Source organism: Anguilla anguilla, chromosome 4 (assembly GCF_013347855.1).
Source record: "Anguilla anguilla isolate fAngAng1 chromosome 4, fAngAng1.pri, whole genome shotgun sequence".
NCBI classification, from domain to species: domain Eukaryota; kingdom Metazoa; phylum Chordata; class Actinopteri; order Anguilliformes; family Anguillidae; genus Anguilla; species Anguilla anguilla.
Genome location: NC_049204.1, coordinates 41,707,382 through 41,779,470, shown reverse-complemented (window position 1 = coordinate 41,779,470; position 72,089 = coordinate 41,707,382). Strand labels below are relative to the sequence as shown.

Below are 72,089 nucleotides of genomic sequence, written 5' to 3'. Positions count from 1 at the left end.
CAGCAATAAAATAACCACTTAGCTAAACAGACCTAGCCTACTTCAGATTGAGGCATTGTTATTGATGAGTTGCATGTAGTTTAGTTGGAATATCAGTGTTTATTTAGTTTAGCTAATGTTGTTTCGTTGATAGCTTGCATTATTTGTAAATGTGTGCTGTATTACATTCTCTGTGTGTTTGTAGAAATATTCACTAATATGCACGCTTGTAAATTCCCACACTACGAACGATTCTAACCATTGCTTTTCAAAATTATAGGCTACCTCTCTGCGTCTGGTTGTGTTTGTTTGGTTCTTTGTTTGTATATGATGACACATTTCATAAATTTTGTTTTCATTAGTTAGTGGTTTGTCCCTTTTTTGTAAAGCACATTTAATTTTCACCTGTTGAAGGAAATGTGCTATATAAATAAAGTTTGATTTGATTTCACATTTCCTAACAATTTTGTTTTTATTATATTTGCAGAGATGTTGATCAGGAAACGCGGCCTAGTTAACCACTAGCTAAGAGGCCAGGCAGGCGTTGCAAGAGTACACCAGTCTCATCTCATCTTCCATGCAGTTTACTTCAGTAAATGTTCTAAAATCAAAAGATGTCTTTGTTTCTGTCTTCTAAATGGCTCACTGAGTCTTTGTCTTAGTGGTGGGGAGGCTTGTGGCCAGGTGTGAACAGCCTACTTAGCTGGCAGGTATTCCTACCCAATGCATATTCATTACGGAAAGGCCATTTGCCCTCCCATTCTCACCTGGTGTTGAAAAATAGTATTCACAACACTAACCTTTAGCAATTTATTTTATATTTCTCATTGGATTTGCTAAAATATTTTGTCATCTTTTGATACCCAAGACCTTGAAGAACACATTTCAGTGACCAAAAGTCTTAGTCACAATTGTTTAGTGTGTTTTATTACAACATTCCTGTGCATGTTCAAAACTACTGTTTACAGTTTGTGTGTTTTTAGAGCAGTTTACAATCCACACATGATTATGACCTACTTACTGCTGCCATATTATTGTAGCTGAGTTTGTGCTGAAAACAAAGATATGAAACACTTTGGAATCACTGTATATAAAGTTGATGAAATTTACACAAATGTCAGAGCATCGCACAATCACCAGTGTGCCTCATTTTACCCTTAGACCCCAGAGGGTTAAAGATCACCATAGGCTCCATTCTCCTTGGGTGAGTCAAGTCTTCCATTCCAACTTTAACTCTAAAGCAAGAGGGGTTGCCATTTTAATAAATAAGAAAATTAAGCAACCTTCCCTTTTTAAATACTCACCTGTTAATTTTTGGAGGGGATTTGTGTTTTTGACCCAGTGTTGGATCGGTCTAATCCCCGTAACTTGTCTCAATCGGCTATGTCTAAGACATTCTCTGACTTTATGTAGAGAATGGTCTCGTTGACCCTTGGAGATTTCGTAATCCTTTATCTAAAAAATGTTTTTTTTCTCAGGTACATAATTCTTATTCAAGAATTGATTTTTTTTTTTTTTATAGACGGTACTCTTAACTCCTGGAAGTACTGTGTAGTTTCCTCTGATTATTTAAGCATTGTAATATCTGATCATGCACCTTTATCATTAGATATTCAATTACCTACTTACAGACGTAGTCCTCCGCTTTGGAGATTCAACTCCCTCCTCTTGGCAAACAAAGAATTTTGTGAGTTCATTTCGACCTCTATTGATAATTTCCTTGCCTTTAACCAGAATGACTCCACTTCGTGTTCATTACTTTGGGAGGCACTTAAATCTTATCATAGAGGGCAAATAATTCTAATAAACTAAATACTAGGCTTAAAGAACTTACATCTGCGATAAGTAACCTCAATCACAGATATGCACGGAATCCTTCTCCAGAGTTAGTTAAGCAGCTGTTACTACGTACCCGTGGCTCATATTACGAACATGGCGACAAAGCAAGTTGTTTATTGGCGCATCAGCTAAGATGACAAGCTGCGTCATGCCTGATACCTCAAATCAAAAACACTTCTAACGTCATTACTACAGATCCCATGGAAATTAACACTACTTTTAGTTAATTTTACTCTTCACTATATAAGACTGAATACCCAACAGATGATACAAAAATGAGAGAATTTCTTGAAAATCTTTCAAATCCTGTCATTGATCCTGATTCCGCAAAAGAATTGGACTCCCACCCCACTCTCTCTTAAAGAAGTAACACATTCGATTAAAGCAATGCAATCTAATAAAGCTCCAGGCCGGATGGGTTTCCGATTGAGTTTTTCAAAACATTTATTGGAATACTGGCCCCATTGCTTTTATCTATGTTCAACAAATCATTGGAACATGGTTCATTACCACCACCTCTGACTCAAGCATCAATAGCTCTCCTTCTTAAGAAGGATAAAGATCCGGCTTCCTGTGGTTCTTACAGACCATTATCTCTACTTAATGCTGATGCACAGGTGTTGGCTAAAGCAATTGCATCTCGTTTAGAGACTGTGTTCCCTTATATTATGTCTGAAGAGCAAAATGGTTTTATAAAGAGACATCAGTTGTATTTTAATACTTGTACATACGTAATATAATTTACTCTAAACATTCAGCTGAACTCCCTGAGATTGTAATTTCCCTAGATGCTGAAAAAGCATTTGACAGTGTAGAGTGGGAGTACCTGTTTGCAGTATTAAAGAAATTTGGATTCGGTGAAAAATTAATCTCTTGGATTTGTCTCCTTTATATGTCTCCTCAAGCTAGTGTACATACAAATGATGTTCGTTCTGATTATTTTGTTCTCGAACACGGAACTCGTCAGGTTGTCCTTTATCGCCTTCGCATTTCGCCGTCGCCATCGAGCCACTGTCTATTATATTAAGGTCCTCCCCCTATTTAAAGGTATCATTTGAAATGAGGCGGAATATAATTTATCGTTATATGCTGATGACTTGTTATTGTATGTAACTGACCCTGCAGCCTATGTTCCTGTTATTCTATCTATTCTGGAGAACTTCAGTTCCTTTTCAGGTTATAATTTGGGAAAAAGTGAATGTTTTCCTGTCAACGTTGCAGCATTGCAACTTCAGCAATCAGACCTATCTTTTCAATTTAGTCGTTCAGGTTTTAAATATCTGGGTATTAATGTGACAAATTCATTATCTAACCTTTCATTGGCGAATTTAACTCCCCTCATCTCAAAAATAAAATCTGATATTCAGAGGTGGAGTAACCTCCCCCTTTCATTAATTGGCAAGATCAATGTTGTTAAAATGAATATATTACCTAAACTTCTTTTCTTATTCCAATCAATTCCTTTATTTTTGCCAAAACATTTTTTCGATTCATTGGACAAGATAATTTGTTCTTTTATTTGGTTTGGGAAGTCTCCAAGGGTTCGCAAAACTTTATTACAGAGATGCAGATTTAGCGGTGGAATTGCCCTACCTAATTTTCAAGTTTATTATTGGGCGGCATAAATCCACAAACTCTGTTACTGGGTAGGATCTCCTGGATTTTCTTGGTGTAAATTCGAATTATCGTCTTGTAGGGCATCCTCTACATCTGCTTTACTTTATTCTTAGTACACTGTGGTACTCAACACACTTAAGATCTGGTATCAATTTAGACGTCATTTTAAATTTGTAGCTGCATCCTCTCTGGGTCTCTTAAACAACAATCATTTATTTCCCCCATCACTTTTGGATTCCACCTTTTCTTTATGGTATGATAAGGGCATTAAACATTTTCAGAATTTGTATGTAGATGGTGTCTTCGACAGTTTTGCCAACTTGTCGTCTGCTTATGGCCTACCTGCAACTCATTTGTTTCATTATCTTCAAATTCGTAATTCGTGTTTTCCTAATTTCCCCTCTGTTCCTCCCAAGCAGCCTTGGGAAAGCTTGCTTTCACTTAATCCACAACAGAGGGGAATGATTTCGAAGACATATGATTTTATTCTGTCATTAGGCAGTCAGTCAATCATCAAAATTAAGAAGGTATGGGAAAAGGAATTGGGAACACAATTAAGTGAAGAGTGTTGGGAGGAAGCTATAGATAGGATACGGTCTACCACTTCGTGTGCTCGTCTTGGACTTATCCAATTCAAAGTTCTACATAGTGTTCATTTTTCTGAAATACAGTCCCCTCCAAAAGTATTGGAACAGCAAGGTCAATTCCTTTGTTTTTGCTATACACTGAAGACAATTGAGTTTGAGGTAAAAAGATGTACATGAGATGACAGATCCGAATTTCAGCTTTTATTTCCTGATATTTTTATCTAGATTTGTTAAACAACATATCACCTTTTGTATCAGACAACCCAATTTTTAGGTGAGCAAAAGTATTGGAACATGTGACTGACAGGTGTTTCTTGTTGCCCAGATGTGTCCTGTTAGATTGATTGGTTAAACAATAAATAGTTCTGAATGTCTACTCTTGGTGTTAGCCTTGGGTTTTGCCTGTGAAAACTGCATTTGTGTTATAAAATATAAACTAATATGAGGACCAGAGAGCTGTCTTTGGGAGAAAAGCAAGCTTTGAAAAGAGGGGAAATCGATCAGAGCCATTGCACAAGCATTGGGGATAGCTTGTACGACAACCTGGAATGTCCTGAAAAAGAAAGAAACCGCTGGCGTACTGAGCAACAGATATCGAACAGGTCGACCAAGGAAAACAACAGCAGTTGATGACAGAAACATTGTGAAAGCTGTGAAGAAAAACCTCAAAACATCAGTCAGTGACATCACAAACAATCTCCACAGGACAGAGGTGAAGGTATCTCAGTCAACTGTTTGAAGAAGACTTAGAGAGCAGCAATATAGAGGCTATACCACAAGATGCAAACCACTCATCAGTAGTAAGAATCGGAAGACGAGATTACAATTTGCAAAGAAGTACAGAGATGAGCCACAAAAGTTCTGGAACAAAGTTTTATGGACTGATGAGACCAAGATTAACCTCTACCAAAGTGATGGAAAGGTCAAAGTGTGTAGAAAGAAGGGATCTGCTCATGATCCAAAACATATAAGCTCATCTGTGAAGCACGGTGGAGGAAGTGTCATGGCTTGGGCTTGCATGGCTGCTTCTGGAGTGGGCTCACTAATCTTTATTGATGATGTAATTTATGATGGTAGCAGCAGGATGAATTCAGAAGTCTACAAAAACATTCTGTCTGCCAACTTACGGAGAAATGCGTCCAAACTAATTGGGAGGAACTTCATCCTGCAGCAAGACAATGACCCAAAACACACTGCCAACACAACAAAGGATTTCATTGGGGAGAAAAAGTGGAAGGTTTTAGACTGGCCAAGTCAATCACCAGACCTTAACCCAATTGAGCATGCATTTCACCTCCTGAAGAGGAGATTGAAGGGAAAAACCCCCCGAAACAAACAACAACTGAAAGAGGCTGCAGTAAAAAGCCTGGAAAAGCATCACAAAAGAAGAATGCAACAGTTTGGTGATGTCAATGGGTCGCAGGCTTGATGCAGTTATTGCAAGCAAGAGATATGCTACCAAATATTAAGTGTTATTTGCTTTCATTTACTTAAATACTCTCTGTTCCAATACTTTTGCTCACCTACAAATTGGGTGGTCTGATACCAAAGGTGCTATGTTCTAAGCAGTTTAGGTGTAAATACCAGGAAATGAAAGCTGAAATTCTGAACTCTTGTCTCATGTTCATCTTTTTATCTCAACCCCAAATGTATTCAGTGTATTGCAAAAACAAAGGAATTGGCCTTGCTGTTCCAATACTTTTGGAGGGGACTGTATATCCTGACATAGTAGACAAATGTGATAGATGTCATGGCTCTCCTTGCTATCTAAGCCATATGTTCCCCCCCCCCCCCAAATCTACATGTTTCTGGACTGGTTTCTTCAGTATTAAGTCCAACATACTTGGAGTAAATTTGCAACCATGCCCATTGATTGCTATATTTGGGACTCCTGTCAGTATAGTAGCATATCCTGTGCAAAAAGATATTATAGCTTTCACATCCTAACTAGCCAGACGTTCCTTACTATTGCATTGGAAGTCTGCTAGGTGCCCCTCCATTTCTCAGTGGCTTAAAGACACCATATTTTTTTTATAAAACTCGAGAAAATTAAATATACAATGAGAGAATCTACTGAAAAGTTATTTCACAAATGGCAACCTTTTATATCTTATTTCACAGATTTCGGTGTAACACCGGAACCGGTCAGTTCGGGCTAAACATCATCGACAGCGAAGTAAAGTGAGGTTAGGATGGCTAATGTCATGGGGCTATCCCATGCCCTGTAAGTAAGATGCACACTGGCCTTTACACACGGTAACACTCAATATTATTTATAATACCATCTTGCTGGCATATAGAATTGTTGATACTTGTGTAGTGGCTAAGCTAACATCATTATTGCACTTATCCCTAACAGGGTTTGCCTAATACAGCCCTGGTCACCACATGTGTTGAGGCTTAAGCTAGCCAAACATTAGCTTAAGCCAGTTCATTGTTTATCATTCATAGTATGCATACTAACACCATTTACAGATACATAATTAACAGAAACGCACATTAGGAATTAAAAAAGGTTTATTGAAATGTATTGGGTCACAAATTACCATGTGTTGGTCTCTGTGCTCTCCCACACTGGTGATTACCCCACGTAGGAGCACCGACTGCCAAACAGGAACTGGAAGATTCCAAAATATTTTCTAGAGGGGAGACCCAGACTGCACCAAGTGTGGTAGAGTACAGAGGGGGGTTTAAGAAGTTAGGAGGGAATAGGCATTTAAAGTACCCTAATCAATGTTTATTGTGAGTATTTATATGTCAGTATGGATATAAAAATCTCTCCTTATCTGCAGTATTATTTATCCATGGGAATAATGTCTGCCTGTATTGATTGATTGTATGTTAACTATGGTTTGTCTCTGTAGGAGGAGCTTCCAGTTCAAAGCCTGGGATAGAAGTTCCTCTTGGTCAGTGCTGCCTGGAACTTACTTGAAGCAGCAAGTGCTAGGGCCCAATAGTCAAGGACCTAGCTTTTGGTTAGTGTTTTCTTTGTTTTGAAAAGTTAAGTTTCCTTAAGTTGATTTGAGGAGCCTTGTATTTCTTTTTCTTAAAATGTAATGTTTTTTTGATATTTTCCATTTTCTTCTTCTTTTTTATTTTTGTCCGCATATGCTGCAACCTTTTGACGGGTGGAAAAAAAATAATAAATCAAAATACCAGCTGATAACTGCCTTTGTGACTCTTCTTTCACCATTGGCCTATTCCTTACAGCTAACATTATGATTTATAATATAATCTATATCAACATTACGTAACTTTAATGTGAACTGATCGTATTAAGCGAAGGCTTAATTCGATTATCGATAGCATCAAATCTATCTAGGATTCCCTGGTTGGGTTACTTAGCTATGTTGCGTTTCATGCACATTGAGCTAGACAGTATGCGTAAAACACCTAAAGTAAAAAGACAAACAGACCTTATGTTGATCTTGATTGATAGTTGGAACAGCATCTGGCTTTAGAAACGTTGTTTTGGCAAAACCCATCCTCTTCTGTTCATAATTGTAGAATGAATCTGGGGTAAAATGTGTAGGGTACTGCGCAATTTTGTCGCCTTTGATATTTCTAACTTTGCACTGTTTTGTTTTTCTATATAATCGATCCAGACCTTTCGGAGACTTGGATCTTTTGACAAGGCGTGAAAAGATGCATTCCTATCTCTGCAATCTTTAATAAATCAATAAGGCATTGTTGAACTGGATAGTTAGCTAATGTTAGCAGCAGACCCGCACAATATGTATTTGAGAATTTGGTCATGGCTCTGAACTTGGGAGCGCACACTACATAAATATTCATACTGGGTGAGTGTTTTGGCCACCGCACATTGGTCAATGCAAATTAGAAATATTCGTGACATCACAAATTTGGTCTCAAAATCACCAATACCAAATACTCCACCAGGCGGAGGAAAAAAAAAAATCTAATTCATTACATACATGTATGAAATACTTTTAAAATCAATGTGTAAGTAACCTTATAGTCTTTGGTCATAATATAAGCATTTTAAAATCATGATTTTGACTGCACAGGGTCTTTAAATGGCCATGAACAACTTTGCAGTTAAATGTTCTTTAATACTGTAATTTGCTCATGCTTTTAAAGAAGGTAGCCGAGTAAGCACAATTCAGCCCTGGTTTTACTTCCACATGGCCTGGCTATATTCTAGCTGGCTAGAAAACATTCACATTGCAACCAAATCTAGCCGGTTTACCGAACGTCTAGATGGTATGTCATAATTGTGAGAGCCTGCTTTTGCCGCCGGTCTGATCGTGTCACTCCCTGCATATGTGCCGGGCTCCTTGGAGTCTGCGTGGAAGGAACTGTGAGCGAAAACCAAGGGCTCTTTTTCCACCGTTGTTTTTGTTTATAATGTCTATGCGTAAATGAGTACAATGTAAGTATTTCTACTATTTTGCTGTGCTTGTTAGCCTTGCTGGTTTGCTGTGTTTATTATTTGGCCAAAATCGCCAATTATTCTAGAACATATTGTTTAATTGCTGTATTATTTCTGTGTTGCTAGTTTGTCATACAGCGGCTAGTTCGGCTAGGTTGCTACACCCATTAATAATCGCGTATGTAACGTAGCAGTGGAAAACGTCAGCATTGTTAAGTTAATTATGATGTAAAGCACCTTGTCCATGCATAGTACTGCGAGTTATTCTGTTGATGCCACTGTATTTATGTTAATGCTAATTTAGCAAGAGCAAATATGCTACCGATGTTAATTGGCATACTAATGCTTGTAGCCTTTGATTATTGTGAAACTGTATTCTTCAGTTAAACCCGGATAGCAGCTACTAACACTATAAGGGTGGTAAGTCTGCCCCAGGGTGATAAATCATGTTATTATTCTCATTGTAACTGGATATATTGTTATTATTATGCCTTTAAGGTAATGTAATGTTTTCTCCTTTGTATTTTCTTTAGACCACACACACACACACCAATGACAATGCATCTTAAATAAAGCTGCTTAAATGAAGAATCCTCCTCGCTGATTCTCTAACTGGAGTCAGGTCCATATCGCCCCAACTCTAAACACCAGTCTGCAAATTCCAGAGGTCCCTACACCTCTAGTATATGGTCCTTCGAGCCGGATGAGTTATCACATTACCAGGCGATATGGATGAAGCAGCTTCGGATGCACAAGAGCCAACCGGGCGCCCCCACAGAGAACGGCATCTCCCTGCACACTTGACCGATTATGAGGTTGGATATCCAGCTCACCCGGATCATCCTCCAACCCCACCACCCCGCTCCTATAGCAGGCGGAGTGGCAAGATGAGGACTCCATCCCAGAGAAGTGAAGCCAACTCCAGCTCCAGCTCAAGTGTGCTCTCCATTCCAAGATCTGTGGGCAAGTTCCCCAGCCAATACTAGAAGAGAAGGTAAAGCGCATGGAGCTAGAGGAGCTGTGTCGCCAGCTAGATGAGGACCACAGCGCTGACTTTGAGTGCCAGCGTCTAGATGCAAGAGCCAAAGAGGCACAGCGCCTTCAAGAGGAAGCTCACGAGGCTAGAGAAGCCTTAACTAAACAGCTGATCAGGCGGCGACGCCTGAAGAAAGCCGAAAACGAGTTAGAGGTAGCCAAGATCATCAGCTCCTTTCTCCAGGAGGGAGATGGGGCCCCAACACCGGACCAAGTCTCATCGGCACCTAGGTTTCTATCCTTACCCAGGATGCCACATGCTGACCAGGCAAATATGCCTCCTCCTCCTAACCTCAGGCATTCCACTCCGCAGCACCACAACCTGAATCCTCCCCCAGCTCCAGCGCCTTCACCTAGGCAGCTATCCCCACTTCCAACCATGAGCGCAGCAGCAACCTTTCCTGCAGTGCCTCCTGTGATGCCTTCTGTAGCTCCTGTGGCGCCACCAACTATAGTAGTTGAGGTCAGTGCACACTCCAATCTACTGGTTCCTCCAGCAAACCCAGTGCAGGCTGCTTCCTTCTACCCTCCAGTAGACCACTACCCCCCCAGGACGTGTTGGACCAAGCCCTGCTTCTGCTCACACCATGCCATACCTCAGTCTAGGTCCAACAGTACCAGATCCAACACTCCTGGGCCCTTATGCTGCTCCAGGCCTGACAGCAGTGCCACATCCTGGCCACACACCGGCACCAGGGATAGAACTGCTGATGGCCCACCACCCACCCTGCCAATTTTCAAGAATTGACGCAAGAGCGATTTTGCCCTGCTCAAGACGGCGCTGGATAACCTGCTGAGCAGCCACAGCCACTTGAGTGAGCAATACAAATATCAAGTGCTACTGGGCCACCTCAAGCTACCCAGCGCACTACAGCTCGCCAAGGCTTATATGCATGAACCAAGGCCATACAGCACGGTACTGCAGGCACTCCTGGAGAAGTATGGTCAGCCAAGGCAGCTCGTTCAGTGTGAGCTAGGCGCCATTTTCAACGCCCCTGCTATCAAGTTCGGAGATACAGATGCCTTCGATGCCTTCGCTGTCAGTCCAGTCGCTCGTGGGCATGCTGAAAACCCTTGATGGACAGAACGGTTATGAGCTCAGGTGTGGATCACATGTCGACCGTCTCTTGAGCAAGAGGCCCCCACCTACCGAGACAGATTTGTGGAACATTGCCTCAGCCGCAGCATCCTACAGACAGGTACAGACCGAACCTATACCTTGCCTGACTTAGCCTCCTGGTTTCAGACCAAGTCTCAGGCTAAGAGACTCCATAGCTCCAAGTCAGTGAAGAAAGAGCAACGATCAACTTGACCGAAGGAGAAAACAGCAGCAGCTCTCCTCAGTGAAAAAGAAGAAGTAAGCCCTCAAGAGCCTGCCCGTGCCAAATTCACCTCCAAACCCAAGCCATATTGTCCACATTGCAATAGCAAGGAGCACTTCCTCAACTCCTGTTCTGAATTCAAGCTCACCACAAGTCAGATCGTGAAATGGATCAAAGAGGGGAAACAATGCTGGAAGTGTGGACGAAGCCATGCAGCAGACACTTAAAGCACCATGCAAAACCTGCAAGGAGGTACACCTCACCGTCCTGCATGATGTGGTTCAAGAAATCCAGACCTCCGTCCTAATGGTCAACTTACCTCTGACTAACATCTGCCTTGATCATCCCAACCGTTCACAGAACGTAATGTTGAAGGTGGTGAAAGTCTTCCTTCGCAATGGAGACAAAGCTATGGAGACTTATGCTGTCCTTGATGATGGTTCGGAGCTGAGCGTCGTCCTTCCTCAGGTCGTGCAGCAGCTCAATATTCCCCAACAACCAGAGGCTCTTTCCTTGCGGACAGTCCACCAAAATGTTGAACATCTTAAGGGGGCTTCAGTCACCCTGGAGGTATCCCCACTGCACAAACCCACTGAGAGGTACTAGATATCACAGGCCTTCACTGCCGACGGCTTACATTACATTTACTTGGCAGACGCTTTTATCCAAAGCAACGTACAAAAAGTGCATTTCATGGTCATAGACAACTGCTGAACACAGGTTCAGTTAAGGTACAATACTTATTTTGTGCAGCTATTTCTAGCCAAGAACACAGTTCACATAGTGAACACTATTCTGACCTAACCTCTGCAAAGCCAACTAGGCAGAAGAATAAGCTACAGTATTAAGACAAATACAAATTACCAAAAGTTCTGGGATGGGGCAACATGTAAGAAGTGTCATGAAAAGGGTTTTTTATTTTTTTTATTTTATTTTTTATATAAAAGAGTGAAATATACAGTGTGGTGGTGGTTAGTCTAGGTATAGTCTGAAGAGATGAGTCTTCAGGCCACGGCGGAAGATGGGTAGTGAGGGGGAGGTTCGGAGAGAGACGGGGAGTTCGTTCCACCACTGGGGAGCTAGGGTGGAGAAGCTCTGTGATCCCTTTGGGCGGGTGGGAGGGGTTACAAGCCGCCCTGCTGCCGCAGAGCGGAGTGGTCGAGCAGGCACATAGAATCGAGTCATGTCCTGCAAGTAGATGGGGTGTGCCTGACTGAACATTCTTACCCCGTCGCTGCACTATAGAAGTGATACAAACATCTGAGAGGTTTGCCACTACCTCGCCCAGCCGCTAGTGCTGATAGGTTCAGATATACCACATCTGCTGATGCCCATACAGCCAGTATGTACTGGACCGCCTGGTGGGCCCATTGCTGTTTGTACGTGATTGGGTTAGTCACTCCAAGGTCCTACCAGCATGATCGAGCCCCAGTGTGTGGAACAACAGTGCCTGCGAATCTCCACTGTCTCCCTGTCCAGCGAGCTCCTCAGGCATGTGGAGCGCCTTTGGCAAGTGGACATGTCCCCCTATGTGAGCGAGAAGATAGCCACCTGTTCCAAGCAGGACTAACAGGCCCTCACTCTGCTCCAGACCTCCACCACTCGAGTGGAAGTGGATGGCATCCAACGTTATGCTACCCCCCTGCTCCGAAGGTCACCGGCTACCGCTCTCCAAGCTACCAATGAAGAGTCGTGCTTCCCAGCTTACGCAGCACAGAACGCCGACTTGCCAAAGACCCCAGACGCGCAGAGACCTATTGCAGGGAGATCCACAAGCTTGAGCAAGCTGGATACGTGGTGAAAATATCCCAAGAGGAAGCCAGCCAGACTGCTGAGTCCTGGTTTATTCCACACCATATGGTGCACCATAATGGCAAGGACCGGATTGTGTTCAATTGCTCCTTCCAACATCAAGGGCAGTCATTGAACGACATACTCCTCTCTGGACCTATCTTGGGCCCCTCCTTGCTTGGTGTCCTCCTTAGATTTCGGCAACATGCGGTGGTGGTGAGTGGTGACATCAAAGGGATGTTTCACCAGATCCGCTTGCTGCTAACTGACAAGCCCGTATTGCGCTTTATCTGGAGAGCCATGCGGAGGACAGAAGAGCTGAACATCTATGAGTGGCAGGTTCTGCCTTTCGGAACCACCTGCAGCCCCTGCTGTGCCATTTATGCTCTGCAGCGCCATGCTCGGGACAAAGGGAGCGACAACCCTGTCCTTGTGGAGACAGTTGAACACTCTTTCTAAGTCGACAACTGCCTTCACAGCACCCGCAACACAGGAGAAGCCAGAGACCTGGTTAATAGCCTACGCCAGCTACTCCACACGGGAGGTTTTGAAATCCGCCAGTGGGCAAGTAACACGCCATCAGTCATCGAGCACCTTCCATCTGAGGCTAGATCAGAGAGTAGTGAGCTGTGGCTATCCAAGAACAGCACCGACCTCCAGGAGCCTACTCTGGGCCTGCGGTGCAACTGTCTCAGTGACAATGGACTGGGGTACAAGCATCGCCCTGTTGAGACATTACCACCAACGATGCGGAACCTATATAAAGTGCTGGCAGGTCAGTATGACCCCCTCGGGTTCATCATACCCTTCACCACGAGAGCCAAGGTTCTCATTCAAGACCTGTGGAAGGAAGGTCTAGGCTGAGATGACCCGGTCCAATCTCAGAGCCTGCTTGACCGGTGGCTCACCTGGGAACAGGAGATTCCAAACCTACAGCACCTACAGTTTCCCCGCACCTATGCGCCACCATGTGCAGATACTGTTACAGCTACCCAAGAACTGTATATCTGTGATGCCTCTGAGCGAGCTTATGGCTCAGTTGCCTACATTCGCACTGTGGATGACAAGAACCATATTCATGTTTCCTTTGTGCTTGCCAGGTCATGGGTAGCCCCAAAGAAACAACTCTTGAGTGCTGCACTCACTGGTGCCCAGCTGGCCAGCACCCTCCATGCTGAACTCACGGTGCTATCCACCAAATAATCCTTTAGTCAGACTCCACCACTGTACTGTATTAGCTCAGGTCACAATCTTGCCGATACAAGGTCTTTGTTGGAACTCGTGTCACTGAGATTCAGAACCTGACGGAGGTGGAGAGCTGGAGATATGTGGTTTTGGCAAACAACCCAGCGGATGACATCACCCAGGGTTTAACCCTGGTAGAACTAGCACAACCCCATCGGTGGCATCGTGGTTCACCCTTCCTCCATCAGCCTACCGATCAGTGGCCAGCAACACCTTCCACTGGTTCTGAGCCTGATGACAACAAGAAATACGCTCTCATTGGTACTGTCTCATCTTCCCCCGGTCTGCAGCTTCCTGATGCTAGTAAGTTTTCCTCATGGAAGGAACTTTTGCAAGCCACAGCCTAGTCCCTTCAAGGGGCGGCTGATTCGGACTCTAACTCACCTGGTAATGCAGCAGACTACATTGCCGTGGAGAGGCTCCTCCTGGCACAAGCCCAGATGGACTAATTTCCTGAGGAGGTCAAAGCCCTTAAATTTAACCGGCCTTTCCCATCTGTCGACAGGCAACTCTATCTCCTGAGTATGACGATGCCACTGGTCTGCTCCGAGTTGGTGGCAGACTACGCCACGCAGAGAATTTAGAGATGGATGCAATCCACCCCATCGTCTTGGACCCACAGCATCAACTTACGAAGCTGCTCATCCAAGACATTGACCAAAACCTCCATTATCCCGGGTCTCAGAGAGTCCTGGCTGAACTCCACCACAGATACTGGGTTTTGCGGGGAAGAGAAGCCATTCGGAAACATCAGCACTCTTGCCGAAGCTGCCAACTTTGGTGTGCTAAGCCTGATATCCCCAAAATGGTGGAAGCCTCTCGTCTGTGCCTTTACAGGCTACCATTCTATTCGACCGGAATGGATTGTTTCAGTCCCTTCACTATCAAGATTGGACGTTGCCAGGAGAAGAGATGAGGAATCATCTATAAGTGTATGACCACACGTTTTGTGCACCGAGACCTTCTCGAAAGCTTGGATAGTGACGCAGTGTCGCTAAGACAATTTATAGCAAGACGCGGAAAGCCGTACGAGCTACTTTCTGACAATGGCACCAACTTTGTCGGTGGAGAGCGGGAACTGCATGAGGCTTTCACTTCCATGGCCCCTCACTTGCATGAACAGTTGGCTGAACAGAAGATATTGTTTCGGTTCAACCTGCCAAGTGCTCCTCACTTCGGTGGGACCTGGGAGAGAGAGGTGAAATCTGTGAAGACCGCTCTCAAAGTCATTCTCAAAGAACAAACCGTGCCTAAAACTGTGCTACAGACAGTTCTCATAGAAGTAGAAGCCCTGTATGACTCTAGCAATCTCCTAGGAAAGCGCCGTTGGAGACATAGCCAAGTGTTGGCGAATCACTTTTGGTCCACCTTCATTCACCATTACTTGACCAGTCTACAGGAGAGAAGGAAGTGGAGGACAGATGGCAAGGAACTGACTGTGGATCAAGTGGTGCTTATTGTAGCCCTTCGCCTTGTGGGTAAGGTGACTTATACGTACCCTGGAGCAGATGGACGCATTCAGACTGCGGCTGTTCAGGTGGGACACAAGACATACATTTGTCCAGTAGCCCGATTAGTCCAACTCCCAAGACTCAGTGATGAGGACGATGACGGTCACTAGCTTTCTCCCTGTATACAAATGTCCTGGCAGACATTTGGGGGCAGCTGTCTGAGAAAGCCTGCTTGTGCCACCAGTCTGATCGTGCAATGACGTCACTCCCTGCATGCGTACGTGCCGGGCTCCTCGGGGTCTGCGTGGATTCCCGAGGTCCCTACACGTCTAGTATAGTAATAGTCCATACATTTGGTGAAAGACCGGCTAGATTTGGTCCACAAGAATTATATAGTTGCAAAAGCAATAGTTTAAAAGTAATAGGCAGTTATTAGTTAGCGAATAAGCATGCGTAACGAATTAGAGATTTGCCAGAGCCTTAGCCGCCACAGACCCTTTGGAGTCACCAACGAAATAGTCGCAGCAGTTGCAAAATTAAAAAAAAAAAATATATATGTCCATTTCGCATGTGTAAGTGATGTATTGATTGGTTGGTGTAGCTATTTTCTATTACATTACATTTATTTGGCAGTTCTATCCAAAGCAACGTACAACATGTTACAAGCAACTGTCTCCTGTTTTCCATTGCCTTTTTAACTGGTCTTTGCAATGTTGTATAGTACCAAATTCCTGGAAAAAGTCTGTTATCACTCCCCCTCCAAAAGTGCCTAGAGCAATTTAAACAATTATCGCCCTGTAGCACTTACCTGTATTGTTATGAAATGTTCTGAACACATTATGAAGGACATTTTAATCTATCAAACCAAATCTTTTTGTGATCATCTTCAGCTTGCCTATTGTGCCAATAGAAGTGTGGATGATGCGCTTGTCTCCATGTTGCATACTATATATGAACATCTGGATAGAACTGGCTCTTATGTACGCACACTGTTTTTGGATTTCTCGTCTGCATTTAATACTATTCAGCCACATGTTCTCATGCAGAAATTGAATAATATGGACGTAAACCCTTTTTATCACTGTGGATTCAGAACGTTCTCTCAGACAGATCTCAAATAGTGAGGATTGGACAACATCTCTCAGGAGATATTCGCTGCAACACAGGTGTCCCACAGGACTGCGTCCTGTCGCCCCTACATTTTACATTATACACTAATGATATGAGAGGCTCTACTAATATGTGCCACATTGTAAAATATGCAGATGACACCAGTGTGACAGGGCTTATCTCCCAAGGTGATGAAGGTCCATACAGAAAACAGATTGACACACTGATCACATGGTGTGAGGAACACTACCTGGTTTTAAATGTTAAAAAAACCAAGGAAATGGTCTTTGATTTTCACAAAAAGAGGACAGAAATAGCACCCCTGAAAATAGCTGATGAGGACATAGAGATAGTGACTGAATACAAGTACTTGGGAATGTACATTGACAGTAATTTAAACTGGAACACCAACACAAGCAAAATGTACTCAAAAGGAAACCAGCGTCTCTACTTTCTACGGAAATTAAGATCTTTTCAAGTAAATCAAGACATCATGCTGTATTTTTATTGCAGTGTGTTACAGTCCATTATTTCTTTCTGCTGTACAGCGTGGTTAAATGGGCTCTCTAGAGCAAACCTAAAGAAGCTACAGCGCATTACTGGGCTAGCCGACAAAATTATTGGAACCGAGGTCGAAGACATTCAGATGTTATGTCAAAGGTTCATATTGGACAAAATAAATCTGATAATCATAGACGAGACACATCCGTTACACTCAGTATTGGTACTTAGTAAGTCAGGACGGATTATCCCACCCAAGACACGCACAAACCGCTCCAGATTTTCTTTTCTCCCCAGTGCAGCACACCTTTTTAATCAAAAATTTAAAAGATGAGATCCCAGTGTTTCTGGGCAGCTGCAGTATTTTTAAATTTAATTTAATTTAATTGTATTTAATCTTATTTTATATTCTACATGTTGGTGATGACTATGACTATGTTATGTTATATATGATGTTGTTGCTGTTGTATGACGTTGTATGATGTTGTTTCTGTCTTAATAATAATAATAATAATAATACATTTAATTTGTGATGCACTTTTCATTAGTAATAAATCCCAAAGTGCTACAGAGTAAAAAAAACAGAAGCATAAAAAATGAACCAACAGCAGAGAACAATAAAAGCCACACAAAGAAAGGCGGCCTGAATTGAAAAGAAAAAAAAATGGGTTGATTAAAAAGCAAGAGTTTAAAGACAATGCATAAAAACAAAGATAAAAAACCAGCACAAAGCTAAGGAAAGGCTCTGTTAAAAAGGATGGTTTTTAGGCCCCTTTTAAAAGCATCGATAGTCTGTGGTGCCCTCAGGTGGTCGGGGGGAGTATTTCACAGACGAGGTGCAGCCGAGCAGAAGGCCCGATCCCCCATGGTGCGGAGCTTAGTCCTGGGGGGATGGAGAAGGTTGTTATTTCTGGTTCGCAGGTTACGGGTGGAGCTTTGTGGCGTAAGAAGTTCCTTGAGATAAGGAGGGGCATTTCTGTGGATGCACTGATGTGTTAGCAGAGATATTTTGTATTCGATCCTGAAGGAGACAGGGAGCCAGTGTAGTGAGTGTAGGACAGGTGTGATATGTTCATATTTTCGCACTCTCATCAGGATCCTAGCCGCACTGTTCTGGATGTATTGGAGCTTCTGGAAGCTCTTGCTAGAATTCCCGATGAGAAGTGCGTTGCAATAGTCCAGCCTTGAGGAGACAAAGGCGTGGATGAGTTTCTCCGCGTCTGACAGGTTGAGTGTGGGACGGAGTTTGGAGATGTTCCTGAGGTGGTAGAAGGAGGTTTTGCACAGTTGTTTGATGTGGGCGTCAAAGGTCAAGTGAGGGTTGAACCTAACGCCCAGGTTGGAGACTGATGAGGAGAGGGGAATGTCTTGGCCAGAAAAGGTGATGCGAGTTATGGGAGATGACTGGACTTGGTGTGGGGTGCCAACTAAAATAGCCTCAGTTTTGAAGCTATTTAGCTGCAGGAAGTTGTATTTCATCCAGGCCCTTACCTCCTCAAGGCAGGTGGTTAGTGATGATGATGATGATGATGATGATGATGGCGATGACGACGACAAGGCTACAGAGGGGGTTGGGACAGTTTTTAGGTATAATTGCATGTCATCAGCGTAGCAGTGGAATGATATTCCATGCCGGCTAATGACACGGCCGAGGGGGAGTATGTACAGGGAGAACAGGGTGGGACCGAGAACCTACTCTTGAAGGACACCACAGATGACAGGGTGTGTCCGGGACTTTGCACCTCCCACGGAGACATACTCAGTTCTTCCAGACAGGTAGGAATGAAACCAGTTCAGGACAGAGTCAGAGAGTCCGATGTTGCAATGGAGGCGCTTAAGGAGGATGTCATGATCGACAGTGTCGAACACTGCCGTCAGATCAAGGAGGATCAGGAGAGATGGGGTGCCAGCATCAGCCGCCATCAGCAGGTCATTAGTAACCCTGACCAGAGCTGTTTCAGTGCTGTGTGCGGAACGGACGCCAGACTGGAACTTCTCAAAGAGGTTGTTGAATTTTAGATGGTCCTGAAGCTGAGCAGAAACTACATTTTCCAGCACCTTGAACAGGAATGGGAGATTGGAAATGGGCCTGTAATTGGCAAGGACATCTGGGTCTAGCGTGGGTTTCTTGAGAAGAGGTCTGATGACAGCAGTTTTTAGAGCTGATGGGAGATGACCAGCTTGGAGGGAGTGGTTTATGACTTGGGTGATCAGGGGGCATAGAGCACAGATGTTTGATTTAACCAGGGCCGTGGGAAAAGGGTCCAGGGCACAGGTGGAAGGTTTCATCTTGCGGATGATGTCCTCAACCTCTTGCTGTGTGACTTCAGAGAAGCAACTGAGATGCTGTTGGTCAACAGTTGGGACAGGCAGAGAGGAGGCGCTGGGGAAAAGAGAGCGGATGGTATTGACTTTTGTCCTGAAAAAGTCAATAAAACTTGCACTGTTCCTCTGTGGTTTCGGTGTGTGAAAGAGCTTGCGGCTTAAGAAGATGATTTAAGGTAGAGAAAAGCTGCTTGGAGTTGCCAGGACTTTTGTTGATAATGCTGGAGTACAACTGTGACCGTGCTTCTCTGAGGGACTTTGGGTAGGCCTTTTGGTGTTCTTAATAGGCTAATCTGTGAACAGTGAGCCCAGAAATTTTGAGATGCCACTCAAGTACACGCCCAGTTGCCTTCATTTTCAGTAGTTTGCAGGTGAACCAGGGGGCTGAGCGTGAGAAGGTAACTGCTCGAGTTTTCACAGGGGCATGGAGATCCAGGACACTGCTCAGGGTTTTATTATAAAAATCCACGATTCACTAGCTGATGAAAAGTTTGCAGAGGAGATTTGCTGGAGGTCCCGGGTCATGATGTCTGGGTTGATGTTTTTCAGGTTTCTGAAACTCATTTGGCACTTGAGCTTACATTACATTACATTTGGCAGGCATTTGGCAGACGCTCTTATCCAGAGCGACGTACAACAAAGTGTATAAACCATAACCAGGAACAAGTGTGTCGAAAACCCTAGAGAGAAGTACCGTTCCAAGTGCAGGGAACAACCGCATAGTTCAACTTGGACCCTGTAGGTTAAACTGATTAACACTAACACAAACAAGAACAGCAACAACGCAGTCTATGCAAAAATACAAGCAGTAGTTAAGACGAGTGGATTAACTAAGTCATCTACGAAACAGCTATCTAGTTACAACCCTAAGCTTACAGTCAATTTAGAGATTACAGGGAGGTAGGGAGGGATGGGGAGAGGTGCAGACTGAAGAGGTGAGTCTTCAGTTGTCGCTTGAAGTGGGTCAGGGTCTCAGCTGTTCTGACCTCCACAGGGAGGTCATTCCACCATGGTGGGGCCAGAACAGACAGGAGATGTGATCGGGAAGCCCAGGTGCGAAGAGGGGGAGGTGCCAGGCGTCCTGAGGTAGCGGAACGGAGGGGTCTTGCTGGCATGTAGGGTTTGAAGATCTTGTGGAGGTATGCTGGGGCTGATCCCTTGACTGCCTGGTATGTTAGGACCAATGTTTTAAATTTAATGGGAGCCATAACAGGCAACCAGTGTAGGGTAGTGAGCAGGGGAGTGATGTGGGAGTGTCTGGGGAGGTTGAAGACCAGACGAGCTGCACCATTCTGAACGAGTTGCAGGGGTCTGATGGCAGATGCTGGTAGTCCAGCCAGACGAGAGTTGCAGTAGTCCATGCGGGATAGTACCATTGCTTGGACCAGGAGCTGGGTTGAGTAGGTGGTGAGAAAGGGGCGGATTCTCTGGATGTTATTCAAAAAAAATCTGCATGCCTGGCTTACCGCTGCGATTCTCTTGGAGAGGGACAACCGGTTGTCCATCACCACTCCGAGATTCTTGGCACAGGGTGATGATGTCACTATGGTGTCCCCTAAGGAAATGGAAATATCAAGGAGGGGAGAGGTTAGAGCAGGAATAAAGATTAGCTCCGTCTTTTCCGGCTTGGTATGGTGAGAGAAAGATTGCAGCTCCATTGAAATGACCTTGTGAAAGGACACACCCAGATCATACACCAGAAGATTGCTAATGGGGGCAGAGTGATGACCAGGTCGAGCGCGTGCCCCCTGGTGTGTGTAGGGACATCAGCTTGCTGTTTTAGGTTGAGATATTCCAATACTTGTAGAAACTCAGCTGTAGAGTGGCAAGAGGTGGTGTCGATGTGAATATTGAAATCTCCAAGTATGATAATATTGGCAGATGTGGTACAGAGTGAAGTGAAAAGTCTGTGCATCTCTGAGATGAAGGCTGAGTTTGGTTTAGGTGGCCGGTAGATAAGAAGTATTGTCATGGGGTAGGGGGGTTTGCATCTGAGGGCAAGGCATTCAAAGGAGGACAGCTCAGGTAGAGGTAGGGGGGACAATTTCAAGTCATTTTGGTGTATAACAGCTAAGCCACCACCACGACCAGTGCTGCGGGCTTTCTCCAAGTAACTGTAGCCAGGGGGACAGACCCCATTTAACACAGAGTAAACCTCTAGCTGATGCCAGGTTTCAGTAAGGCACATGAAGTCAATCCCCTTGTCCAAGATGTGGTTATGTATAAGACATGATTTAATTGTGAGGGATTGTGTGTTAAAAAGTTCTATTTTGAAGTTTGATGGAACAGGTAGGAGTCTCTGTAGAGGCCGCAGTAGACTGAAATCCACTCCACGTTTTCTGTCTCTCTTAGTGTGTAGAGGTCTTGCGGTGTTTCCAATAATGACGTGCAGATTTGTTTTGCTTCCACCATTGAGCCTGAAACCACGGCACCGTCCTCTGTGACTGTAACGGAATCTGTTCCTTATAGCGTTAATCCCAAGTAGATGACAGCAGGTCAGAGCTTCTTTACTAATGGAAACGGCAGAGTTCCGAAGTCTCTATAGTTGAAAAGCTGTGTATGAGATCATGGCTCAGGCAGCAAAACCAAAAACTCTGCAGTGTGTGTATGCTAAGCGATAGTGTCTGCCACAGGCTGGCTAGCGTTGACTAATGTCACTTCACAAGATCGAAAGAAGCTCCAAGGCGCACAGAGAGTCACAGCAACGAAAAATTAATCTATTAACAAACCCCAAGTCAACGGGCGAACAACCACAGACGATGGGGGGAGACCATTGAATCCAGGGCGTGGAGATGGGACCGGAGAACCTCCGTATTGAGAAGCATGGGGGTCCCCTCAGTCAGCTTGAGTCTCAGAGGGACGGTGCAGTTTCCTGGGCTGTAAGGCTGTGCACCAAGAAAACAAATTTCATGTTTTTTAAACATGACTAACAAAGTTAACATTAACTCTAACTCTAACTCAATAAGTGCATACGGAAGGTCATTAGAACAACTACAAAACACAGGTCCGGTAAGGTACAATACTCATTTTGTTAGTTATTCATAATCATGAACACATGAAGTCCAGTACGCACAGTAAACATTGCTTTCTGACCTAACCTATACTAAGTCAAACTAGGAGGCATGACAAGCTACAACATCAAGATAATGATACAAAGTACCATATAAGTGCTGGATGGAGGTACATGTAACATGAGTGGCACAGAAGGTACATGTGTAACATGAAAGTCCTATAGGAATAGGAACAGTAGAGGGATTTAAGTGATAAAAAATTATCATAGATTAGGAGTGCCCCGCAGAGTGGTTTCTATAAATGCTCTGTCCCTGCCCCCCGAGACTAGTTAGTTTTCTTTTTCATCTCCTGCCCATGATCTGCAGTGTTCTTGTACACTCGGGTATGATCTCGTTTAAATATATAAACATATATATCCATATTTGGCTGCTGATGTCATTTTCCCATATAAACTTCTATCCTCCAAATTAAATCATTGAGTCGCCTATAATTGAACCTGTGTTTCTTGGTGCTGTTCTGGTAATTTATCAGGATCTTGCAAGTTAACATGTTCAGATATTCAAACTCTCGGTTAGTGCAACACAAGGAGTTTTCGAGTTTTAACAGCAGGTAATCAGTATGAAGCAGCACATTGTTATATAACAGAAAAAAACAATGAAAACAATATTACCCGGGGCTAGAAATAATATCATCAAAACCAATCACATACACCACTCTGCCTCCAGAACATATCCAGGGTGCCACAAATTATCCTATTACATTTAATTTTATTGAATTATCATACTTTGTGTGAACTTTTAAAGCTTGTTAGGTTTACCCCCTAACATGTCAGTTTTTTCCCCACCCATGAGGTTAAATGTAATATTTCACTCCTGGTTCTTTCAGTCAAATTGCTAGTGAATGGTACGCCCCAGAAATTTACTTAATGTTATATAATCACAGTGAAGGCCTGGTGAAGACCTTAATCTTTCATCCAAATAGTTCATGGTTGATTTTGTGAGGTATGTTTTGGATCATTGGCTTGGTGAAACATCCAACCTTTTTTCAGCTTCAGAGCACCAGGGTGCGGAGAGCCATCCAGAAATGTTGAACATGTTGAAGGCTCAGGATGTTGTAGGAGTGTCATGGCTGACACAAATCCTCAATGTCACATGGAGGTCAGGAACTGTACCTTTGGAGTGGCAGGCTGGGGTACTGTTTTCCTTCTTTAAGAAAAGAGACCAGAGGGTGTATAACAATTACCAGTGAATCACATTCCTCAGCCTCCCTGTGAAAGTTTGTACCGAGATGTTGGATAGGACGCTCTGACTGATAGTTGCACCTCAGATTCAGTATGAACAATGCAGGTTTCATCCAGGTCATGAAACAGCTTTTTACCATTTTGCAGATATGTGAGGGGGCATGGGAATTTGCTTATCCAGTACACATGTGTTTTGTGAATTTAGAGAAGGCATATGAACGTTTTACTCGGGGTATCTTGTGGGAGCAGCTGTGGTAATAAGGGGTGCCCGGGGTTGCTACTGTGAGCCATTCGGCCGAGAGCCGTGTTTGCATCCTTGTCATTAAATCAGCTTATGCAATGTGCGTGTCAGACTCCGCTAAGGATGTGCCTTGTCTCCTCTCCTGTTCCTGGTATTTACGGGGAAGGATATCAAAGACTAGCTGAGGTCGGGAGGGTGTCCAGTTTGAAGACATTCACCTCTATTTGCAGATGATGTCATCCTTTTGGCCTCATCGTACTGTGACCTCCAATGCGCACTAGAGTGGTTTGCAGCTGAATGTGATGCAGTTGGGATGAGGACCAGCACCTCCAAGTCTGTGGCTATAGTCCTCTCATGGAAAAAGATAGCTTATCCTCTTCAAGTGAGGGGGGAGCAACTGGCCCATGTGGAGGAGTTCAAGTATCTCAAGGTCTTATTCATGAGTGACGGTAAAAAGGATCGGAAGATTGACCACCATGTAGGTGCAGTGGCTGCAGTGATATGGACATTGTATTGGACGGTGGTCGTGAAGAAGAAGCAGAGCCAAAAGGCAAAGCCCTCAATTTTCCAGTGAATCTTCATCCCTGCTCTCACTGAGTCACAAGATATGGGTAGTGACTGAAAGAGTGAGACTGCAAATACAAGCTGCCAAAATGGCGTTTCTCTGCAGGGTGACGGGGCTTACTCTCCTTGATAAGGTGAGCAGCTCAGCTGTCTGGGAGGACCTCACAATAGAGCTGCTGCTCCTCTGCATTGAGAGGAATCAGTTGAGGTGGTTTTGGCATCTGATAAGGATGCCCCCTGGGCGCCTCCCTGTGGAGATGTTCTGGGCATGTCCAGTAGGAGAAGACCCAGGAGCACACTTGGGAAATACTGGAAATACTGGCTGGCTGGGGATTGACTTGGAATGCCCTAGATTGAGTTTCTGGGAAGAGGGATGTCTTGGCTTCTCTGCTTGCCCTGTTGCCACTGCAACTCTGACTTGTACTAAACAGTTAGAAAATGCATGTTTCAGCTTCAATTTCTTCACTGATTCTAAAACATTAATTTCTGGGATTTGTTGATAATTATTTAAATGTACTCTTCCTTCCACTGGTACAATATTTCCTGTACCACTGCCTGCCAACCCCAAAGCATAACAGATCCACCCACATGTTTAGCGGTTGGCAAGGTGTCCTGTGGGTTTTGTCTTACCTATCTGGCAGTTCTATGAGAGATGTTTCTTGACCTTCATTCTTTCTTAATGATGTAACTGGCAGTGGAAATTGCAAACTGGAATTCAGATAATGCGTTAGTTCAGATAATCTCTCTTTAATTTGTCTCAGCTGTTGCTAGTTAGAGAACATAGTTGTGCGTTAGTTGAGATAATCTCTCTTTAATTTATTTCAGTTGTTGTTAGTTAGGGAACATACTTGTGCGTTAGTTAAACAGTGCATGCAGTCACGTGATACTGTTAAATAGCCCTGTATTGTCTTGCTAATTTTGAGTAGTTCTACCTGGTGCTATTCTGCCCAAACAAGCTCAATGCAATTACATAATTGCCACCCCATATTTTTAATTCCAGCTGAGGCTGCCATAGGCAACCTCGTCGTCAGTTTGTCATGTGTTTAACCCCAATTCCCTTGTGCATGTTGCCTCGCTCCAGACGGGCCATCTACCACAGGCGCAACATGTATAACCTGGCCTACCCACCCCTGTCCACATCTCAGGAACTCACTGTGGTGGGTGGGCTATGGAACTGCCAGTCAGCTGTCCAGAAAGCTGACTTCATTACTGCCTTTGCCAAGATGAAGTCTCTTGACTTCCTGGCTCTTACAGAAACCTGGATCACTCCCGACAACACCGCCACCCCAGCTGCACTGTCTGCAGGATACCCCTTCTCGCACACCCGCCGAGGCGGGGGCACTGGTTTGCTCATTTCCCTGTCCTGGAAGTTCTGTATCTTACCCAGTCCTAACCTTAATCCCTCTTCATTTGAATTTCATGCAGTTACTGTAACTCATCCTACAAAACTCATTGTTGTTCTATACCGTCCTTGTGGTCCACTCGGCTGCTTCCTGGATGAGCTGGACACTCTCTGAGCTCCTTCCCTGCGGATGGCACTCCTGCTATTCTACTGAGACACTTCAACCTCCCACCAGAGGCCTCCCAACTATCCAGGGTTGCCTCACTCACCAGTCTTTTACCCTCTCCCAGTCTTCTTCTCCCCCCCCACACAAGGCTGGTAACCAACCAGACCTTGTATTCACCAGAAGCTGCTCCATTCCCCAACTCACGGTGACACCCCTTCATGTGTCAGACCACTTCTTTCTTTCTTTCTCCCTCTCCTGCATACTCCCCCACAACTCATCTAACAGCTCACCCACAGTAACTTTCAGGAGAAATCTCTCAACTCTGTCACAATCCTCCCTCCTCTCCACTGCTCTCTGTACACTTCCTCCTCCTGCTTCTTTCTCTAACCTGCCAGTTGACCTTGCTACCTCCACTCTCAACTCATGCCTCTCCCAGTCCCTTGACTCACTTTGTCCTCTTGTCTCCAAACCAGCATGCTCTTCACCCCCCTGCCTATGGCTGACTGAGTCACTACGCTTCAGCAGAACATCACTGCGGGCTGCAGAGAGGAAGTGGAGGAAATCCAGATCCTTTGATGACCTGACCGCATATCACACCCTGCTGGCAACATTCACATCAGCCCTCACATCAGCTAAAGCCTCATTTTTCCAATCAAAGATTAGTGCATATGTCTCTGACCCACGCAAACTATTCTCTGCCTTCTCTTCCCTCCTCATTCCTCCTCCACCCCATCTCCCTCTTCCCTTTCCGCAGATGAGTTTCTGGCCACCTCCGAAGGAAAGGTGGCTAAAATCCAGTGCCCATCCTGTGAGCCCCCCACCCCCCGGGAATCCACGGCCACACTGACACTGACCTCCTTCAAGAGGTTGGAGGACCCCGATGTACTCCAACTCATCACTTCTCATTGCACAACTACCTGTCCACTTGACCCCATCCCATCTACAGTCCTCCAATCCATATCCGGTGAGATCCTTCCCTATCTGTCCTCCATTGTTAATTCCTCCCTTGCCTCTGGTCATGTTCCCTCTAATTTTAAGATGGCTCGGGTTACCCCTCTCCTCAAGAAACCCACCTCAGACCCCTCTGATGTAATGAATTATCGACCCATATTGCTTCTACATTTTCTGTCCAAAACCCTTGAGCGAGCAGTGCATAAACAACTAACCTCTTTTCTCCATCAGAACAACCTGCTAGACCCTCTGTGAAGGAGTGACCCTTCACTAGTTGTTTAATTGATTGCATTTAATGAATTGATTGTGTATTTATTGTTATTTGATTATTTAATTGTTTAATTTGTTAATTTGATATATTTGTAACCAAGGTGCAACTGATTGGCTCAACGATTTAAGTGTCTGCCAGTAGGGACAGAGAGAGAGAAGGTGAGCCATGTCTATCATTTGTACTGCTGGTGTTTTTAAAATAAATTATTCATCTTTTTAAGTCTTGTTTTACTCGGTTGTTTTTAAGCCTTTTCACACCCTCACTAATCTGGCTTCTGATCCGGGCAATCAACAGAGACTACACTCCTGGCTGTGACGGAGGCATTCGCCATTGCAAGAGCCTCACGCCTATCCTCTGTCCTGATCCTCCTTGACCTTGCTGCAGCGTTCGACAAGGTCAACCACAAAATACTCCTCTCCACCTTGGCTGAGATGGGCATTTCTGGGACCGCCCTGTCTTGGTTCCCTTCCAGTCTTGCCGATAGGTCCTACCAGGTCACCTGGATGGGGTCTGCCTCTGTTCCTCATCCCCTTGTTACGGGAGTACCACAGGGATCTGTACTGGGTCCTCTGCTGTTCTCCATATACACCAAATCTCTTGGTTCTGTTATTAATTCACTCGGCTTCTCCTATCACTGTTATGCAAATGACACGCAACTCTTCTTCTCTTTCCCCCCCTCTGCCTCACAGGTTGATGATAAAATATCTTCCTGCCTGGCTGACATCTCAACTTGGATGGCCAGCCACCACCTGAAGCTCAACCTCAACAAAACTGAGCTGCTGTTCTTCCCATACAAGACCTCTCTACTATGTGAGCTCTCAAACACGGTTAATGGCACCACAGTGACTGCCTCTCACTCTGCAAAGAGCCCGGGGGTGGTCCTGGATGACCAGCTGTACCTCAAGGAGCACATCAAGGCAACATCACGGTCCTGCAGATTCCTTCTGTACAACATCAGGAAGATTCGACCATACCTGACTACGCACTCCACCCAGCTGCTTGTCCAGGCTATGGTGACCTCCCGCTTTGATTACAGCAACTTTCTCCTTGCAAGCCTGCCAGCTTGTGCCATACAGCCACTAGAGATGATTCAAAATGCCACTGCCCGACTCATCTTCAACCTTCCCAAATTCTCCCACATCACTCCTCTGCTGCGGTCGCTCCACTGGCTACCGGTCGCTGCCAGGATCAGGTTAAAAGTCCTGACCCTCGACTACACTGCAGTCAGCAGGACGGCCCCTATCTACTTGCAGGACATGATTCGATTGTATATGCCTGCTCAACCACTCTGCTCTGCAGCAGCAGGGTGCCTTGCACCCCCTCCCACCCGAGTAAAGGGATCACGGAGGTTCTCCACCCTAGCTTCCCAGTGGTGGAATGAGCTCCCTGTCCCTCTTCGAACTTCTCCCTCACTACCCACCTTCCGCCGTGGTCTGAAGACGCATCTCTTCAGACTATACCTGAACTAACTGCCATCACTCTGTGAATCACTTCACTTTAAATCCCCCCTTTCATGACACTCATGTTACATGTACCCCCATTCCAGCACTTTTTGTAATTTGTATTTGTCCTAATATTGTAGCTTGTTCTTCTCCCTACTTTGGCTTGGCATAAGTTAGGTCAGAATAGTGTTCACTGCCTGAACTGAACTGTGTTCTTGGCTAGAAATTGCTACACAAAATGAATATTGTACCTTATAGAACCTGTGTTTTTGTCACGGTTATGCCCTTTCTGGTATGCTATTTCATGTGTTCATTTATTCAATCATTGCGCTCACCTGTGTCTTGTTACCCATTAGTCATTGTGCTCGCCTGTGTCTTGTTACCCTGTGTATTTAAGTCTTGCTTCTCTGTCAATCAGTACTGGATCCTACTATTTCTGTCCTCGCCTTGTGTTCCCAGTGTTTCGAGATTTGGAGTTCCCTGTCCTTCTAGTGTTTGGATTTCCTCTACGTGTTTTCTTGTTTTCGAGTTTTTTTGTTTTGGAATTGCCCCTTGTGGCCTTTTGTTTGTTCTCTGTTTGTTTCTATTGAAAGTAAAGTCTTTGTTTAACACCCTACCCTAGCCTACTGTGTTTACTCTGCACTTGGGTCCTAACCCGCCAAAACCCAGCCCATTGATAGTTATATTAATGTACTGAGCCCATGGTTGTTGAGAGAAAGCACAACACCCTGAGATTTTAGACCTTAAAAGAAAAATGTCACTGGATCAACTGGAAGGGTGCCTAAACCTTTCAACATGTCACATTTTACATTTTTTTAAACTGTTAAATAAATTAATTTGTTTGCCAAATTCCCTAGCTTGCTGACTATAGTAGTTAGGCAGCTAAATAACAAGTTAAATAGATATAAATTATTGTTTTGATATGGTAAAGAATTTTTCCCGAAAGGTTTAAATTTTTTGTACAGAACTTACCTAATGTAACTCAAGTTTTTTATCAGTATGATATTAAGTATTTTAACAGACACTCTCATACAGAGCGACATACATTTATCCAGCTAGATATTTTATTCAAGCAATTCAGGTAAGTATCCTGCTCAAGGGTACAGTGGCACTGCACCACATAGGAATCAAACCCACAACTTTGGTATCATAAGCTCTGTTCCTTACCAATTATGCTACACTGCTGGCTTATGATATAATAGCCCATTGATTGGTGCAATTGTATGCTGCACAGAAAAAAATAATTTAGGTGACCAATTTAACCAAATGAGATGGGTTACACAGTTACACACTTCCGGTTTGGCTATGTAGGAGGGAAACGTAGAGCAGAGGGGCTCCCGACTAATTCTCTTAATTACCTGAATAACTGATAACTTTTCACCAAGAGATTATCGAATTGAAGAAAGTGGAGTTTTTGAACTCTTGGGACAACAAAATGAGCCATTCTAAGCCGCAGAAACAGACGAACACACAACCTCCAGGTACGCATTCTAATACTAGCTTAGCTGGCAAGCTAGCAACTATGGTGGCAGCTGTTACCACAGACAAAACTGATGATGGCAAATCCGGTGATTCTCTCTCCATGACTCAAGTGGTTACAGAACTAGCTAAACAAAGTACCAGCCTTAAGGAAGACATGGCCATACTAATCCAAGAATCAATCAAGCCCTTGCAAGCTTCAGTGGATGGGCTACGTGATACAGTCAACTCTTTTCAAGGACGTCTTACCTCAACAGAAATCCTAGCAGGCAAAAACTTCGAACGGCTCTTTAGAGCTGAAGCCATCATCAAATCCCTTCAGGCCCAGAACTTGTCTCTGTCGGACCATCTTGAAAATCTGGAAAATAGGTCTCGCAGAGCTAACATGCGCATCTTAAATATACCTGAAGGAAGCGAAGATGGCCAGGATCCCACTACGTTTGTATCCGAGCTGCAGAGAGAAGCCATGGGACCGGACGTATTTGCGACCCCCCCAGAACTTGACAGAGCACACAGCTCACTAGGTCCAAAGCCCGCAGAAGGACGACCCCTAAGACCTTTCATCCTATGCTTCCATCGGTAGGCTACCGGGAGAAAGACCTCAATTTGAAATGGTCCAGACAACACGAAGTGAAATATAATGGAACTACACTGAGAATATCCAGACCTCAGTACCATCCTCGCAAAGAAACGATCCGCATTTAATGAGGTTAAACAGGCTCTCTGCCAAAAGGGAGTACAATTCCGTCTGCTTTTTCCAGCCCGTCTCAGAGTCACATTCGGAGGAGAAAGTCTCTGATTTCGGGCACCAGAAGGGGCCCAAGCTTTTTATGATCACCGTGTTGCGAAGTAAACTGTCGTCCACCAGTAATAATAATGAGTTATTTTCATTAGAGCCCGGAGGTGTAGCCATACGCGCACAAACCTTCTATCCTTTGTTGTTATTGCTTTTTTTTCTTTCTCTCTCCCTTTTCTTCATAAACTCTTCACTTTGTTTACATACGGGAGAGGTAACTGTTGACTGACTGGCCACAGCTCAAAGCCCAGATTGAGCATGATAGGCGTATGTGTGTGCGCCTTTTTTTCCCCCCCTTCCCAGGGATTATACTGTCTACTTAGATGTTTATGTTACAACCGGACAGCCTTAACAAGGGATTATCATCACACGGTACAGTGGCCGGGGTCTATATACTGTGACGACGATATTCTTTATGTTCATGGATTGCTTATGCTACTGTCTCTAAATACCAGACGGATAACTGAGCAATTTGATTTAAAATTTTTTATTTTGTTTTCTGGAGGGGACTGACTTTCAATTCCCGGACATAATGGGTAAACTATATATTGAGTTAATAACATCGTCATGTAATACTTGCAACAAAAAAAAGTTGATTTTTGTGTGATCACTGTCTGTGTTAATATCAGTTCTCGTGGGCTAATATTCCAAATACACAAAGTACTTTACCGAAACAGAATTTGGCTATAATGGAATATTTTCAGTTTTATCTAATAAACAGCAGTTGGTAAGTGGGGATAAACATCCGTTTGGCTATTAGTTCATATTCATCCAATCCTGGCTAGGCTACACAAAACAAGTAAAATGTTATGTTATATTGCCTTGATGATCAATGCACTCTTTTATTTTTGCTACTTGATTCAATGCTCAGACATAAAGTAACATAGTTTTCAGCTTGAAAGGTCATATATAAGGTTGTAAAGTTAAAAGTGCTGCAGTGATAGGCTTAGGCCAGGTGGGGGTACTGTATGACTTGACTTAGGGTAAATGGACACTATTATAAGGGTGATAATAATAATGATGATGGTATCATTGTTATCATGTTTTCTTTTTTTCTCTTTACATTAGTATATATGCACACACGCCACTTGTTCATTTGTACTTAATATTAAATTTTGTTGGGTTTATAGTAAAATTCCTATATACAAAGTTAATCGGGAGCGCTCTCAAGTTAGTTAATGAAAGAATGGTCTATTGGGAGACCTGAATAGAGAGATTTGAATACGAGACAGCAGTTTGCCTCAGTTGGGGAGTCAAACATATGTAAAGGCTGGGTTTTAATGGGTTTCAGGATGATTACTGCATAAGGGATGATATAGTCTATATATGTGTGGTTTTGTATTTAACAGTATTTAATCTTGTGGATAAAACAACATTCTGTCATTTAATAGGTTATCAGTTAATGTTACTGGGTTGGAAAATAAGAGTTAATCTAACTGCATATTTCATCACAATCCTGAAAGATAATAACTGATGCATCAAATAGCAATGCAAGGATAGGAGTATCTGCAGTCCGCTTTACTAGCTGGAATGTAAAAGGCCTGAGGAGACCAGTGAAACTGGCTAAAATATTTGCTCACCTTAAAAAATTAAAAACGGAAATAGCATTTCTACAAGAAACGCATCTGACAACAGCAGACCATATCAAACTTAAAAAACCATGGGTGGGGCAAGTTTATCATTCACATTTTAATACCAAGGCAAGGGGAACAGTGATATTAATCCATAAAAAGGTACAGTTTACCCTTAACAAGTCAATATCGGATCCACAAGGCCTATTCATCATAGTGATTGGCTCCCTTTTTAATACTCAAGTTATCTTTGCTTGTGTATATGCTCCAAACTGGGATGATGGCAGTTTTATAAATAGGCTCATTTCTGTATTACCCAACATGAATTCGCATCATCTGATCATCTGGCGTTTTCTTTATTTAACAAAGAATTTTCATATTTTTCACATGTACATCACTCATATTCAAGAATTGATTATTTTGTTATAGATAAAACCCTGCGGTGGACTTAATATTAAATTAGCGGTGGATATTAATCTACAGAAATCTTCATCTGCCAATAAAGTTAAATCGAATCTCCAATTGGGGTGTTCTGTATGGTTAAGGGAAAGACATAAGTCAAGCAATACTGGTGAATGGTCCGATACCACAGTGGATGAATATTCAGTTTTCTTAACAGAGGGTACTCTGAAGATTTCTGTAGATTAATATCCACTGCTATAGATAATTTCTTACAAACAAATAAATGAGACTCAATATCACCATCTATCTTATGGGAGACGCTCAAGGTTGTAATTAGGGGAGAAATAATATCATACACTGGAACACTCATCATAACCAGAAAGCTAAGACAGGAGCTACTCATAGATTCAATACTTGATTTAGACTATAGATACTCCATATCACCTTTCCCTGAACTGTATAAAGAGAGACTGGGTTTACAAATGCAATATAACCTACTATCAACGGACAAAAATGAACAACATCTCCTTCGATCCTAGGGTTTTATATATGAGTATGGTGAAAAGGCGGGTCGAGTTTTGGCCCACCAGCTGAAATGTAGATCTGTTGCTCAACTTATACCACAGATCCGGAAGACCCTTGATGAGCTAACAATTGACCCTGTTGAAATAAATAACACTTTCAAAACATTCTATTCAAATTTATATACATCTGAATTCCCAGAGGATGATTCGGATATGCTCGAATTTTTAAATAACTTAGATGCGCCGTCCATAGATCCTGATAAAACAAAAGATTTGGATGAACCCCTTACACTAGAGGAAGTCATCAACTCAATCACAGTAATGCAAAGTGGCAGGGCCCCCGGACCAGATGGCTACCCAATTGAATTTTACAAAAAATTCTCATCCGAATTAGGTCCTCTTCTGCTTGAAATGTTTAAGCATTCTCTGGATCAGGGGGCCTTACCACAAACGCTCACAGAAGCTACTATTATACTTCTATTAAAACCCAGCAAGGATGCAAAAGAATGTGGCTCGTATCGGCCGATATCACTTTTGAACGGAGATGAAGATATTAAAGATATTAGCCAAGCTTATTGCTACTAGATTAGACACTGTTATGACGGACATAATTTCCACAGATCAAACTGACTTCATCAGGGGTCGTCATTCTTTTACTAATACGCAAGTGTCGTGTACTCCTCCGCATCCTCTGAGACTCCTGAAGTGGTGGTCTCCTTGGATGCGGAGAAGGCGTTCAACCGAGTTGAGTGGCCTTATTTGTTTGCAGTATTGGAAAAATTCGGATTTGGACCAAAACTTATATCATGGATACGCTTATTATATGCCTCACCTAAAGCATCAGTAATAACTAATAAATTGTGTTCCAAGCCCTTTCCACTGTCGAGGGCTACGCGGCGGTTGTCCTCTCAGTCCACTCCTTTTTGCTTTGGCCATCGAACCACTCTCTATCATGCTGAAAACCTCACAACACAATTTACAGGAAAAATGTAGAACACAGAGTGTCCTTATATGCCGATGACCTATTGCTATACATTTCAGACCCCATGTCGTGTGCCCTTGACAATGTAAATATGTTACATCGATTTGGCAGTTTTTCAGGATATAAATTAAATTTTTCAAAAAGTGAATGTTAACAACTCAGCTCTTCAAATCGCAGAAACAGACTTGCCCTTCCGTCTTTCTAGGTCAGGATTTAAATATTTGGGAATTAATGTTACCTGAACGCTATCTGGTCTTCATGACAAAAATGATATACCCTTGATTAATAATCTTAAAATTGACCTCCAGAAGTGGAGTATACTAAATTTATCCCTTGCAGGAAAAAAATTGCATGTGTTAAAATGAACATACTACCCAGATTTAGTATTTGTTTCAGAGCATCCCCGTTTTCCTCTCGAAATCTTTTTTTAGATCTGTTGACAAATTGATATCCTCATTTTTATGGGGTAACAAGAATCCCAGGGTTCGTAAGGAGCTCCTTCAGAGGCATAAGGCACAGGGGGGATTGGCCCTACCCAATCTGATGTACTATTACTGGGAGGCAAACCTACAAAAAATAGTTTATTGGATTCAGACCCCAAATGCTAACTGGTGCCAATTAGAAGCGAATACCTGCATATCATCATCACGCCCAGCACTAGTTACTGCCAAGCTCCCTCTGTCTCTTAAACAATACTCCTCATGCCCTATTGTAACCTCAACTTTTAGGATTTGGTCTCAATTTAGACAAAATTTCAATCTGACAGATTTTTCTATTTATGGTCCCATATGTAATAATCATAGCTTCCTCCCAGTCAAATTAGATCCTAGATTTGCCCAATGGCAAAGAGCAGGCCTTGATAAATTCAGTCACCTCTACATAGATGGCACTTTTGCCACCTTTAATGCCCTTTCCACCAAATTTAAATTGCAACGCTCTAGCCTTTTCTACTATTTTCAGGTGTGTCACTTTGTTCAAACCATTTGCCCATCATTTCCCAGTCTACCACCAAGAACAGGACTAGATGTTGTTTTGCAAATTCCTGCACACTTCATGGGTCTTATCTCAAATATTTATGATACTATCATGTCACTTAATAATATAACACTTGATAAGATTCGAGCAGACTGGGTAGAAGAGCTTGGTATGAATATATCTGATGAAATATGGAATAATGCAAAGGATAGGGTAAATAGGTCAACCTCATGTGCTCGCCTTGGCTTAATTCAGTTCAAGGTTCTTCATCAAATTCATTATAGTAAGGCTAGACTGTCCATGATCTACCCAAATGTAAATGAAATACGCGATTGTTGTCACACAGAAAAAGCAGACCTAACCCACATGTTCTGGTCTTGCAACAGGCTGAACAACTTCTGGACTACTGTATTCCAGACTTTATCTGAAGCATTTGAAAAAGATATTCAACCCAGTGCTGAAATGGCAATTTTTGGAGTTCCAGGGGAGGATATATTAATAACAAATAAAATAAAAGATGTGTTTGCCTTTGCTACTCTCCTTGCCCGGAGAAGGCTTTTGTTGGAGTGGAAATCGGTACATCCACCCAAAGCTTCGGCTTGGATGAATGACCTGATGCTATTCCTTAAGTTACAAAATATAAAATATTATTTCAAAAATTCCATACAACATGGGATCCTTTAGTATTCTATTTCGATAGGCTTAATACCCTTCCCAAAAATTAAACTGGAACTATAACTCTATCCTTCATGATTGATCCTCCCCATGAACTGCTCAAGGAGTGTGAAATGTTAATTTGTGTGTATATGTACATGTTGTGTTTTATTTTTACATGTATTTATTTTATTTTACTATTTAATTTGGTATTATCATTCCCTGTATAGATAGTTTCTTATGTTTTGTATAGGCAGTATCGGGGTGGGTGAGTGGGTGGGTGGGGGGGAGGAGGAAAGAAAATGTCTACTGTCAAATGTATGTGAACAATACTCATTTTTTTAATAAAAAAAAAAAAGAAAAAATCTAATCTGGTATTTATATATCCTGGCACTCAATGTACTTACTGTTGGGAAGAACAAATGACAAGTTTACCTTAAAGGTTTCAAAAAACACAAGAAGAATTTTTCAAACAAAGAATCATAACAATGTTATACGGAGTATCAGAATGCCATCTGGTATGTTTGGGTTATTTACATTATTTACATCACATAATAATAATAATAATAATAATAATAATAATAATAATTATTATTATTATTATTATTTTACATTAGTTTCAGTGGTAAGCTCCAGTATTTTGTCCTAACAGCAGAGACATGCACAGGGCAGGCTTAATTCTGGAAAAGCAATGAGACCTTAATGTAAAGAAAGATATATTTCATGTTTGTTGAGGATTATTAGCATAGCAATCTTATTGCAATCATTGCAAGGCTTAAATGTACCAAACAAAGAGCTAAAACCACCTTGTCATCCAACAGTGACTTCTGGTCAGGAAATGAAAAAGTAATGAAAGGATTGAGGATGCTATTTTATTTGGATGGCACCCATGATAATTTAAATGGCAAGCAGCACAAACTGTGATTTTGACATTCTAAATGGGCATTAAGTCATACTAACAGAAACTAATTATCTTTCTGGTTACATCATATTATAAAGGAAATCTAATCACATATGATATTTTTATGACTTTGTTTTTTTCTTCTTTGGGTTCTTTATGAATGTAATCTGTATATATTCAGAATTTGCATTTTGGTTCTAGATTAGCATAGTTAATTCAGATGAGTGTTTTGGCAATGCTGTGTATACACTTGCTGATCTGGTAATGTTGTTAACCAGGTCTATTACTCATATAAATCAGATGAATGCACTTATGTCCTCATACATTGTTGCTTTGGATAAGACCATCTGCTAAATTACTACAATGTAATGCAAGATATTATTTCAAATAAACAGGTATCACATAATTATCCTTGCACCAATGTCCACTGTATATGATCTCCCCTTTCTGTCCAAACTAAATTTAGGAAATCTTGTGTAAACCTTGGAATATCAAAAGTTTATGTTTTCTGCATGATGGGTGTGTTATATGTGTCATTTTTAAATTAGACTACAATGTAAATAAAATACATAGCATTACCACATTTTTATTTCACCTGTTTGTCAATAATTTAATCTATAAGTGCATTTTTATCTATGCATTTTGTGAGGAATCTTTTCCCATGTAGCACATTAAAGAAAAGCATTATTTAATCTGACTTATTAAAAGTCCTGGGATTTAAATTCTTCATAATATGCATAACTGTTCCTGAAAGAATATGCCATTAAGAGGGTAACTCATCACACAATGGGTATAAAAAGTGTCTAATTAAGAGCAATTATCAGCTCATTACAATTTTGGTGTTGCAATTGTGGATGGAAAAAACCACACATGGAGGTCCAAGGAGTGTGAGAACCCCCTAATATACAGTGAAATGACAAATGGCGTTAATAAATCACGTTTTTGTACCCACTCATTGTTCTTCATACTCGAAAAAGAAATCTCATGAATCTGTGAAAGAAACAAACTAGGAAACCACGAGCCAACTTGTGGAATGGTCACTGGATGATTTATAACGCGAAGCAAACATAGGATCATCCAGCGCCTGCAAACCTATTGGTCTTTACACCCAACCTGGAGTGGTGACGTCACAGACGGTGTCTGGGTTCAATTAAACGCACATTGAGAAATAGCTTGAATTCAGCAACCCCCCTGGAACTGCCTCACTCGCACACAGGACAGGAGCGCAAAGGTTACGGCCGCACATTTCGTCACCTGCTAAAGCTATCTAAGATTTAACCAGTGTAGCATATTGTTAACGTTTTTGGGGTTAAAAAACTTCCAAGATTTTGCTTCCAATGGCTGGACTACAGGTAAGTTTTCTGAAATACCGAAGCAACCCCAGAATCGTTTACGGATTCTGCAATGAGAAGTAGGCTACGTTTGGCAGTGATTTTACTTTTATATAGAAGAAAAGTATCATTCAAAGTTCATTTTGTTTGTGACAGTGAAGCCACGTAACTCAATCATATTGCAATTACTTTAAAATATTTTGTCCTGGTGAAACAAAAAAAAAACTACGTGAGAAGCAGTTATAGTAATACTTTTAAGCATAAAATAAATATGTTGTTCAGAGCTCATGAAGGGCGTTCCTCGTGGACCAATCAGATAACTGGAAACTACAACTTCCCAGATGTTCTCCGCGAGCGGTCCTTCGTAGTTGGCTTTTATGGCGGCGTTGCTCTTCACTGTACAAGTTCTTAATTTTTATTTTTTAAGTTTAAAGTATCTGTTCTGACAAACCATAACAAGACAAAAAGACAACTTGCATTAGTTTACAGCCAAAAATACAACTGTGGGAAGAGGAAGTACGCGCAAACTTTACCCACTTTATAGTTTTCTTAATAAGCGGAAATATTCTGTGCCTGTTGAGTAAAGTTAAAGCCTGATAAATTGCAAACCAAATTATATGTATTTTATTTCAGCACGGTAGATTGCTGTTTACGGGTTCTTACAGCGTTATAACGGTGTTTCAGGTATATTGTATATCAGATCATATTAATTGATTAGCCTCTGTAGAGTAGTTGCTTGCATTATGTTTATCCCAAAATAATTGTTTCCACCACAAAATATATTATTTTAAATACTTTATGAAAGGAAATATAATTAGTAAGACCAACCAATACTTTTTTGTTCTGTAATGTGCTCGCCTATTTCTTGAACGATTCCTTTAGAGACTATATTTATTTAATTGTTTGCATTATACACTTACAGGTGAAATCACTGTGCCACACTCAAACGTAAATCACATCAGGTGGATACCTTATTTGTGTCACTGACACTAAACCATTTGTGGAAATGGACGAGTTAAGAGAAAGGAAATAGCAATGAGCTGAACATGCACTGTGTTAAAATAAAGTCTAAGGAAAAATATATAAGAATTTAAACCTGTTTTCACCAACCTTATTTGATCAAGAGATAAAATGGCTGTGACAAAAATTGGGAATAACAGGGCTGAGTTTGAAAACCTGTGCATTAGACACATGCAGTCGGCAAAAGCAAACTGGAGGGCCATTCTATAAGTGAGTCTACGTATTCAGGAACAATGTTCTAGAGTTTTATATTAGGCTTACATTTGAAGCCGTAATGGCACTTAACTGTGGACACCACACGTCAACGTGTACTAGACGTGGAAACGCCTCCATAACTCGCCGTTTCTGCACACAGTGGATGACTCAGCACTATTTCTCTGGTCGCGCATTAAGCCACGGGCATTCTTGTGTGAAGGGTCTTCGACATATGCATATAATTTTAAAGAGCAAGCCAGGGAATACTTTGGAGCGACGCGTTTCAACGAAGCTGAGAAATGTGTTCTGCACATTATTTTATTCGACGTCCACTGAGCACCGGTGCTCATGCAGACCCACCATATGTATTAGGGAAAGTTTTTTGGCATTGCATATTAGTCTATACCTTTCTTCAGAAGATTTTAACACCATGCCTTCTCTGTCTTCTGCACGAATGGGACTAATTGTAGACTACATGTTTATATCTAGAATGAAAATACAGACAGGTGACAAATTAGTAAGGTGTTGGGTCACACAATCCACCAGAACATCTTCAATGTGTCTTGGCATAGATTCTACAAGTCTCTGGAACTCTACTGGAGGGATATAGCATCATTCTTCCAAACAACATTTCCTCATTTGGTGTTCTGATGATGGTGGTAGTGAGCGCTGTCTAACACGTTGGTCCAAAATTTCCCATAGGTATTCAGTTGGGTTGAGATCTGGTGACTGCGAAGGCCATAGCATATTATTCACCTCATTTTCATACTTATCAAACCATTCAGTGACCCCTCATGCCCTGAGGATGGGGGCATTGTCATCCTGGAAGAGACCAGTCCCATCACGATAGAAATGTTTCATCATAGGATAACGATGATCACTCAGAATAACTTTGTATTGTTTTGCAGTGACCCTGCCCTCTAAGAGGATAAGTGGACCCAACCCATGCCAGGAACATGCCCCCCCAGAATATAACCAAGTCACTGGACCCCCTCATTGTAGGGGTCAAGCATTAAGGCCTGTACAGTTCTCTTGGTGTATGCCACGCAAGCACTCGCCCACTTGTCGAGAATATGGTGAAGGGTGACTCATCTGACCATATAATTTTTATCCACATCTCTGTAGACCAGTGCCTATGGTTTTTTCAAATGTGCATTTGCCATTGTAATGAGTGGTTTATGCTCTGCAACCCTACTGTAATATCCCTCTCTGTGTAGTTGTTAACAGACTGTTCTTGCTGAGTCTGATCATGTCCTGCATTGACATTCTTAGTCTGCTGAGGAAGGGTTGCTCTTCTGTTTTTCCTAACATATCGCACTAATGCACAAGCATATCGACCATCGAATGTGTGCTTTCAACCACAATTTCCAATCCTATTTACTGATGTCTTTCCCACAGATATAAATGCAGATGTCACTGTTCCTATTGAACCACTAGCCAGGTGAGCAGTCTTTGTGACTGAAGCACCTGCCATCTGTGCCTCAATTATGAACCCTCTTTCAAAGTCACTTAGATCTTTTCCTCTTGGCATCTTGATCCAAAATCAAGGTCAACTGGGGCTGTTCAGCATTTTTATACATGCCACAGAGCATAACATCCTATCATGCTTAATTGTTTCATGCAGTACACCTGTATTGAAGCCTCTGTGTTCATTATGATTCTCCACTCATTTATTCAGGTTTTTCCTTTAATTTGTCACCCGTCTGTATATTGTAGCACGGAAAATAAGTATATTGGGCTGCTGGATGGCTAATCCTATCATTCAAACTATGGGTGCATTTATGTGCCCCATAGTTTGAATGGGAAATGTTGCAGAGATGAGACTTGCCCACAACAGTACATACCAGACTGGGAGAAAAGAAATATATTTGGGTAAAAATGGCATAAAAGCATACAGGTGTAAGGCCTACTGTATAGATTACAATGTTCTCAGTAGGAGTGTATACCTCAAATTTAAACCAATAGGCAATGGAGCAGAATTAGAACTGGAACGCTTGGTTCTAACCCATCAGGTAACATGCCACAATTTCACTTCTTACGCAGTTCTGTCATGTAGTGGTTCACCCACATTTCAGCAATTTGGCAGATGCTCTTACGAAATGAAAACATATGACTGCGTGATGCATGATGTTGGAAACCACTAAGCCAGTGGTTTCCAACCCTGTTCTTGGAGATCTATGGTCCTGTAAGTTTTCATTTCAACCCAGATTTGGTACACGTGATTCTACTCATTAGTCGCTCATTAGTCACTTTTCTCATTACTTTTCGCTCCTCACCTCCTTTCCTCCACTCCCCCACTGCTACATGTCTCCTACCTGGAAGTACCGGGAGGAAAGGAGAGAATGAGGATGTGTGAAGAAAACTGGGACAACTGATCTGCTTCATCATCAAAGCTGAGGTCGACTATTAATGAAATAGCACTATAATAAGCATTTTTGCATAGCCCACAAACAGTCCCATAACCAATCATAGATCTTACACATGATCGGCTCATTTAAAGCTGCAAAATAGCTTTTAAGTTTCAAGCACAAGTAGTTGCATGTACAGTGCCCTGTACAATCATGAACCTGGCATTGTGATTCATGTCAAGACACTAATTAATATACAATTGGTAACATTAGATCAAAATAAACATCTCGCAGTACAAGCAAACTTAATTTACTGCAGTTCAAGAAGTTTGCCCTATGTCTGAACATTCAGAGCACCTCACCCACCCATAATTTGCCTCATATACTATACTGAAACAGCCTTAATTTTACTGCCAGTTCATTGCATCTCACATAGGCTAATTCAGAAACATTTCTGAAAATTAGTAAAACTTTCGCTTCATATTATCTGAGTTATTGTTTCCCAATGTTCAGTGTTCACATTGAAAAATAATTATTTCCCACTGTAATACCTGAAATCAAATTTGTTGGTAATAAATACATCCTTTGGAAACAGTTGAGTAAATTAATTAATGAATACTATTCACACACTGAAATAATGGTAGTTGCCATGCTTATTTATGTTTAGAGTCATGTTCATTTAAGCAACATTCATACAAGCAAAGAAAAAACCTCCTTCCTGTCTTAATTGCTGAATTTGTCTGTGGAATTAGAACCACAAAACTAACTGATATTTTGTCATCCAGTAGATTGTAGACAATCTAGCCTTCGTGTAGGATGCTATGTGTGATAACTTACTGAACCAAACACAAATTTGATGTATCCTTCGCCGGATGAGATGAGGAGCCGAGTTTGAAGCCACTTTGCTCGTCTCCTCCAATATTGGGAAGTTGGAGGGAGGGAGGACACAAAGATCAGTTTCCAGGGCACAGAGGACACAAGGTGGTAGTGGACGAAAGGAGGATACATTTTTAGAGTATTTAGACGCACCCTAACAGTTGAATGAGGTGTGCTTTGTTACGGTTGCATTGAAAACCTACAGGGCAGTAGATCTCCAGAAACAGGCTTTGGAACCTCTTATCTAAGGCCGAGTTTCTTAAACTATGGGTCGGAACCCAAAATGGGTTATGGGAGTGTATGAGGTGGGTCCTGGAATGAGTCTGTAGTCACCTAAGCCATGCTTGTATGTGTACTTCACAGGTCCCTGAAAGGTACAAAATTTCTAATTTGGGTCCGAATATTAAAAGGTTTAAGAACCAGTGCTCTAAACAAACTTATTGTTTTGGTTTTCGGCTCTCTCTTTGTTGCAGTACCTGACTGGCTTTGGTAATGAGTTTGCCTCAGAAGATCTCCGCTGTCCAGGGGCGCTGCCTGATGGGCAGGTAATGCTCTTCACCTCTGGCTGCACCCACTGAATTCCCTTCTGCTTTGAGCTCCATGGGTGGAATGCACTCACAGTTTCAGAGCACTACTGTGTTTCATTGGCAGGCATAGTCTGCTCATGGGTTTGCAGTATGTGTTGTATTTCACTTTTCCTGTTGGTTCAGGTCCTACTACTGTCACCCCACCTCCCCACCCCGATCCCCAGAATTTAGGGCCTACGTTCAATGTCCAGTGCTGTAGTTGACATCCTGGCCTGCTGCTACAAGGTTAAAATATACATGTCAGAAAACAAAAAAACTGCTATGATGTGAATGTTTGAATGAATTGAGAGTATTATTTATACAAATGTATTTTTGTCATCATTTTTGTTTGTTATAGACAAGGTGAGGGGTTTTATTTTGTGGTGCCATCACATTAGTGCAATCATACATGGATATTTTTGGGAAAGTGTGGATATGCTTTAATGCAATAGTCATACATACTGTACAGCTGCCAGCTCCTGTCTACAACTTTCCATGAGCACCTCTGTTTCCTCATTTAATACGTGCGCCTCCTTTGGGGCTGTGCCTTCAGGATGTGACATCAGGATGTGACATGACATCACACTGATGCATTCCAATCAGGAAATGACATTTCTTGCCACCTCCTGAGGCATGAATAGTTCAAAACATTTATAGTTCAAAACAAGACCAGGTCAAAACCTAGTATATGGCTGGACCGAACCGGCCGACCATTGGTGTAACTTCATCAGTCATCAGTCACTCAGTCACAGACATGCGTGGTGTAACTTCATCACTCACTCAGTCACTCGGTCACAGACATTCGCATTCATAGGGCTGGCACCGCTGTTGCGGTCCAGCCAAAAACATGTGACAGTTTCCTTTTCCAGAATAACCCCCAGGTGTGTCCCTATGGGCTGTATGCCGAGCAGCTGTCTGGCTCAGCCTTCACCTGTCCGCGGCCGGCCAATAAGCGAAGGTAAGGTGTTCAGTGTTGAGAATGCTGGCTCGACGAAGGGAACATGTGAATGTGACAACGAGAAGCCAGTAGCCAGGATGCTGCATTGCTGCTTTTAATCTCAATGCTGTTCCTCGCTGTGAGCAGTCTCTGTGTGGCTGTTGTCTCCATGGTGCCGGTCAGAGAGCTCGCTTATCTGCTGTGGAATAAACCTGTCTGTTTAGGAGGGCAATTAAACCCCCGAGAGGTGTTTGCTGTGGAGTAAACATGCCACGCAATGATGCTGTATTCATTGCTTATCTGTCTCATCTCTACACAGGAAAATGCACGCAAGCATACACACATGCTCACCCCTTGTCTCCATCTCTTTCTCTCTCTCTCTCTCACACACACACACACCAATGCACACACACTGCACGTATAATGGAAGATTGTGGTTCACTTCTTTGCTGGTTCACTGCTACTCTTAAAGACCATGTGCAGCATCCCTTTTCTTACATTTAAATTGTTCCTTTAGTTACTAAATTACAATATATATGTATTTTTGTCTACTTATTAGACTTAGAAAATATAAAAATCCTGCTTTGATGTAAAACCTGAATTTCTTAATATAGCAGACTCAAGACTGGCTAGGCGTGTCAGTTCTGTCCTAATTATTTATGCATTCACTTTTGATTGACAGCCTGGGCCGCTCATTTAGCTGTAACATAATAGTAATACCACTGGTAGCCTACAACATAGGACCCTAACGTTACAGGATAACCTATGTTAGCACCAAGCGGCCAAAACAAGACTTCGTTTTTGAAGCTCATTTCCTGGTCTTGTTGTTCCTGGTTGCTCACTAGCGCCACTACGGTTGGCTCCAGGTGTTTTCATATCCGGTTTCTATGTAAGTCTACGGTACAAATGCGGTCAAAATACAAAGTCAATAATTTTTTCTCATGAGAACAAATAGTCACAACATGTGTATTTTATTCGTCTTATGACTGTCCATGGGTCGATTTCATGATTTATTGTGTCATTTGGGCACTGTTATAATATTTGTTGTGGACCAATGAGGTACAGTTTGCGTCACTTCCTGATTACTGCAGAGTGACCATAGACTGGGCTACAGTCTATGGTCACTGGGGTGGGAGGTGGCGCCTCTTGGCCTTGACATTGCGGCTCCGACTACGGTCCACCTGTGCGAAGTCAGAAAATGCAGGCATCCCATTTCGTAGTGATTTCATTATGGCGTGTGCTATTTACAGCTGCACTAGACGACCATAAAATAATCCTCCTCTTAAGTTTTTCGGTAGCCGAGTCATTTTTACTATTTCCTTTAGCCTACTTAACCAAATAATTCGTTGGCAGAAAGCATAATCAGCTTGCTATATTTGGTAGTCCAGTAGCCTATGCTAAAACATAGCCATTTGACTAGCTAGCTAACCCTAAACTGCAAATATTCAATCTGTCAAACGTGTTTGACGGCTTGTCAGTCGTGTACATTCCGTAAATGTCTACGTGGGCCATACTTCACGCATGTGACAAAGCTACTATAATCCCGATTTTGGGATAGACACTGCAATTTTTTCAGTTTCACGAAGCGAATTAAGAGTCTTAAGGTTTACTTGCTGAATAACATACAACACACGATGAAATCACACACACAGAATTTAACGAAATTAACCATCTTTGTAAGACTGGCATTTAGAAAGGAACATGTTTTTAACATTCAAGAGACCGACAAGAGCATTTAAGACAGTGGTTCTCAGAATCGGTCCTGGGGGCTCCTTGCGTATATTGGCTTTGATGATTTACAATAAAATAATAATAATAGCCTACTAATTAGAAATTCAATGTACATTATTTTTGTCTTCATGCACCAGGTGGAAAACTTGCTGTACAAAGTCCGCTGTCATATTTACACGCCTGCAGATCAGTTATTAAAATACTTGGTAGATTTGTTAATCACCGCTGACAGTGTTAATTTTTATTTGGTAGAAAGTGACTTGCGAACGATCGGTCAGCTAGCGTCACCCAGCAAGTGAACACCACAAACGGGGATGGAGTAGCTAGTAGCAGTTACTGGCTCATTGACTGACTGTGGCGAAAACCTACGACGATAACTTGCAGGTCTACCAGACAGTTATACGAAAATTAGCCTAGTCAAATCACCAGTAGCCTACACATCTCTGATTGATTGACCATGGTGTAGTCGATGTTCTTCCCCTGTGGTTCATATTGCTAATGCGTGAGCTAACCACGGATAGCCTACCTAGCTCACTGGCAAGCTGGTATGCTAGCTAAGCATATTCGTTTTGCTGAGAAACATAAATTGAAGATAACTGAACATAATTGTATTATTAATGTCATACATATAACGTGATTACATGACACAGTACAGTCACGGATGGAAATTAAACTCCGTAAACATTTGATAATATATTTCAAAACATAACGGCAGCTAGCCTCAAGTTCGTTCTGCAATCGTTCGTTCAGGTTGATGGGCTTTTACGCACCGGACTGTCAATCACATTGTAAAAATCACAAGACCGCTTAACTCTATGGTTTTGGCTCCAAATCGACAACATGGCCGCGCCCGCCATTGTGCTTCAAAACGTGTTTGACCCACGGAGAGTCAATGGGTGACGTCACAGTAGCTTTGTCCATATTTTTTTTTTAGTTTCTGGTTAGCACATAACATTATCGATTGGTTTTTTGCGGCAGTAACGTTAACAGTAACAGTCTGGAGAATAAAGTATCTCAACAGCTAACGTTAGCTATATTTACACAAGATAAGTACAGCTAATTGCTACATTAGCAAAATTTTCGATAGCCAGACAGCAAGTAAATTGGGGAGATGAGGTTAACGGTAAGGTTATAGTTTGTAGGCTTGATTCTATTAATAGCAGAACGTCATCTAGCCCGAACGGACGCTTTCTGGTTGAACGGATCGGTTCTGGTAAACGGACAGTGAAGTAAAGTGAGGTTAGGACGGCTAACATTATGATTTGTAATATAATCTATATCAACGTAACTTTAACGTTAACTGATCGTATTAAGCAAAGGCTTAATTAGATTATTGATAGCATCAAAGCTATCTAGGATTCCCTGGTTGGGTTAGTTAGCTACGTTGCGTTTCATGCACATTGAGCTAGACGGCATGCGTAAAACACCTAAAGTAAAAAGACAAACCTTATCTTGATCTTGATTGATAGTTGGCACAGCATCTGGCTTTAGAAACATTGTCTTGACAAAACCCATCCTCTTCTATTCATAATTGTAGAATGATTCAGGGGTACAATGTGTACTGCACACTTTTGTCACCTGTGATATTTCTAACTTTGCACTGTTTTGTTTTTCTACATAATCGATCCAGACCTTTCGGAGACTTGGATCTTTTGGCAAGGCGTGAAAAGATGCATTCCTACCTCTGCAATCTTTAATCGCACAATAAGGCATTGTTCAACTGGATAGTTAGCTAGTGTTCAGCAGACCCGCAAATTATGTGTTTGAGAATTTGGTCACGGCTTTGAACTTGGGAGCACACACGACATAGGCTACATATTCATACGGGGTGAGTGTTTTGGCCACCACACATTGGTCAGTGCAAATTAGAAACGTTTGTGACATCACGAATTTGGTCTCAAAACCAACAATACAAAATACACCACCAGGTGGCAATGTCGAGCATTGTATAGTTTTTAAGGGAAAAAATCAAATCCATTACATACGTATATGAACTTTTAAAATCAATGTGTAAGTAACCTTATAGTCTTTGGTTATAATATAAGCATTTTAAAATCATGATTTTGACTGTTAAACCCTGCTCTACACACTATAATATTAATGAATGTTTATAATTACTGATACTTTTGAATAATACAATGGCATAGACTAGGAGCTCCCTAACTTGTGGAGGGCACAACTGCCCAAACAGCATCCCTGCATTGTAGTGGGAGAGGTAGCATACTCTTCACGTTGCTGGAATGTTGTGGTAATGTTGTGTGATGGCTGGGTTGCTGTAATGGTGACACCTTTCTCCTGGACATGGTTCCAGCTGGCTGTACCGCATCCTGCCATCTGTGTGCCACAAACCTTTTACTGCAATGCATCATGATAACCTCACAGACAACTGGGATGAAGTGGAGCCTGACCCTAACCAGGTGAGGGTGTGGGTTGTCCTTTGATATAATCATACACCCAGAGATATGGTGACACACCTTTCATTGCCATGGCCTTGTACCTGTGTTTGTTATACATGTAATTATGCCTGCGTATCCATCATGTTTTGCTTATGGCCTAGGCTGTACATTCTAAAAGTTCCAGCTACAGATGTTGTGTAAAGAGTCACCTAAAATATTATTATTACTAGCAGTAGTAGTAAGCGGAGTTGTTATTAGTACATGCAGAAGTATACCTAGTAGAACAGGTAGTGTAGAATTAAGTGTTAAATTATCAATTTCTTTTGTAGTAGTGATACTAGTATAGTAGTAATGCTAGCAGAAACAGTAATTGTGTTCGTGATAGTTTCATTATCAGTAATAGCATTGTTGCTATTATGTCATTCAGTTAGTAACCTTTTCAAAAGCAGCTTATAATGGCCAAGAAATTGGTGGTAACAACTACAGTATAAAAAAAGCATGTACAGTATAAAGAGATGCCAATTGAATGTATCAATTTAAAAACAACAATGCATTTCCCATCACAGATAATGACTCAATTCAAATCCCATGATGCATGTTATGTCAGTCAAGCCACATTTCCCTTCACATATGAATGCTTTTTCTTGCTCCTGTGGCCATCTTAAAAAAAAAAAAAAACCACATGGAACTGCATCCTGCTGTGAAAGTCCCAAGAGCTTTGATACCAGAAAACAATCTCTGGAGCTGTTTTACACTTCAGAACATACAGTACAGCCTCACACACAAATACCTGCAGCACAGCAGCATATTTAAACAAGGCACCCTGCAAAGCTGGCTTTTACCTTGATTGTTTTTTGTGACAGGAACAGAATATTTAAACATTGCGATGTGATACAATTCATCGAGGTCACTTGTGATGGGTGGATGCATTCAGCAAATGCATGCTGCCATTAAAATATTCTTTAGACATGCAACTAATCAGTACCATTATCCATTAATTGTGTTTTGGCCCTTTAACATCCCATATGGATTTCACCTCTATATACAAATATTACATTACATTACATTTATTATCTAAAGCGACGTACAATGAGTGCATACCGAAGGTCATTGGAACAACATGTACAGGTAATGGCCCTGATAATTAGTGAATTGCTGTTTTACATAGTTTACACAGGTAAGGAATCCACAGTTAATTAATGAATTACTCTTCTGTATAGTAAATGTGTGGGTAAAGCACAATTAATTTTTGAATTACCTTTATTTGTAGTAAACACAGGAAGAAATGAATTAATTTTCCCACTGGGACTGCCCTGTTGTTTACTTTAATGGAATATTGAGCAAATTCAGTGTAGAGCTGCTGCAATATGAGTGAGCGAATAGGCAAATAACTGAATGGTGATTGTGCGAATGTGAAATTGGTTGAATGAGTGATGATTGTGTGAACGAGAGAATATGCTTACTGACCCTTATTTCTTTCAGCTCCGCTGGCTTCCATTCATCATTCCAAAAGCCTCAGAGAAGAAGGTGGATTTTGTAATGGTGAGTTCATTTTCAATTCTTGTCCACTTCTTCAATGATCAACAGTAACTGACTCCACTCCGTGTCCATGTTGCATGTTCCTACATTCTGATTGGCTCTGCTTTTTTCTGACTTCTATGTTAGGGCCTGCACACTGTGTGTGGAGCAGGGGATGCCAAAGCTCGCAATGGGATTGCCATCCACATCTACACCTGCAACACCTCCATGATTGACAGGTTGGAGTCATTCCTGATTCTGTAAAAACCTGGAGTTTGGAAGCTCCATGCTGAATCACACATTGGTGTACTCTATTTTGTGTTGTGCAGGTGTTTCCAAAACTCAGATGGAGATTTGCTCATTGGTGAGTCTGGACAGTGCAACACAACATCCAAATATAGCCTACAGCTTTCAAAGTGCATGTAATTTTTAAAGGAGAGCTGGCCGTCCACCCTCCTTTTCGTATTTTAACTCTTTTTTCAAAAAGGGGGAAAGCAGAGAGTGTTACAGATCAGAAACCTTGCTTGCATAGACCCAAGTACAGCAGCATACTACAAGTACAGCAGTCAGCTTGCTGGAATTAAATGCAACTGTAATTATAAATAGCATGAACATAGCAGTGAAATGCAAAAACAAACCTTTGTCTTTAAGCATTCAGTATTTTAAAACAAATTTTACTATATTTGTAATTAACAAAAGCAGTGATGACCTTGTCCTGGAAATTATCTTATGTAATCAAAATAAACCACTGAAACAAAATTAACACTAAACTGAACTGAACTGAATTTAATATGCTTGAAAATGTGATTCGAAAACAGGGCTTTTAGTATGAAAAGCCAGCTATCATAAAGAGCGTTCTGACCAATCATTCATAATTACTCCATGTCTGCATGAAAACTACTTTTCATTGACTGGAAGCTCTTACAGTATTTCCTGCTGCTGTATTGAGAGTACAAAAAAGTAATCCTTATCAAGATAAAGGTTTGGTTGAATTTCATATGCTATAAAACTGTTGAAGTGTGTTTGATTGACTTGGTGCGCTACATAACATATGAGGAAATTCAATCTTTTATCTGAATAGGCAATTATAGGTAATGACAGTGAACTAGAGACCCTGGGTAATATTGGTCATATCATACATAGGAGACTCTTGGTAATGCTTGATGACAGGGGATTCTGGCCAGTGTAGTGGATTGAGAAAAGGGTTATGTCATGACCTATGGGCAGGGTTTCATGCCAGCTGAACTGTTATCCCCTTTTAGTTCCACAGCAGGGAGGAATCCTGGTCACCACGGAGTTTGGGAAGATGATGGTGGAGCCGAATGAGATTTGTGTCATTCAGGTGAGAGTGTCTGCTGTGCTGGTATGGCTAGTTGTAGAGGCTGCTGCAACTGTAGTATGATTTATAAAAACATCTGAAACGTATTAACCAGCCAGACTGAATGAATGAGTGAGTGAAACATTGCACTTTTTCAGATGCTCAAAGTACTTTATAATAATCAGGGGGAAACTCACCTCAACCACCACCAATGTGTAGCAGCCACCTGGGTGATGCATGGCTGCCATTTTGAACCGGAACGCTCACCACACATCAGCTAAAGTGGACAGGGAGAAAGCAATTTTTGACAAATTAAATCAAGGGATGATTATTAGGTGGCAGGTTGAGAGAGTAGAGTTTGGGATTTTAGCCAGGATTCCAGGGAATTCCTACTTTCTGCAACAAGTGCCATGGGATCTTTAATGACCACAGTGAGTCAGGACCTTGGTTTAACATCTCATCCAGTACAGTGTTCCCATTCATGCACTGGGGATTGTTTGATCCGAAGGAAGATTGCCCCCTGCAGGGCCACCAACACTATTTTCAGCAGCAGCTTCATTTCCCTGGAGGTCCACATACTAGCCAAGCCCACACTTGCTCAGCTTCATCCATTCTAATAGGAGCAAGATCCATGGTGGTATGACTGCTAGCTTAAATCTCATTTCAAAGTTAAATCAAGTTGCATCTTATTTCATACAGAACAAGCAGTCTCCAAATTTCAAAAACCGACAATCTCTGAAAATCTTAGCAAATTTAATTGAATATCATTAGAATATGCCAGTAATTTAAGAAATCCGGCCCGGAATATGTGTTGTAATAATCCTGCAAAGACACCAATGGCACAAGCAGTGCATAGAGTACCATTGTGTTAAGTTAATGGACTGATTTCTTTTCAATGGATTGAATTCAATTCATTTCTTGAATTGAATGAAATGAAATGGGATTGACCCCAGCCTTACAGATTTACCTCAGGTCAGATAAAATAAACCTCACTGTCTAAGTGTAGTTCTCTGTCAAAATTAAAATGTGAAGTGAACTCCAGGGAGCAGCATGTAGCCTGATAGATAAAGCACAGGCCAGATTAACAGATTGTAGAATGCAGATTTAGCCATTCTCTGTACATCCAGCTGGGATAACTTCTCAGTACCACTGCAGGCCTCCAAAATAGTGAGAAGGAGCCAAACATCTCTGTACCTAAAATGCCAAGAGTATTGATTTTTAACTTTTATAGTACAACACACCCCCTTCCTCCATGGTTACTCACATGCCTCTTTCACCTGTGTGTTCCAGCAAGGGATGCGTTTCAGCGTGGATGTTTACGGGGAGACCAGAGGCTACATTCTAGAGGTGTATGGTGCCCACTTTGAGCTGCCGGATCTGGGTCCCATTGGTATGTTGACCCGCCCCCCCCCAGCCAGCTCCTGCCCCCGCCCCCCAGCCCAACAACCCTGTTGTGGAATTTATGAAATTATCACTTAAATGGAAAAGTACAGTATCTCCACACAAACTTCAGTCTATGCATATGCTCAACTGGTAAATGAAAAGTCAAGTTGCAAGCCGAAGACATGATTTATTAATTTGGTAAATTTGGTGAGATGTCGGGCATGTGTATCAAATTCCAAAGAAGTTGTTGTACCAGTTAGCTGATTTCTTGCCTTTCATTGAAACTATCAGCAATCAAGAGGTTTTATGTCACACTGTGATCTAAATAGTAATTAATTACTGAAAAAATGCTGCAGAAATTAACATTTCCTGTGAGAGGTGAAGAAATAACTTTACCAGCATTGGTAAATGCTGTGACAATAAATATGATAGCAGGGTGGGTTAATATGACCATGTGACAAACAAATCATGTGTAACGTAACGTAACGTAACGTAACGTAACATAACATAATGACAAGAACAGGCCATTCAGCCCAACAGTGCTCGTCATTTTCCTAACTAAATTAGTGCTCTGATTACCTACAGACTAGATAGTATCTAACACTGTATCAAGCCTAGTCTTGAAAATCCCCAGAGTTTCTGCCTCTACTACGTGACCTGGCAGGATATTCCACACGTTGACTACTCTCTGTGTGAAAAACATTCTTCATAATGTCTGTATGGCATCTACCTTTTGTTAATTTACCATTTTGTTGGACTAACAGAACTCAACCTAAAGAATCTCTTGTAGTTCACTTTGTTGATCCCCTTTATGAATTTAAAAGCCTCAATCAAATCACCCCTGAGTCTCCATTTGCTAAGCTTGAGCTGAGGTTAAGCATCTTTAGTCTTTCCTCATAGCTTTTATCTTTCTTACCAGGAATCAATTCTGTTGCTCTTCTTTGAACTTTTTCCAGAGCCTCTACATCATTCTTGTAGTACGGTTCCCAGAACTGCACACAATACTCCAAGTGGTAGGTGGTAGAAATAGACGAGCAGTGTTCGGCTGAATGGCCTGTTCTCGTCTTATGTTATGTTATGTTAAGTGTGGTCTAAGAAATGTGTTGTGTAAGATAAGTATAACTTCCTTAGATTTATACTCAATACTTTTGGATATATATCCCAGCATCCTGTTGGCCTTTTTGTGACTAAGATGTAATAAAATGACCAACCAATCATTCTTTGCTGAATAAATGTATTATTCGATATGTTGGTGTAGGCACTTGAACTTAATATTGAACTTAAAATGATGTCACAGTGAGAAATAAACTTTTTGTGCTTTGCTGTTCTATAGGCTACATAGCTACACTAATGAGCTTGCATATTTGCAAGCCAAGGTATTTGGCATGAGCAGGGTTTGTGAATGAATGGACTCCATTGCCTATAATGCCTTGTGGCTCAGGAATGGCCCTCCTTATACTGCAAATAAAGGTTATTTAGAGGGCACATCTGTTAAGCTTGTGCATGTGCACTATTTACAGGATGTGTGTTTCCTTAAAATAATGTGCATGTGTCTCATATGCAACATTAATAATCAGCCATTTTTCATGCATATGAAGAATTTTCGAATTCATCATATGCTGAAATTTAGAATTACATTTATCATGCAATTTACGCAAAGTTTGATAAATAACACAGCAGGATACAGCATATTGAATTTTTACATAAGAATAACAAATTATTTAATTGAAAAAAGGATGTTCATCATCCCAACTAGACTGTTCATTTTGTTTACTGTCTAGAACAGGGTTTTCCAATTTTACCTAAGAAGGACCGATGTGGGTGTAGAGTTTTCTTCTAGTCCAAGAATAACACACCTGACTCAACAGCTAATCATGTTTTTCAATCAAGGCCTGGATTTCTTTAAAGTTGTATGTTTTAGTCCTGGGGTGCCTACAGGGATTTTGGGCCTCATGAAAAGATCACACATTGGGCCCCACCACTCTGGAAAATCCTATGTTCTAATATTTTTTGAGGGCCCCGGTCAGTCAGGGACCTTGGGATTTTCCTAACCCCCATGTATGTGCCGCACCTGGCTGGGCTACAATAAAAGACCGGTCCTCTCTGGAGTGAACACCCCCTGGTCTCCAGAAATCTGTCAGACCTGGCCTTGAGCATGCTGAGGGTCTCTGCTGACTTGCATAATGTATGACATGACTCATGGCACAAGGTATTAATGTAATGTAATGTATTTATGCCACATATCTGGCTTCTGTGCCAGGCGCCAATGGTCTGGCCAATCCCCGGGACTTCCTGGTTCCTGTTGCGTGGTACGATAACCACCCAGTGTCCAGTGGCTACACCATCATCAACAAGTACCAGGGAAAGCTGTTCTCTGCCCAACAGGTGTGTATGTGCTCTGTGCACACTGTGCAATGTGCATTGTATGCTTAATATGTGTGTGGTGTGCGGTGTATAGTTTCTGTGGTCTGTTGCACATTGAATGTATGTACTACATACACTATTTACAACATATACTATGTTGGTGTCACAGTCTCCCCATTTCATCACATAACATAACATAACATTTTGTTGCTCTTTTAACTTTTTCCAGAGCCTCTATATCTTTCTTGTAGTACGGTCCCCAGAACTGCACACAATACTCCAAGTGTGGTATACAAATGTATTGTATAAGATACATAAAACTTCCTTGGATTATACTCCATACTTTTGGCTATATATCCCAGCATCCTGTTGGCCTTTTTTTTACGGCTACAGCACAGTGCCTAGAACCATTACTCCCAAGTCTTTTTCAAACTGAGCACATTCCAATTTTGTTTGCTATTTTAAATTTCATTTGCCAGGTTTCCACCCACTTCTGGATTTTATTTAAATCTCGGGTTACTTTAGTAGCTTCGAAACTATTAACTGGGCCTCCCAGTTTTGTATCATCTGCAAATTTGACTAATGTACTTTCTATGTCCCTGTTGAGGTCATTGATATAAATGAGGAGCAGTGGTCCCAGTACTGATCCTTGTGGTACTCCACTTCTAACAACTCCCTGCTCAGACAATGTCCCTCCTACTACTAATCTTTGTGTTCTACCCTGTAGCCAGTTCCGAATCCAATCTGAAATACATCCTCTAATTCCTACTGTCTGCATTTTACTAACAAGTCTCTCATGTGGTACCTTATCAAATGCCATTCTAAAATCTAAGTAGATAATATCATACATCTTGCTATAATCAAATCACTTGGTAGCATCTTCAAAGAATACCAGAATGTTTGTCAGACATGACCTTCCCATAAGAAAACCATGCTGGCTATCCCTTAGGATGTTGCTATTTTCAAGAAATACTTTCAACTTTTCCCTAATGATAAATTAATATTTCACATATTATGCAAGTTAAACTTACAGGCCTGTAGTTTCCTGGATCAGTACGGTCACCTTTCTTATATATTGGAATTATATTACCATGCTTCCAGTCCTCAGGTATTTCTCCAGTTTCTAAGGACTGTCTAAAAGTACCTGCCAGTGGTTTAAAAATGATGTCAGCTAACTCTTTGAGTACTCTAGGGTATATGCCATCAGGACCTGCTGCCTTGTTTGTCGTTAGTTTAAGTGATTCATGCAGTACTTCTTTATCCTCTAATTCAATATCTGATAAGTGAATATGCCTCCCAGTCTATTAGTAACCTCATCTCTAGAAAAACTCTCAACAATATAACTATAAGAGCCTCTCGGCTTCCCGTAGTTCTTTTTTAACCTTAGCACACATATTACAATATTCAGCTCTATTACTCTCAGTGCTGTCATTTTTATATATCTTATACCAAGGATCATACCAAGGATCAGTCTCACACATAACTCAAGTCTGGTGGGAGTCTTCGGGTGTCTGGGTGTAGCAAAGTGCATTGATCAGTTTCAATGCACGTGTGCAGTGTGTTTTTATAACAAATGAAGGGGAAGAGTGAAATACACTTGCTTTATTACACTTAATTTGTATGAAAAACATACACATACACCCCCTCCCCCACACTATGGACAATTTAGAGTCTCCTATTGGCTTACCTGCATGTTTTTGGGCTGTGGGAGGAAACCAGAGTACCCGGAGGAAACTTACACGAACATAGGGATTCGAACCCAGGGCCTTCTTGCCGTGAGGTGACTGCTACCCGCTGCACCACTGTGCTGCCCTTGTAGAATTCAAGTTAACTAAAATAAATTGGAGTTGAAAGCACTGGTTATGTGGGCTGTGACACACACTGCCATTTCTCCGTGCTCTGTTTTCCTGTCTGAACCTCTCAAAGATCCACATTCTGTGTTTTTTATTAGCCGGGCATTTCTTGTGGTTAATTTGTAAAAATCTGTAATTTATTTACACCACAAAGAATTCCTCTGAAATGCCATGTTGAGTAAATAATTAGATAAGATCATGGAATTAGAACAGGATTTGGAGAAAAAAAAGTGCATTGGCAGTCTGGGGCGTGTTGGGAGTACATATATGTAAAACAACTAAATACATAAACAAAGAAATAAGGGAGTTGACTTTCAGCAGCAACCCCCTTCGATGTGCAGATCCAAACCCGACCATGGTTCAGACTTTTTCTGTACTCCACCTTTTTTCCCCTCTGTGAATGATGGAACACAACACTGGTTTTGCTCTGGGAAAGAAGCCATCTCATCTGCTGTTTTGTTCTCCAGCTGAGATTGGAAATTGCTCAAATTAACTTATTATTTGCTTCACTGGGCCAATATGTTTATTGTGTGTGTGTGTGTGAGAGAGAGTGTGTGCGTGCGTGTGTGTGTCTCTTATGTTTTTCGATTATAATCAAGTTTGGAGGGCCTAGTTGTTCAGAGTTATATATGGTATTGTAATGCATTTCAGATAGTGTCCCTCAGAGCACTAGGGTGCAGCAGGATTGTGTGTGTGTGTTTGTATTTATGGAGGTGTGCGTATATAGGTGTATAGAGATAGTGGGGCACAAGGCTGATGCTGTAATGAATTCTATTGATTTCACAGCCTTTATTGAATGCCACTTCAACAGAAACATTATCAGTGGAGCGCTATATAAAATTGCTGGGGTTTTAACGATTATGATAGAGAAATTTCACCGCACTAACCACCCCCACAATCCCATTCTTCTTCCAGCTGCGGAACATTAGAAGTTTGGGACAGTTTTACAGCAGGGTCCAATTACTCAATAGCACACTGTTGAGAGTAAGGGACAAAATAAGGGTGAAAAAAGACAGACTTTTCCTAGAGGAGGGAATGAAACAGGATTCATACAGAAATCTGAAAATGTTTTGCAATAAACCCTCGTACTCGTGCCTTACTCTTGGAATCTCTTGGGATGCTACAGAGTCTAAAATAATGACCTCTATGAATGAATGGATGTACATTCAGAAAAATTGTGATTACAAGGGCTGGCCTCATTACTTACGGGGATGATTTTTGATCAAAATGAATAATAATATATAAATATATAAATGTGGAATTTATCCATAACTCAATAAATAAATGAACAAATACAGTAATAAATGGCAGAACAATTCTGTATAAATAATTTGGCTTTTAATATGTGAATTTCCGTATTACTTCTCATTTCTGTGTGTATGTCCTTTTGTTGTCTGACAATGCTCTGGGGGGCACAGGATAATCTAAGTCATGAACATCATTACCTTAATTTCTTGCCTATCTTAGCAGGTGAACATAATGGCATTCAAAATAGATGAAGGCTACTAGGTATCTAATTTGGTAGCTTTTTTATTTTTGAGGTAGCAAGATGACAGTCAACTGACGAAGCTAACTAGTCGACTGGCTAATTAGATAGCCAATATGTAATATAATGGTATATATTTTCTAATGAACTCATAGTCAGCTTATGCTTTACAAAATGATCAGTAATCATTCAGTTGATTGTATTTTTCTGTCTGGTCTGGTAGACCAATAGTAAATGACTTGAACCCAGTGGAGCATGGACTGACACTCATTCATTAGCATGTCAGCAGAAGAAAACACACAAATAGTTACTAAATACAATGAAAGTACTTTCTGGATCAGATTGGATTGGTCTAGAGTGCTTACAGAACTATGTCAGGCTTGGCCTTGAGCACTCTAAGCTTCTCTGCTGACTTTTATGAAATAAATAAATGAATAAATAAACAAACCCAGACTTTATTTATGGGGCTGCTGGGTGGCCCATCCTGTTAAGCACTGTGGATGGAGTGTGGATGGGCCCCACGGTCTGGTATCAAATTTTGACTGCCAGTGCCATCTGTGGCCTGACAATAGGTTGTAGGTCTTCCCAGAGGAGTAATTCAGCCAGGATGGCTTTGTCTCATTGCTCAGCGACCTCTGCTGGTCAGTTGGGAACTCATAGTCTGCATGCTCAAGCTGGACATAACCAGCACAAGCCTGTGCTAGCTCAACTTGTCGGCTGTGGTGTGAGAAGAGGCTGCAGTCTCCCTATTTAAAAGTAGAGGCTGCGGTAGTGAGGCTGAGGAATTGGACATTTCTATTTAGGGGAATGAGGTGGATAATATATTACATATATTCAACCTTTATTGTATTTGTTCAACCTTTAACAGATTTGATTTGTAATTTATATAATGTATTCAGAAATTTATTTATTGATTTAAGGATGTACTTCCTCATTTTTTATAAAGGAAAAAAGAGCCAAAATAATTTCCCAAAAGCAAGACAATCTGATTTCAATTTTGCTGACGTCAAAGCTTTCTGTACAATGTGCTTTTTGTGTTTCTATCTCTGCTGTTGGTGTGAATTGATTATTGTTTTTGTGTTTGCATGCATACAGAAGTAATTAAACTTCAGATTTAAACAAAAAGTCAGATTTCTTCCTGGAAGGGATTGAAATCTGATTTTAAAAAGAAAAATGTCCCTTTCTCATCAGGCACTACAACAGTACAAGTACTACACCAGTCATTGTTGTCCCAATTTTCCATCAGTGTTATTGAATGGTGTGGTCTGTATTGTGTCAATGGATCCCTTCCCGTGACTGTAGGATTTCTCCCCCTTCAATGTGGTGGCCTGGCATGGCAACTACACGCCCTATAAATACAACCTGGAGAACTTCATGGTGATCAACAGTGTCGCTTTCGACCACGCGGTGAGTGAAATCCATTACCTTGCAAGCACACATATGTACACATACAATTCATATATAATCACAGGAAGTATATTTTTCCAAACTGTTTGAAAACATTTTCCAGGAAGGAACTATTTTCTGAAATTATTTGAGTCTGAATTATACAAGCATTCAAGTATCTATGAAATACTTGTAATAGATGGGGCTACTATAAACAATTTTAGCATACAGCTGCTTAATTATGTTGAATTTAGCGGGTGTTTAAACTTTTTCTTGCTTCTGTTCCTTATTTTGAATTCTCCTCAACCATCAGTAATTGCACTTATTAACTGTTGGGGAACTACTGAACACAGAAATGCACTGTTTGAGTAAGTGATTCAGGTTATACATTACTGAAAGTAATCCATTTCAGAAACTTTAATCCAATATTTTGGAGTGAAGAATTGAATGAAAATATATTTTGTAAATATCTCAGTAACATATCATAAGTAGTAATAAATAAGTGTATGATAACATGATCAAATAGCTTGTAGAGATGCAAAAGTAACAAGTAAGTAAATATAAGAACCATCATAAATCAGTCAATCAACCAGATTGTAGTTTCAAAAGCACTTTTTTTTTTTGTATTCAAATGTTTTAATTGGTTCAAAGTGTTATTTATAATAAGAGTTTGTTAAAAATATAACAGAGAGCATATGTACTAGACGTTTCTTTGGCACAGGAATGATGGTGGAGTTAATGAGGTCGTTCACGTTTCTTATCCTTGTTGTAACATGGAATCCAGAAAAGGAAGCAAGACCAGGAAATTAGGAAAAACTATAAAGTACCAAAATGCAGCCAAAGTCACTCTCTGTCACCATTCTACTTCCTGTCTCGGCACATTGATTGATCCTCTTTGTTGTTTTGCAGGACCCTTCCATCTTCACCGTGCTGACGGCCAAATCCACACGCCCCGGTGTCGCCATTGCAGACTTTGTAATCTTTCCTCCTCGGTGGGGAGTGGCTGACCACACCTTCAGACCCCCATATTACCACAGTAAGACCATAGAATGTTACCTGTGTTGATGCCTTGCGAAGACTTTGCTTTTTAACTTCAGAAAATGGTTATCATCTTGCTTATAGTAAAACAAATTCAGATTGCTTTTCACATATTGCTATATTTTTGTGACCTTCTAGAATTACTGACCTATTATACAGTTTTTATATCCAGATATTGCCATTCATTTTGTCCCTTTCCAAAATACTGGGTCCTAAACTTGAGTGGGATGTGCACAGATGTGCTGTGCATTGTGTTAGAGCTCCCCCTGGCTTCTTTTCAGGGAACTGCATGAGTGAGTTCATGGGCCTGATCAGAGGGCATTATGAGGCCAAGGAGGAAGGCTTCCAGCCAGGAGGGGGCAGTCTCCACAGCATGATGACCCCACATGGGCCTGATGCAGACTGCTTTGAGAAGAACAGCAGTGCCATCCTGAAACCAGAGAGGGTTGCTGAGGGAACTATGGTAAAATATGATGGCTGAATTCCTAAATTGTATTCATTTGAACTTTTTGTTGTTATTATTTGATCCACTCTTACTGACATTTGGCCTGACCAATGTTAAAAGATCATAAAATTTAGTATGTATACCCTAACTGGTGCACTTCATGTAAGTGACTGCTGTGAAATTTTTATTTTGTTCACATGTTGTCTGGAAACTCCCATCCCACGCCTTAACAATGGGCCCTGCCCCCAGTTTGGGAAACACTGGTTTAGTATCCAGGCAGATTCTGTGGTGGGCAAAGAACTACTGTAAAATAACCTAACATGGCCACATGGGGATCTGCGCATGTTCCACTGTTGCTTGTAATGGGTTCTGTTCTGTCACAGTGGTCTTACAGTTCTCTTTAATATGTTACAATGTACTCTTGTGATGGAATGATAGCTGAAATATAAATGGCCAAAAATGCTCCAGATCTGAACAGTGTTTTTACTTTTAAAGGCCTGGTTTGGATTGGATTGAGAAGAGTGGCATTGTGAAGGATGTGCTCTTTGTAGAGACACAGAAGTCTGGTACACTGAGGCGATGTTTTGTTTTGTGGAGCATATGGCGTAGTTACGGTGTATCTTCTCATGGTTCTCCAACAGGCTTTCATGTTTGAGTCCTCCTTCAGCATGGCTGTCACCAGATGGGGCTTGGACACCTGCCAACGCCTGGACAAGAGCTACTACAAATGCTGGGAGCAGCTGAAGAGCCACTTCAACCCCAACTGGAGACCCAGCAGCAAGTAAACCTGCAAAGAAACAGGTACCATGCACATACACACACACACACACACACACATGCACATGCACATGCACACGCACGCACACACACGCACACACACAGCTCACCTATGTACAGCAATCAGCCAAAACCAAAAACAACACACACAACTGAGTGATGCTGATTCTTCAGCTTTGGTCTACATACTTAAAGACTACAAGCTGTGGTAGACAAATATGATCTAAAATATGATAAAAATATGAGAGAAATGAATCACTTGAATCAAAATCTCTCTCTCCCTCTCTCTCTCTCTCTCTCTCTCTCTCTCTCTCTCTCTCACACACACACACACACACACAATTCATAGCACATTTCCACATTTTACAAATGAACAGTTTGTACAACTGGACCATATGCATTTGTTTTTGCTTGAAAGTACAAAACATGCCTGTCTAAAGCTGAATCCTCTACACAAGCTACACAAACATGATTTATGTGGACCGAAAGTGTGGGTGGGGGGCGCCATCATGTCATCTATCCTCAAATTTGGCCTATCGTCTATCTGCCCTCTTCTCTGCCCTGCAGGTTTCAGAAGAGCTGCGCCTACATCAACCAACTTAGGAGAGGGCCCAAAGCCATTTAATTGATCAACATACCAACCCACCAAACAACACGAGAGGGAGTGCTGTTATTCTGTATCAGCACGGCTGTGATTTGTTGGCCCGGGGCCGCAGGCTGAGTGCTGAATATAATCGTGACCTTGAGTGTAATAAGCTTTTATACAACAGTTCTACTAGCCTACAAACTCTATCAAATAATGATTGAGACAATAGATGATGATTTTGTTGTTCATTAAGCCCCACCAACAATTATAGTTCTTTCATGTTTCAATTTAAAAATCATGAAAAAAGTGTTTTTTTTCCTAACAATGTATCAATTAGAATGTAAACAATTCAGACTGCTGGGTTACAGTAACAAGTTCCAGTGCTATTGCACTGTATGTCAGCAATCGTGGAATGCCTCTTGTCCAATTACATTACTTGACCGGAACTAACTGGCATAATCATCTTTATTAGCTGTGAAGTTGGGAATATGCAGTGCAGCAGAAAAATACATAAATAGCACATACTCGGCACTCGCAAATAGAGATATGCACACCCACTGACATTCACAAGCGCACACTATTTATCCTCCCCTAAACACACTTACACACACATGCACACACACATGCAAGCATTTCCAAATACACCCTGATGCATGAGCTCATTCATTCACGCCCACAGAAACACATGCACACTCACAGTAAGGCAGAACCGAGTGAGATAAATACAGGAGTGAGGATGGAGAGCTGAAGGCCTGTTCGGTATGTAGATGAGTTAATTATAGCCTTTTGCCCATACAGCATGTGCACGCCTCCCAAAATTCTGTGCAAAAATCATCTGTATGCTCTGCTTCTTCACAGCAAATCTGTTCAATCCCTTTACTGGTAATTAGAAAATGGATGCTCAGTCTGCTCTTCTTCTGCTTGGCTGTAAACCACAAAACAATCATGCCCCTTACAAGGTTACCAAAAAAAGTTTTCAAAGCATAATCTGTGGTCTTCTTGATGTTAAAGGTAAAAATAAATGATTTTAGATTCACTAGTGCATTCTGGGATGTTCTGTGTACTGACCTGGGGTTCACCTGTTCAGAATGAAAACGATTTTTCTACGTGTCCAATGGAATGTTCCATTTTCTCAAAATGAAATGCGTTGCAACAGTTTGTTTGTTACCATTGGGGGGTGTAACAGATGTAGTGTGTAAAGTATTCACAGAAAGTTTCGCACCACACAGTTATCCTTTGATATGCAAGGCATAGTAAGAGTGCTATGCAACAGGACATTTCATATAGCACTTTTATGAAAGTGTCCAACTAGTTGCTCATCCTAAATGCAGACCGAATTTTCATCTCCATGTCCTTAATATTGAATGTCTATATGTGTGTTACGTCCCCAGAATGGTCTAGGGGTACAGGGGAGTAACAAAATGAATGATTATTAAAGATTAATTTTATTTACACAATTAATTTAATATACAATGAACAAACAGGAGGGGAAACACTGGGCGGTACCAAACAAAAGAAAACAACCAAAACAGAAAAATATAAGCGACAAACAATTCTAGAAATGGAAGAAACTAACTAACTGAAACCCGAAAATCTTCCGAACCTAACTAACTATACTGACTATTCTAAACTGAACAAAAACATACAAGGGTGGTACACGCCCGTATCTATATATATATAGAAGTGAAACTAACAGTGACAGTTAAGAAAAAAAACACCTACCTAAATCCCACTCCTAACCCAACACAAAACCAGCAACCAAACCAGAGACGCAAACCCAAACTCGAAGTCTTTTCAGAAAATACGGTCGATAAACAGAAGTCAAAAATAGCAATACAGAAGTGAACTAAAATTCAAATCCAAGTCACTGCTGGGTAACTGACAATATTAGCTATATATAGGTGTGGGTCGGTTCCTCATTGGCCGCCAGGCAGGTCCGCAGAAGAGAATTGGGGGGAAAACAATGCACTCTTCCTCTGCCTCACCAATTGCGGAGTGACCTGTAGCAGACTTGACGGGATAATGAGACCGGAAGAAAAGAACAAACCTGGCACGTAACAATGTGCCATGGTTAAAACTTAAGAGTTGGTTCTGATTTGGGTCATTTTCATAGAATGGTATTGATAAAAACAGCATCTATAGCTAACACAGCAGCACAGGCACCACATAAACGGAAGCCCCCAGGCTTCAGAGTTGCAGTAAGCTGACAAATTGTGCCCCTAATGGCTGGACTCAGTATAGCTTCCATTGGGATTCCATTATAACTTGCCAGTTACACAGCTACCTAGTATTTCCCCTCACATTCCAATATTTAATCTGCAATAATAAAAACATCTGCTTGTCTGATATGACTTCTCTGCATCACTCTATGTATGACTTCCCTCCCACGTGTAGGTGGGTATGAGTGTTCAACAAAGGCTGAGCGAATGAGAAACAGTTACGAACAAAATTGCTGTACCAGGAAATTCTAAGCAATGTGTGGCTTTGATGGAGAGTTTTGATACTATTTTGATTGAGTAATTTCAGCAATGGCATTCTATGGGCAAAATCTAACACGGGGTGAAATGTTACACTGACTTTTTAGGCAGATACATCAAGCTTGAACAGAATATTTCAGGTTAAACCTAGGAATATGCTTCTATCATGGGCAGCATATTGTAATGTAAGCCATTAAAATAAGAGATCGAAATATTTTGAGAAACCAGCTATTCATATAGCTAATTTTTAAATATTCATTTGAACATGTATATGTAATTGTTATCCTTGCCAACATGTCAACAAATATTTAAGCCATCACAGTCCCAAGTGAATTCATTCAATTGAATTTTAAGGAAGCCATTTTGAAAAATGGCCCTCACAGGAATTATGGGTAAAAATTTGTTTTGGCCATACAGCCCAGAATCTGCTCCACTAGAAATAAACTCAAAAAAAGTTTGGTAATTTGTGTTTGGTCGATCATACCTCTGTTTTCACTGTATTATTGGCATTGCATGTTATATCATTGGAAAGCCTGTTCATTTCCCTTTACAGTGATGTCCCATTTGTAAGGATCATGCATTTGTGGGATGAGCAGCACAGCTGATTATGTAGGTGGGGTCCCAAGTGAAATGTGCCAAATTTCCCTGCCAATGTCAAACAGTGTATTCTCCTGTTGGTATTTACTCTATCTCATAAAAAACACGTTCTCAACGTACAAAAATGCCAAGTTACTCAAAAGTATTGATATCAAAATGACGCCAAGTTACGGTACTACAAACAATATAGGCTATCTTGCCTCACCAAAATTAAATAAGATGTGTTCCAAAGCAATGCTACCCAATATTTCCTCAGTTCTTTCAAGTCACTTGGCCCTGTGTGTATAAGCATGGACTACATGGACAGGCCAAACATATGTGTGGATGGCTATCTCATAGTCAAGATTGATTGAATAGGCGTGTATATGTCCAATTTGTATTGGTATGTATGTATTTCACTGCCCAGCCTTTCTGTTGCGTGAATGATAGTATGTGTCTTGGTATAAGTGTGTGTTCATAAATGTGAATGTAACATGCTGCGAGGGAAATGTCCCCATGGGGATAAAGAAGTTCTCTATGTATGTATGTACAATATGTATTTTACATGCAGTATTTATTGTACGTAGCAAATATATAATAACTTGTACATGTACTCAAATTCAGTTCAGAAGCAAGTATAAACATGTTTTCTGGAGAAATATGCTTCCTGTAGTTACTCAGCAGCAGTTTTTTTACATGAATTTCAATGTGTTCCATGAGGCAATTAGAAATATTTGACTCTTTGATCTTACACAAAGTTTGCATGACATTGTAAAATGGTAAGATTACAAAACACAGGGCCAAGTGACTTGAAAGAACTAAGGAAATATTGGGTAGCATTGCTTTGGAATACATCTTATTTAATATTGGTGAGGCAAGATAGCCTATATTGTTTGTAGTACCGTAACTTGGCGTCATTTTGATATCAATACTTTTGAGTAACTTGCCATTTTTGTACGTTGAAAACGTGTTTTTTTATGAGATATCATTTCTTTTTGCAAAGCGTTTTATTATGAGCGTGGGAAATGCGAAATGACCCTGTAAGAAACGGTTGTGGATTATGGCTGTCCTTGTGTGAATTTGTACAGTCTGATGAGCGTGTACTGTTTAGCAGTTTCGGTTTGCTATATATGTAAAACAGTGGCTGTGACAAAGGGTGCGGTGGCGTAAATGTAAACGCAACAGAAACGCAGGTGAAATATGGCCAGTGTATGTACTCACGGATTTGACGGCCATCCAACAAGCCTTGATTGAGAAAAGAATCAGCAAGCCCGTAGAATTAGAGCTGCCTAGGTCGCAACTTGTGTACCCTGCTGTCCTGCTCTGTTGTCTGTTATTTCGTGGAGATGCACTTTTAGTGTTTGTAAGGTTTATAAGGCATTTTGATAGGCTTATCTGCAGGTGGGAATCCTGTTCGCTGTTTTGCTAAGCTAGAACCAGAAAACTTGATAGTGGAGAATAGCAGCAGACGCATATGTCCCAGTAGGCTTTGCATATGAAATTAGGATGAAATGATGAAATTGCGTAGTTGAAACAATATGTTTTTAGCAGAATGGGCATGTAGGTGAAGGTTGACATGATCACAGACTATAGTGCGGAGTAAATAAAGTGACCATGAGCAAGCTTAGTTTCCTTATGGAATGGTATATATAACCGTCGGTATAAAGCGTTTGCTGTTAAAGTGGAGGGTTAAGTAACGTGTGAAATCTATTGCACTAATGTGCTTTTCTCATGTTCAGTACTAGTAGTTATACTTATGAGTGACTCATGGTTTTAAATGTAATGTTTTAATGGGGAGTTGCAGAACGTACATACGTAGTAATTGTTTGTATGTGGCTAGAGAACAGGGCGAGGTAACATGGTAACATGAATGTAGAAACGTGGCGTTTGCTGATAAGAAGGTTTTGTACGGTAGCCAAGTGAAGAAATATAGTTAGTAGAAATTACACAGTGGTGAACTGGTGTAACTTTTTAATAAAAGGAATACATTTGCCGTCATGAAATGCATACGAGTGGCCGTGAGTGAGTTTTGGTAAAGAAAATATAAAAGCGTAAGAAAACGTTCGTGTAAAAGAGGAAATTATCTGCCTGAGGGCGAGGCGAGATTCAATCCTTCAACCGGAGGTTTACCAGTCTGTGACTTTGTTAGTGCAGCATAGCTATGCAATGCGCAAAATATCATTAGCAAACCTGTCCATGGTTTTAAAGAAGAACACAGGCCAGTAAGCACAGAAGAGCTCCCGTTGAATCCATATGGCTTTGCAATATTGTAGCCGGTTAATAACTGAATGTGCAGACGGTACGTCATAATGCAGTGTATACGTTCGGTGAACTGCTGGTAGATATGGTGCAAAAGCAATAATTGAGAAGTAGTAGACAATTATTAGCGAGGGTAAAAGCAGGTTAAAGAAACATGTCCTTAGCTGGGCTTGAACCTAGGACCCCATGTTCCCAAGACTGTAACCTTACCCACTAGGCCACATGCAGATTAGCTGTTCAAACTGGAAATGTTTCAGAATAAAAAGGTATGGGTATTTTGTGTGTGTATGCGAGTTTTTGATTGGGTCGTGAGGGTGAGGATTTGGCTGGTGTCTGTAAAATGTCCAATGGGGAGACATGTTGTTAGTGGGATAGGCGGCAGGAAAAATAAGAATGAGAAGAAGAAGAAAGAGAAGAAGGAGAAAATGCAAAATCCCCTTAGTTTGGGGCTTTATTGTGTGGACATGTGAAGTTGTTTATGAAATCTGTCTGTTGAAATGGGGTCAGAATGTACAGAATTTAATGTTTTTAAGGGCTGAGTGTCTGTGGCTGTTGTGGTTATTTTTGTGGGGAACCCAGAAAAGTGCCAAACTCTCGGTGCTGTACAGGTATGGGGCATGCCCCCGCCAAGGCGTAACTTGGCGGGATGGCATACCTGCCATCCCAATTGTTTTGAGTTGTTTGGGGGATTGGAAGATTGAACTCTCTATCAGTAACAAGGAACAAACAAGACATATTGGTAATTTTACGCTTTATTTATTGAACAAACAGTCAGGAGCCTCAGTAGCGGGTGGAAGAACCATACGCAGCCACAACAGCCTGGCACCTCCTCCTCATGCTGGTCACCAGCCTGGTCAGAGGTCAGGTCGGAGGTCAGCCAACGTGGTTGCGTTGGTCACTCTAGCACGTACAGCACGCCCGATCTGATCCCACAAGTGTTCAATTGGGTTGAGGTCTGGGCTGTTGGCAGGCCATTCCATTCAACCACGTTGGATGACCTGCGACGAATCCTGGTTGAGGAATGGAATGCCATCCCACAGCAACGTGTGACCAGGCTGGTGACCAGCATGAGGAGGAGGTGCCAGGCTGTTGTGGCTGCATATGGTTCTTCCACCCGCTACTGAGGCTCCTGACTGTTTGTTCAATAAATAAAGCGTAAAATTACCAACATGTCTGGTTTGTTCCTTGTTACTGATAGAGTTCAATCATCCAATCCCCCAAACAACAACTATAATGCTAATAATACAGTAACAACAGAGATATGATCGACCAAACACAAATTTACATAATCATGTTGTTTTTTCATTTGTCTACCTACCTATGTAAAGTAGCCCAGCCAACTTACTAGCTAGTATTCGCCAAAGTAAGTTGGTCTTGGAGATTTCCTTATTTGATTCTAGCAAGAAACATTTCCAATACAAATGTGCATGTGCAGGACCACAGTTAAACTATACCATACCTCTGTATGCTTCAAGCTCTCCTCTATCCAGACAATACAGAAGATCAGCCTACTGCTTCATATTAGACTGGACGTGACAGAAATGAGGATTGTTTTGCCAGTCTGTCGCCTCTGCCAATTAATCAAATCTATGTTGTTTTTTGGAGGCTGAAGAAACTTAAAACACGTTAAACCAGTCATGTGTTACACTAAAACTGACACTTTGTCAATTGTGGCATGAAGACAATATCCCTTGAAGTAGTTGTCATCAAGGTTACTGAATATTGAGAAGTCATGCTTGATAATGGAGGGCAATTTAGAAAATGCATGACTTTTCAGCCAGTCCAATTATATGTGCACATTTTGCATGACTGTCAAATAAGGTTTTATATTCACAAATGTTCTCTGGCGCATGACTACTTCTCATTTTAGTGTCTATCAGTCATGATATGAAGCTGTACGTTATAACATACCAAAATCCCTTTCAATTCAAGATTGTTGTTTCTATCTCCTTGGTTACCTTACACAAATTGATTTTAAAATTTTTTTATTAAGTGTGATGAATGAGCTTCTCCAAAATTATAGTATTATGCATGGTTATCTAGAGTGTCTAATCTTAATCTGTTACAAGCTGCAATTTGCTCTTTAGGTCATACACTAGGTCATACTGAGAAACTACCCAATACTATTTTAAAAATAGCACAGAATGTATGGAATCTGAAATCACATAAAACATATAAACACAAGGGTGACTACCATTTTTATTCAGAATTATACTGGACAATATAATTATAACAAGTGTATTTTTTATGTGTTACTAGAACATGCAGATGGGTGACAAATTAAAGGAAAAACCTGAATAAATGAGTGGCGAAACATAACAAATGCAGATGCTTCCATGTACTACATGATACAATTAAGCAATTAACATCCTATCATGCTCTGTGGCATGTATAAAAATGCTGAGCAGGCCCAGTTGACTTTGATTTTGGATCAAGATGGCAAGAGGAAAAGATCTAAGTGACTTTGAAAGAGGGTTCATTATTGGAGGGTTCATTATTGGGGCACAGATGGCAGGAGCTTCCGTCACAAAGACTGCTCAACTGGCTAGTGTTTCAATAGGAACAGTGACTCACATCTGCATTTAGATCTATGGGGAAGACATCAGTAAATAGGGTCAGTAGCCACACATTCAATGGCCGTGATGCTCGTGCATTAGTGTGATATGTAAGGAAAAACAGAAGAGCAACTCTTCCTCAGGTTACTGAAAATGTCAATGCAGGATGTAATCAGACTGAGTCAGCAAGAACAGTCTGTCGACAAATACATAGAGAGGGATATTATAGGTGGTTTGCAGTGTATAAACCCCTCATTACAAAGACAAAAGCACAATTGAGACTGGTCTAGATGTGGGAAAAAAACGTGATATTGTCAGAAATCATCCTTCACCACATTCTTGACAAGTGGGCGAGTGCATGTGTCATGGTACAGGCCTGAATGCTTGACCCCTACAGTGAGGAGGTCTGATGGCTCTATTATGCTGTGGGGGGCATTTTCCTGGCATGGTTTGGGTCCACTTGTCCCCTCAGAGGGAAGGGTCACTACAAAGTTATTCAGAGTGATCTCCTTTATCCTATGTTGAAACATTTCTATCCTGATGGGAGTGGTCTCTTCCAGGATGATGATCCACAGGGTATGAGGGGTCACTGAATGGACTGATGAGTTTAAAATGATGTGAATATGATATACTATGACCTTCACAGTCACCAGATCTCAACCTAATTGAACAGCTAGGGGATGTTGGACTGACGTTTTAGACAGCGGTCTCCACCACCATCATCAAAACACCAAATGAGGGAATATCTTTTGGAGGTATGGTGCTCATACCTCCAGTAGAGTTCCAGAGACTTGTAGAATCTATGCCAAGGTGCATTGAAGCTGTTCTGGTGGCCTGTGGAGGCCCAACACCTTACTAAGACACTTATGTTAGGTTTTCCTTTAATTTGTCACCCATTTGTATATGCAATAACATACAACCAAAGTAACAGCACTACAATTTAAAGGTCTTTGGTGGGAAAAGGGAAACAAGCACTCCATCAAAACGCATCAAATAAAGGTCCACAAACTGATTAGAAATGTTGAACATGTCCAGTAAATATGTTGGCTGCTGTTAAATTCAATAGCCATTTTCATTTTATGTTTAGTATCAAGTGTAATTTGTGTAGCCTACAAATAAAAACATAAAAAATCCTTAACTTGGGAAAAGCATTTCTTCATGTTCTGTAACACAACTACTTCCATCTTTCACTAAACACCAGTCTAAAAACTGGCATAGGATCCCTGTGTTAGACTAAATATATGGTATTCATTTTTAAAAGACACATTTATATGGAATACTTAAATAGATCCTTGTTTAGATTACTGAAAAGATGAGAAATCACAGTGTCAAAGGTGCTTCATATGGTGCAAATATCAAAGAGTGCCAATATCCTAAGACTCTTTGCACAGGGGTCTCAAAGATAAAATAAGCCATGTAAGTGTAACGACCTGATCTAGGGTCAGATCGTAACAGAATGAATAATAAGGGAAAGGGTAAGGGAAATGTACAACAAACTGACAAGTAACTCCGGTTCCTATCTGCCTATCCAAATCTTAGTAACAACTGAGTAGTCTACAAAAGGTACTGGGCACAGGGCGGCTTTGAACGCTGAGCTTTGGACAATTAGTTAGTAGACTGAAACCAAAAGTCCAAATAGCATACCCGCAACGGAGAGTTTAAACTCTGCCCAGAGTACCATCAAAAATAATAAAGGAAAAATAACAAAGCAAAATAACAAAGTTGTGTCCCAATGGAAGGATTATTAGTCCAGCTGGGAGCACATTAACTAACTGGAGCTAGACGGGAATCGGACTCAAACAAAAATAGGGTCAAATGCGCAAAGTCACAACACAGCAAGCACGAGTTTGAAGAACTAGGGTGCGTTCCAATACTTGAAAAATGTATCCTCCTTTCCTCCACTACCACCTCCTCTGCTCCATGCCCCGGCAACTGATCTTTGTGAGTTTGAAGCTGCTTC

General features: G+C 41.4%; 1 protein-coding gene across 1 annotated transcript; it reads left to right on the top strand.

The window, feature by feature from the left end:
• Positions 1-37,888: 37,888 nt before the first annotated feature.
• hgd (homogentisate 1,2-dioxygenase) lies at positions 37,889-63,301 on the top strand. Its single transcript, XM_035415708.1, has 15 exons — positions 37,889-38,060; positions 42,952-43,023; positions 43,914-44,002; positions 48,024-48,129; positions 49,591-49,650; positions 49,774-49,865; positions 49,956-49,990; positions 50,889-50,968; positions 52,235-52,334; positions 54,588-54,712; positions 59,333-59,437; positions 60,326-60,452; positions 60,736-60,917; positions 61,541-61,700; positions 62,244-63,301. The coding sequence occupies exons 1-14, from the start codon at positions 38,046-38,048 to the stop codon at positions 61,682-61,684; spliced, it is 1,332 nt and encodes a 443-aa protein (XP_035271599.1). The 5' UTR covers positions 37,889-38,045; the 3' UTR covers positions 61,685-61,700; positions 62,244-63,301.
• The last annotated feature ends 8,788 nt before the right edge of the window (positions 63,302-72,089 follow it).

Excerpts from the sequence above, each read along its gene's own strand:
- hgd (XM_035415708.1), top strand. Across the intron at positions 48,130-49,590 it reads TGGAGCCTGACCCTAACCAG|CTCCGCTGGCTTCCATTCAT; the intron begins GTGAGGGTGTGG and ends TATTTCTTTCAG. Across the intron at positions 49,866-49,955 it reads AACACCTCCATGATTGACAG|GTGTTTCCAAAACTCAGATG; the intron begins GTTGGAGTCATT and ends TGTGTTGTGCAG.